At 36.7% G+C, this 60,948-nt stretch overlaps 3 protein-coding genes and 1 pseudogene across 3 annotated transcripts; all 4 read left to right on the top strand.

The window, feature by feature from the left end:
* Positions 6,981-7,081, top strand: KRTAP13-6P (keratin associated protein 13-6, pseudogene; annotated as a pseudogene).
* Positions 15,250-15,457, top strand: KRTAP23-1 (keratin associated protein 23-1). The gene has a single exon (NM_181624.1). The coding sequence runs from the start codon at positions 15,250-15,252 to the stop codon at positions 15,445-15,447; it is 198 nt and encodes a 65-aa protein (NP_853655.1). The 3' UTR covers positions 15,448-15,457.
* Positions 15,458-26,161: 10,704 nt separating this feature from the next.
* Positions 26,162-26,843, top strand: KRTAP27-1 (keratin associated protein 27-1). Its single transcript, NM_001077711.1, has one exon. The coding sequence runs from the start codon at positions 26,188-26,190 to the stop codon at positions 26,809-26,811; it is 624 nt and encodes a 207-aa protein (NP_001071179.1). The 5' UTR covers positions 26,162-26,187; the 3' UTR covers positions 26,812-26,843.
* Positions 26,844-43,540: 16,697 nt separating this feature from the next.
* On the top strand, positions 43,541-44,732 carry KRTAP26-1 (keratin associated protein 26-1). The gene has a single exon (NM_203405.2). The coding sequence runs from the start codon at positions 43,821-43,823 to the stop codon at positions 44,451-44,453; it is 633 nt and encodes a 210-aa protein (NP_981950.1). The 5' UTR covers positions 43,541-43,820; the 3' UTR covers positions 44,454-44,732.
* The last annotated feature ends 16,216 nt before the right edge of the window (positions 44,733-60,948 follow it).

The following is a 60,948-nucleotide window of genomic DNA, read 5'->3' as shown; positions in this document are numbered from 1 at the left end:
TCCTAGGTTTGATTTTGTAGTATGGTTAAATAAGTTGGCAATATTGCAGGAGGCTGTGTGAAGGGACTCTAGGTACTATTTGTACAACTTCATGTGAGCCTATGATTTTTTTTTTAAGTTTAACAAAAGTTAGTCACGTGTGGAGAACATAAGTAGATTATTCATTAGTAAGATGTGTTATAAGGTTTTTAGTTGGCATTTCTGGAAGATTAGTATAAGAATACTAAAGTCTGTTAACTAAAGTGAGAAGATGCAGTTATTGATGTATGGAAACTCTTCTGTTCTAAAGTTCTATTTTATTTTATTTTTATAGATTTAAGGGTAAACATGCAGTTTTGTTACATGAATATATTACGTAGTGTGAACTCCAGGCTTTTAGTATATCCATCACTCAGATAGTTTATATTGTAGGTAATTTTTCATCCCTCACCCCTCTCCCAATCTCCCAACTTTTGGAGTCTCCAAAGTCAATTATTCCACTCTGTATATCCAGGTATACACATTGTTTAGCTCGCAATAATAAGTGAGAGCATGTGGTATTTGACTCTGTTTCTTAGTCATTTCACTTAGGATAATGGCTTCCATTTCCATCTATTTTGCTGCAAAAGACACAATTTTATTCTTTTTTATGGCTGAGTAGTATCACATTGCATTTATATATCACTTTTTAAAATTCAGTCATTCATTGATGGACACTTTGGCTGATTCCATGACTTTGCAATGGTGAATAGTGTTATGATAACCATACCAGTGCAGGGGATTTTAATATATATAACAATTTCTTTTTCTTTGTGTAGACACCCAATAATGGGATTGCTAGATCAAATGGTGTTCTATTCTCAGCTCTTTGAGGAATCTTCATACTGTTTTCCATAAAGTTTGTACTAATTTACATTCCTACCAACAGTGTTCCCTTTTCTCTGCATCCTTGCCAACATCTGTTGTTTTTTGACTTTTTAATAACCATTCTTATTACTGTAAGATGGTATCTTAATGTGGTTCTAATTTGCATTTCTCTAATGATTAATGATGTTGAGAATTTTTCCACGTTTGTTGGCTGCTTGTATGTCTTCTTTGGAAAAATGTCTGTTCATGTCCTTTGCCCACTTTTTGATAGTGGTTTTTTTTTTTTTCTTGTTGAGTTGTTTGAGCTTCTTGTAGATTCTAGATATTAGTCTTTTTGTGGACACATAGTTTTCAAATATTTTCTCCCATTCTGTAAGTTGTCTGTTTACTCTGTTGACAGTTTCTTTAGGAGTGCAGAAGCTTTTCAGTTTAATTAAGTCCCATTGGTCTATTTTTGTTTTTGTTGCATTTGCTTTTGCGGTCTTAGTCATAAATTCTTTGCCTAGGTCAATGTCTAGAAGAGATTTCCTACATTTTCTTCTGGGGTTTTTATAGTTTCAGATATTACATTTAAGTTTTTAATCCATTTTGAGTTAATTTTTGTATACAGTGAAAGATATGGATTCAATTTCATTCTTCTGCATATGACAATCCAGTTTCCCTAGCACCATTTATTGAACAGGGTGTCCTTTCCCTTGTGTATATTTTTGTTGACTTTGTCAAAGATCAGTTGATTTTAGGTATTTGGCTTTATTTCTGTGTTCTCTATTCTGATCCATTGATCTATTTGTCTAGTTTTATACAGTACTATGCTGTTGTGTTTATTATAGCCTTGTAGTATAATTTAAAATCAAGAAATGTGATGACCCAGCTTTGTTCTTTTTACTTAGGATTGCTTTGGATATTGGGGCTCTTTTTTGATTCCACATGAAGTTTAGGTTTCATAATTCTATTAAAATGATGTTGTTATTTGATAGGAATTGCACTGAATCTGTAGGTTGCTTTGGGCAGTAAGGTCATTTTAATGATACTGATTTTGCCAATCCATGAGTATAGGATGCTCTTCCATTTGTTTGTATCATCTATGATTTCTTTCATTAGTGTTTTATAGTTCTCCTTGTAGAGCTCTTTTACCTTCTTGGTTCAATGTATTCCTAGTTATTTTTGTAGCTATTGTAAATGGAATTGAGTTGATGATTCGTTTCTCAGCTTGATTGTTATTGAAGAAGATGTAGTTACTGATATAGGAAGTTCTTAATCTAGTAAGGGTAGCTATAGAAGTAGTGAGCAAAGTCAAAGAATTAGAAATTGCCCTAAGTTTTTTCTTTTCTTTAATGTTTGCCACCTATTTTAGTAGGTATCCCTTTAATCTCCAGTTAGTTTCCTGAACTATACCAGTAATACCATTCCATTCCAATCTCAAATGACTAAAGCCCTTCTCCTCAAATGTTAATTGCTTGAGACACTGGTTTTAAGAAATATTAATAGATTGGATACAAAGTTTATATTTATATGATTAATTTGGGCTAACCACATTAATCAGATTTGTTTTTATCCTTTTTAAAAGTTTGTTAATATGCTCAAGTGTTTTATGACTTTCCAAAAGAATGAGAGGGAGAATTCTAGTTTTCTTCTTCTGGACAGTGGAGTTGAAAGAAACACAACACTGTTTTTCCCAAGTTTCTTTGGGCTAGATAATATTGTAATTTTCAGTCAAACAAATTTTAGTTAAAATCTATACTCAAAGTAATGAGTGATTGCCCTCATTTCAGGGCATTTCTGCAAAGAGACAATATCTAAATTTGCTTCTGGTATATATTATCTTTTTGGTACTTTACTGGCAAAATAACCCTAGTCATGTAATTGAAGGGAAAGCTGTTAACACACTCATAATCATAAAAAGAGGTGAATAGTGGCTGATTTTGTGTTTTTTAACAGCTTACTCTTTCTGCTGGGCAAATGACCACAAAGGTTAATGTCTTGACTATAAAATTGATTCCAGAGACTTCACTGTCTGTGTTCTACAGATATTGTAAGGTGAAGAGGTGCCATTGGCTGTTCATATTCTCCAGCTTATAAACCAAATTTGAAAAATGCTTTAGCTTTGACAATCTTAGGGTAATTTACCATGGTCTATTATTACACTAGAGAGAACAGGAAAAACAGTCAACCACATTTAGTACATCCTTGGGAGCTGCAAACTTCATTCTGGGGAAAATGATGCAGAAATGTTATCTTAATCAATTGTGAACACATGGAGAGTAACGTTTTGTACAGAAGCCTACATTTACTGAAGCCATGAGATGGAATTCTACTCAGCAAGGTTTTATTTTAAAATTCTAGACAAGAAAATAATACAGTTATGGATCCTAAAATGATCTGCCGTTTGTTTTTCTACTCCCTACCTTCTGTCATTTGCATTAGTACTCTGTCTGGGATAGTCTATTCTTTCCCTCCACTTTCGTCCTTCTTCTGAGGAGTTTTAAGTGCTAAGGAGCTTAATAATAAAATCACCTCACCTGTGTCATACATTTTATCCTCAGCATTTGTTAGCCTTATATCATGGCTTAACAAACACAGAAAGTAGGGATGAATAATGAAATATCTGCAGACAGACAGAACTAGTCTCACTTTTTGGATTTATAACTTTTTGTTAAAATAATTTTTTAACAAATTACTTAATATATCTCTATATCTTTATCTGAGAAGTGAAAATATTAATATATCTCTATATCTTTATCTGAGAAGTGATAAATATATCTTTATCTGAGAAGTGAAATAATCTGAGAAGTGAAAATATTTATGAAAATAAATCATAAGTCTATTATAAGAAATATATGATAATTATATAGAGTATGAGCTTTTAGATTTTGAATTTCTTGAAGGTACTGTGCCTCAGACATCTTTGTCCTTTGAGCACATCTTTGTTTTCTGAGCACATTCCCCTCAATATATGATTCTCATACGTTTGTCAGTGTTCACATATTAGTCTCCTTTTAGCAAGCAGGAAAAGCATAGAAAGGACTTTGATCGGCATTACTGAGATTCCCATAGGGCATTGCTATTTCGAGTATAAGCAAATAAATTGTTGTTTTTTCAACTATGGCTAAAAATAAATTTTGTGTAATAAAGTTTACTTGTAACTAAATAAACATATTTGCTTTTCTAAATTTTAACTGATTGTTATGTTCAGTCTGAGTAAAACAGGTAGAAAAATAAACAAATGCATAAACCTTTTTTAAAGTAATCTTTTACCTGTTGAAATACTATTCTGGGCAAACCCCTATTAATTACTGCAGTATATAATGAGAGCTACTAAAAAGTTAGAAAAAAACCAACATTAAAACAGAATGCCACTAGGCACCCATTAGACTACCAGCATAACTAACACATTCTATTCTTGATGGCAACAGATAATCATGACTACATCACCATTGTTTTTTTTTTAATTTTTATATTTTTAGATGGTACACATGCAAATTTCTTACATGCATATTTTGCATAGTGGTGAAGTCTGAGCTTTTAGTGTATCCATTACCCAAATAGTGAACATCTACTATGGTTCTGTTGGGGATGACAAACAAGACGTAGCTTAACGATGGTCTTGAAACTCAAAATGAATGGACACCATAAGTTATCATCTTTGCTGGCTGAACTTTAAAGCCTTTCCAATATGGATAGAAAATGAAGGTGCATTGCCCTCAAGTTGCTGAAATCATGTAGAATTGATACTGTCCAAAGGAGTCCTGCCTGTTAATAGGCATATGATTCCTGAGTGGCTACGTGTCTTTGGTAAGTCAGAACTTGATTACTAACAGTAACAATCTTCCTAAAATGAAAGAAGATCTAGGATAGTTCTAGTGGAAGGTAAATAGTTTGTAAGGATCAACCTGCTTAAAAAGACAGAGGAGTCAGGGCTGCTAGGTCTAGTAACCAACTGATATCCCAAGTTTTGCCTGGTCTCCCATGCTGTCCTCCAGATAATAGGAGTGCTTAATCATCAGAATGTCATGCTCAGGGTCCCCACTTTGGTTTCTACACTTCCAGGATCTTCTCAGTTTTTGTGCTTTAGAAACATTCCTTAGAAGATTTAAGCATTTAGTTAATAATGTATTTTTTTACCTGCACATTACTCTGCCTGCTGTGAGATTGAACCCATTTAAATTGTCAAAGCATGTAAATCCTGAAGAAGCACCATATATATTTATATATCTGAATTCCCAACTCTAACACCAGCTATTTGCCCTGTAAACATTATAGAACCTCTCAAAAAATTAGTTTCCTTAAATGTTAAAGAGAGATCATGAATGATAGAAATTTGATCATGGGGTTACGATGAGAGGCAAATGATAGGATATGTGAAGCAGCCGGAAGAATTCCTTGAGTATAGAAATCACTCCATAAATGTTAACTATTATTAGACTATAAATGTATGCAACTTGTGGCCAAAAACTAAATGCACATGGGTGCTTCGAGTAAGCCATACACGTCATATTCTTTTATGCACACTAAAATGAAATATTTATCCTAAACATATTTCTAAACATTTTTTGCTGAAAATGTTTTAAACGTTTAGAAATTATAAATATTTAGCACATTTTATACCTTTAAAATATGTTTAGTATTTAACAACATGTATTAGTTGTTTGGCACATTTTAAATGTTTAGAAGCTCCTAAACATTTACGCGGTACACATGTCAATTTCAAAACATTTAACATATCCACTAGAGTGCACAATACTGTAATTCATTCCCTCCCAAACATCATACATATGTAAAAAAAAGTGTGTTTTACTTTATTTCCTTTATATTTTTATCCTGGGTGTAACCTAAGTCACCATTCCCTTAATGTTTTTTTGTATCCATTTTTTAAAATTTATTTTATTCTATGATGTTTCTGGTTAGACCCATTTCTTTGCCATTAATTTCTTGTCCTCACCAATGTCTGCTCTTCTCCAGGCCACCACATTGCTTTATCTAGGCTCATCTGTAGATGTAATTTCCCCTCTCTCATAATAAGGAAATGTGACTATCTACAACATTACTTTGGAACTTTTTATTTGTTCAGCAATTTTCAAGGTGCTTGAAGAAAATAATTTCGTATCTGTTTTACTGCTTATAAACGCAGTCCCTAAGGGGCCATTAAAAGTTTCCACACTATAAATTTGAGAGATTACTTTTTTTTTTTGAGACAGAGTCTCGCTCTGTCGCCTAAGCTGGAGTGCAGGGGCGCCATCTCGGCTCACTACAACTTCTGCCTCCAGGGTTCAAGCAATTCTCCTGCCTCAGCCTCCAGAGTAGCTGCGATTACAGGCACCCACCACCACACCCGGCTAATTTTTTGTATTTTAGTAGAGACGGGGTTTCACCGTGTTGCCCAGGCTGGTCACAAACTCATGAGCTCAGGCAATCCGCCCGCATCGGCCTCCCAAAGTGTCGGGATTACAGGCATGATCCATCGTGCCCAACGGAGATTACTTTTTAAAAGTATTTGGCCTGAAATTTCCATCTTCTTAACTGATGTAATTTAAGTCCCCTTATATAAGGCATTCTATACCCATCCAGCTGGTAAAGAGAGTCAAGTAGAATTTTTTTTTAATAAAAGTTTTTCAACTTTTTTAGAGTATCATGATCATTTCTACCTCTTATATTAGTTGTTAGTAAACATAAACATGCGCTTGGTAATATGGCAAACCATATCAGGAATGACCGAGAAAAGAATCACAACAAAATATAAAACTTTAAGCAGGGAGGAAAAAAAATAGCTATATCTCAGCATCCTCTAAGTGATCCTCTCAGTCAAAAATTAATCTGCCAATGATTGACCAATTGCTTTGACCATGCAACAATCATCTGAAGTCCAAGACTGACAGTAAACTGGCTTTTGGTTATAAAACACAGGTATGCATATTTATGATGGTGTTAATCTATTCAGCTGAAATTGGACAACACACTAAGGAGATATTCTTAGTCAAATTGTAAGGCAGAAGAATAGTAAAGCTGGGCATCTAAAACATCATAACCACAGGGTCAGAGCACATAAGTTTCTAGGCAATAAGGTGACATTTACACACCCTTTGACACTAATAAAAAGTGAATCAGATACAGCAGTCACACATTAAGCTGCTACACTGGAAACTTCTTTTCCTGCTCACTTGGGGAACTCTTGGTCTACTCGGTCTAATCCTGTGTCTCTTCTTACCCCAGCTACTTGGTCCACCCCACTGACCTCTGCTTTTCTAGTTTCCACCAAGACGGGTCTCTCTGTAAGACTCTCAGATGAGCTACTATAAGCCCTCCGGCAGACATACATCATGCTTTCTACCACAGGGTGCTTTCTAGGCTATGAATTCAATGGATTCCAATCTTTAAGTTATAGACCCAGTAGTACCCAAAGCTTGAATTACGGTCCCAGCTTCTTGCCACCCAAACTACTTCTCTACTAAGAAAAGCCTGTCAACTTGCTATAGACCAATGTACAGGCATGGCTTCTACAAATTGGCTTAATGCCTCTTCATACACTGCCAGGAAATGCTGCTTTCCCTCATATTCATCTCCACAAACGCCGTTTTACGAACTGGTTGACCATAAACTAGTTCGTTTCTCTTAGAGAGACAGGTTCTGTCACCATTATATGATAAAAAAAAAAAATTGAGAAACTACACTAAAAATTTATGTCTGAAAATTGAAATTATATGTAATAGAAATTAGGGGGTATTTCATGTGCTCGTTAGTTTACAATGTGACAGAAATGCTATTATTTAATAAAGTAATCTTTTAAGGAATTCAAGTATAAACAGTTTTTCCTTGAGCTTTTTTAAGTTGTTGGCTTACTGAAGTTGCATGATTTTTACTATGACGAATTACTATTTGGATAGCTTGGCTGTTGATTTTGTCAGAAGCAGTGTGTAAAGTCAGAGCAAGGACAGCCAACTTTCTACAAGCAGGGAAAAAATCGTATAGCCTACAATAATTTTTAATCCAAGAATTACTATTTTTCTACATAAAACACTAACAAGATTCAAAATAATTCAGGATATGTAAATGCAAAGGATCTAAGACTCTATTTAGCTTTGACTAGTAGCTTCAGGGTCTGAAAGAACAGCAAAAGTGATTGAATTTAATGGACTACGACACACTTTCTCTAAAGTCACTTATCTTCTATTAACATACTTCCACTCATTTTCCAGAGAAAGATTAAGACATGCTTCCTTCAGGGATAGGGCTATCTCTCACTCACCTCCCTATTCTCACCTCTCACCACAATGCCTACACTTCACTGCATGCTTGCTGAATTGACTTGAAATGAATCTCTCTAGCTTTCAAATTTCACTTTGCTATATTAAAAAAATTGGACAGGATGGTTCAGTTTAACAAGTCTTTATTTAGTATTCAGACTATAGATGGTCTATTATAGCTAAGTTAGGGTGCAAAGGAATAGAAGCAAGTCTGGGCCAGGTGGTACTGATTAAGAGGGCAGTTGAGACTCCTCTGAGTTTACTGTTGTAAAGCATTCAAGAGGAGTTTAGAGGTCTAGGAACAGGATAAGATAGGAGATATTCAGCAATGATAAAACCAGTAATTATCTAGTTTATCATTAAGTATTTATTGAACAACAACTTTGACTACTCTTGAGCTGAGAATTTAATGTCAAATAAGAAAGAACACAGATAGTATTTGCCTCCAACTCAACTTTAGATATTACAATTCAGAGATGTGTCATTCAAAGAGTGGATCATAGATCAGGGTACAGGGTAAAGCAGGTATATTTGACATATGATTTCCTTAAGCTGAAATTGTTAATCATGCAAGACTTCTTAAGGAAGGTAGCCATGCATTCATTTGCATATTGATATACACACTTAACTTATGGCCAATTGGTGAACTGTCATGGACTGGTTTGTCTAGTAGCACTGCTCTAGTCTAGAAGACAGTCTAAGAAATAAACAATTTTTTTAAATATTAGAATTAAGTACAGAGATAAATTACAAATCACAACAGGAGAACCTACTTTATCTTGAGATATAATGTATTGAGGTGAGAAAAGGCTTAATTATTTTCATCCAGATGAAGAAAAAACATTCAAGGCAGAGAGAAGAGTGTGTCCTTGGATTAGGAAAAAGCTTGAGATACTTTAGTGTGGAACAAAGACCAGTGTGTTTGTGAGAAAGACAAAGAACACTGTATGAAGATGAAGTCAGAGACATGAGCAGGGACTCAATTACACAGCTTTACAGATCATATAGAGGATTTGTTTCATCCTCAATGTACGGTAAGTCAACCAGGAAGTTGTAATCAGGAAAGTGAAATGACCAGATTTTTGTTTTCAGATCAGGCAGAAAAATGGCAAAGAAAAGAAAGGAGAAAGGAAAGGAAAGGAAAGGAAAAAGGAAAGGAAAAAGAATAGGAACAGTAAAGGAAAAAGGAAAGGGGAAAGAAGGAAGGAAGGAAAAGAAAGAAAGGAAGGAAGGAAGAAAGAAAGAAGAAAGGAAGAATGAAGGAGAGAGAGAAAGGAAAGAAAAGAAAGAAAAAGGAAGAAAGAAAGAAAAAGAAAGAAAGAAAAGAAAGAAAGAAAAGAAAGAATGAAAGAAAAAATCAGGCAGGAGTGTAGAAGAAAGACTGGAGGAGACAATTTTTTTTTTAAAAAGAGAGGCAGAGAATCTTGGACATTATTTTTGGTTGTTCCACCAAGAAAGGAGACTACCTTGGACTAGGACAATGCCTTTCCTCCAGGGCTAATTTTGCTCTCTCCCCTAGGCAATTTTCAGAGACATTCTTAATTGTAATTTTAAGGGGGAGTTGTGCTACTGGCATCTAGTGGGTAGACGCCAAGAATACTGCCAACTATCTTACAATGCACAGGATATCTCCCCACAACAAAAAACTATCCAGCCCTAAATGCCCCTGGTACCAAGGGTGAGAAATCCTGAACTACACAGAAAGCAGTAATAGGACTGGATAAATGTAAGACAGATTTGGGAAAGAAAATGGCCAATCCTCAGGGTAGATTGCGTATGTTAGGAGGATTCCAAATTGTCTCAGTTAAACAACTAGATAGGTGGAAATGCAGTTTACTAATAGGAAACAAAAAATGTTTCTGCCTCACAAGAGAAGAGCAAAAGTTCAATGTCATACACATAGAAGTTCAACACCCTTATGAAACCTTTAAGTGGAATGGCAAGAAGTACTTGGGTATTTAGGTCTAGAATTAAAAAAGAAAAAACTATACAGACTGGAAAGATAATTTGAATATTTCAGTGTCACAGAATATGGATGGTATTTGAAGCCATGGAAGGGAGATGTCTCCTCTATAGAGAGAATATGTCCAGGGATCAGCGCCAAGTCTTAAGGAATATTATGAAAGAAATCCAACTAATAGTAACAAAGAATTAGGTGAAAGTTAGATAGAAGACTAGAACTGTAATCTCATGGAAGTATATAGATGAACAAGATTTAAGGTTAAGGACATAGTCGCCTGTGTTGAATATGGTTAAATGTTCACATGGGATAATCCTAAAAATGTACATCACGTATGGCAGCATTGAGGCTACTGCTGACCATGTCAGAGCAATTCCAGAAGAGTTTTAAACCAGACAGAAACAAGATGGTAATTGTATTAGTCCATTTTCATACTGCTGTAAAGAACTGTCCAAGACTGGGTAATTTATAAAGGAAAGAGATTTAATTGACTCATACTTCAGCATGGCTGAGGAGACCTCAGGAAACTTACGATCATGGTGGAAGGCGAAGGGGAAGCAAGGCACCTTATTCACAAAGCGGCAGGAAGGAGAAGTGCTGAGTGAAAGGGGAAGAGCCCCTTATAAAACCATCAAATCTTGTGCTAACTCACTCACTATCAGGAGAACAGCATGGGGGAAACTGCCCCCACGATTCAATTACCTCCACCTGGTAATTCCCTTGACACACGGGGATTTTGGGGATTATTGCAATTACAATTCAAAATGAGAATTGGCCAGGGACACAAAGCCTAATCATATCAGTTATTGAAAAGAGAATAAAAAGTGAGGTAGCTGACAAGCTGATTCCATACCTCTTTAGATAATTCTGATATAAAATAAGAAGAGCTATATAATCATAGAGAAAATGGCACTATTTAAAATTTTTGGATTGAAGAAGATTGAGCATGGTTATAAGGCTGAGAATAAAAGAACCATTACAATGAAAGAGAATGAAGCAATTAGAAAGAGAAAGAAAAATAATTTAGGAAGGCCCCAAAGGCAATTTTGCTTGGGATATGGATTGAGGACAGATATTGAGGATCACTTCAAGCACTGAAATTTGTAAGAGATTTTGATTTTTAAAATGAACATATTGATACAGTCAAAGTAAGGGAAATTCAACATTTCAAAGGAGACATATTCAATAATATGTACAAATATGAGATGCATGCTAGAGGGCCATGTTTATGGAAATACAAAGTGAAGAGAATATACAATTTCTCTTAAGGTTCATGCATTTGCATCATGTAAAGTGCAAAAGTAATTACAGTTTCTGCAATTACTTTTAATGTCAAAAATCACAATTACCTTTGCACCAGCCTACTGGAAGAAAGAATTGGACTCAGAGCCAGGGACATGCATTCCAATCCCAAGCTTGCAGCTTTTTGACTGCATGACATCATTTCCTCAGATGACAAATTATTATTCTATGATTATAGCTCCTTCAATGCTATAAAGCATTAGTGTGAAATCCACGAAAGCACTTTCAGATCCAAACAGCTTTATAAAAAGGTGACATGAGTGATGCAAAGTATTTCGGCAAAATTTCCTAATTCAGTAAATATATAACCATAATATTTGATCTTTCTCAAAATTTATGGAGATACATAGATAGATAGATAGATATACACACATCCATAGTGAATATATATTTAAATGTGTTTAAATTCTTAGAGGGATGTCTTCTAATTTACTTAATAAAGAAGTGGCTCTTTATATTTAAAACTATTGTATAAAGCCGGGCACAAGGGCTCATGCCTGTAATCCTAGAACTATGGGAGGCTAAGGTGGGGAGCCCAGGCATTTGAGCTCAAGCATGGGCAACATAGAGAGACCACATCTCTACTAAAAATTAAAAAAACAAAAAGCCAGGCCTGGTGGTGCCTTCCTGTAGTACCAGTTACTTGGGAAGCTGAGGTGGGAGGATCTCTTGAGCTGGTGAACTCCAGGCTGCAGTTAGCCAAGATCACACCACTGCACTTCAGCCTGGGCCATGGGAGTGAGACCCTGTTTAAAAAATAAATAAATAAATAAATAAATAAATAAATAAATAAAACTATTGCATTGCCTTAAGTTACATATATGAAGAATTTTACTTTCTGAAAAAATTATAGTGGTATCTATTTTTAGAAGAGTATTCCAAGTTCCAAAAGTAACTTACGTACATTTTTAATTTTAAAAAATTGTAGTTATTTTTTATCTTTTAAAAAATTACATTGAGTTTGAGAAATTATAAAATAGCTGAGATTAATAGTGGCTATAATAGACTGCTGGACATCCCCTAAATAACATTGATATGGCTACAGGAATAGAGGAAAACTAATTAAAAGACTTTGATACCACAGTGATTCAGGAAAGCTGCTATATAGCTGGTTGTGATGGAGAATTTGAGCTAAGAGAAATGCCTGGGTAGTGTGTACGGTCTTTGCATCTGTAGTATAATGGAAAGAAGCCATAATTAAAATACTACTGCCATGTAAAGTTGTACCCAGACTTCTGGCTAACCTAACTGAGCACCTTTACCAATTATGGTTTATTTGATCCTGTTGCCTTGTGTAATGAGAAGAGAACAAGTGCACATTCACATACAAGGACTATAAAGATTGTTCAGAATATTCCCCTACGCACTAAAACCATAATTTCCATCCTCCGTTCATCTTCTAAGAGGTGCTCTATCTTAACAGGCCTTGGTTTACTGGTTATGATTAACTTGGGGATATATTCATTATAAAAGATAGATTTAATATTCATTTCACTTTTAATTAGAGGTAACTTTAAAAGCAGAAACATTATTTTCACATGCATACATTTATCTTGAGTGAAAGTAAAATAAAAGTTAATTATTTGATATAAATAATCTATGAGCACCCATGATGTGCCAGGAATTAGGTCAAAGAAGACTAAGCATCATCACTCACCCCACAAAACTTCTGTGCATTGCGTTCTTCGTTCTTCTCACATATGTAATTTCCCTGCAAGCTGAAATATTATTCATCCTGCATGAGCCATTTCAAAGTACATCCCTTGCAAATCCTCCACAGTGTGTGTGTGTGTGAACTAGATTACAAAATACTGAGATCTTTGTTCCTGAAGAGCTAAGTCTAGTTGAGATGAACACCTATCTGATAGGAGGAGTTTGATTTTGGCATTGAGGGATGAGAAGTGTCAACCTAAAAAGAAACTCACATATGCTCTTCAGAACAAATGAGTTTTAATTGGAAAGAGCAGCGAAGTGCAATCTAGGAATGTGCATGCTATGGTGGATGATGGATCATAGGCACATCCAAGGGGTTAGGGCACAGGAGAAGTTTTTAAATACAAAGAGAGGTCCAGGTAAGCTGCTTTGAGACAAGTTCACGGGTCAAAAGCTCATTGTAGGAGTTGACATTTGTTTATTGGTAAAGACAGCTGTTGCTAGGTAACTGTCCTGGAACCTATTTATCTGGAATAGTGCAATTTGAAGAAGGTCTTGTGATAACCCTTGTTACAGGCATGTGTGCACGAGGATTTTTTTTGTGGCCTCTCTTGACCCCATTTTGTTAGAGTTTGACATAAATGACTCCATTTTGGTACATCTTTCACAAAGGGATTTGGTGCAATGTGAGCAATGCATTTGGTAGAAATTTGTTAGCAAAACAATGGACAAAATATTCCATTGTTGCCAGATAAGCAAATATTACAGGAGATTACAAAAAACAATCATCTATGAAACAGTTTGAAAAGATCAAATTACATAAATAGCTTTTTGCTTTCCAATTTCTAAAAGATGCTTGAAGGCAGAAGTTGGATATGATAACAAGTGGGGAAAAAGACATTTCTAATTCCAAGATTTTTCTTTATACCACTGATGTTTTATAGTGGTAAAGATAATTTTAACCACTTAATATAATGGTAAATTTTATGCTGCTTTGTCTTCCTAGAAGGATGAACAAGAGAAGCTCAGCAAGGAGTGAAATGAATCACTCTGGAAGGTGTCGTATTTCTCACTCCCAACTGAGTTGGCAAAAGGTCGGCACCCTATTAAAATTCAAGCTTCTGCAAATGTATTTTATTGGTAGTCAACTCACTAAAGGCATATCAGTTTTTCGCAACTAGTCCCAGTGAAAGTCTGTGTTTGCCAAAGAATTTTCTGCCTCACACTGAAAAAGAATCTAATAACTCCATGGTGGATAAAACATGAGTTGCTTAACTAGGATAAACTGAGTGAGAGGGCAAATAGAAGATAATTTGTAACAAAGCATCTCCATAGTAACTCTGAATACTAAAAAAATAACCAAAATCAATTAAGAAGCTGTCCCCTCAGTTGGCTATATTTGGGGAATTCATAAAAGGGGTAAGAATACTCAAGTAGATATATCAGATGAAATGCAAATATTAACACCTTGGAATTTTTTTTTCACCTGCATACTCAATTGTCCATGTGATTCTGGGAGCAGAAATTACAAGCTTCACAAATTGTCTATATAGCTCTGTGGTTTGTGCTAGCCTTAAAGACAGACACACCTGGGATGACATGGGGTCCATGATTTGTTTGATTTATTACCTGAATGTTACATAACTTTTCCAAACCTCCATGGCCTTACTTCTAAATTGTTTATGACAACTTGTATCTCATAAGATATTTGCAAAGATTAAATCATACCACACTTTTAAATGTTGCGCATGTAGTTAATGCTTAATAAAACATATGTAAATAATGGGGGGTGGGTGGCTGCTGATTACTGTTGGGAGTACATTGCTGGTAAGAATTTGTAGGCTGAAGCTCAGAATACCCACAGTCAAGCTCAGTAAAAGGGGTGGGGAGGCACTGTATGTATCATCACCAATGTTTCTGAAAGCAAACCAAACCTTATTTCTGCAGAGAGAGAGAGAGAGAGAGAGAGAGAGAAAGAGACAGAGAGAGAGAGAGAGAGAAGCCAATGGGCTTCTATAAACTGGAATGATTACACTGCTGTTAAAGACAAATGAATGTGTTGAGTTATAATTATAACCTAGGTTACTTAGTCATTTGATGAAAACACATTCACAAGAATGGGGGGGTTCCCGGATACTGCATCACGCCCAGCAGTGTGAGGGTGTAAACATCACTGGATCATTGGGCACAGGCAGGGACATCAGGGCATCTTCTCAATGCAGCTCAGCTGAACTCACATCTCCTGTCAACATGTCCTACAACTGCTGCTGTGGAAACTTCTCCTCCCATTCCTGTGAGGGCTACCTGTGCTACTCAGGCTACTCCCGTGGTGGCTCCTCGTACCCCAGCAACCTGGTCTACAGCACTGAACCTTTGATCTCCCAGCACCTGCCAGCTGGGTTCCTCTCTCTGCAAGGGCTTTCAGGAGACTTGCTGGGAAACCCCTAGCTGCCAGATGTCCTGTGTGGAGTCCAGCCCCTGCCAGACCTCCTGCTACCGCCCCAGAAGCTCCGTGCTCTGCAGTCCCTGCCAGTCGACTTACTCTGAGTCTCTAGGCTTTGGATCCAGCAGCTGCCGCTCCCTGGGCTATGGATCTAGGAGCTGCTACTCAGTGGGCCGTGGGTCCAGTGGCGTCAGATCCCTGGGTTATGGAGGCTGTGGCTTCCCTTCCCTGGGCTATGGATCTGGATTCTGCCACCCAACATATGTTCTCTTTAGGACATTCCAGTCTTCCTGTTACAGACCAACTTGTGGATCTGGCTTCTACCGATCAACTTGCTAAGGGCTCCAAACCTCCACATTACAATTATTTCTCTCAAAGTCCATCTCAGCTATCATCTGGCTAGAACCTATATTCTACTATCCAGAAAAGATAATTGTTTTAAACTTATTAATATTAAAATAACATTTCTCATAGAATACTCATCTCTTTTTCTTCTGTTTTCTTGTATTTTCCCTTCCTTCTCTAGTTAAAAATGGAGCAAGAGTTGATTTCTTTTTCTTCAAATAAACTCATTTAATCTGATATCAGATCACAAATCTTGTGTTAATTTTCTTTATAAGATGTCTGTCGGGAATTTGAAACCCCCACTTTTTGTCTAAAAATAAAATATTCACTTTGAGGGAAAGGAGTAGGTTCCTTGATAGGCAGAGTTTTCTAACAACAGAGATCTAGTTCCTGGGAATTTCTGCCAAGTAGACTCAGAGATAGGACAGGAGATTATCTCTGTTTTTCTATTCATGGCCATTTAGGCCTAATCAGGACACTTCACTTTGGTTAAGCTACTCATGGGTCTAGTCTAGGAAGAAAATATCCAGAGACAGCAGTGATGTTTTAGCAAGTACTAGCCTGGCTGTTTTTATGAGAACATTATCAAAATCCTTCCTGTAATCTTCCTTCCCAGACATATATAAGCCACAATGAAATTCTGAGGTCAGGATTTTAACTGAGTTCAGTAGCAAGTGTAATGAAACAAATAGTTTAGGTATACATGAAATTAAAGATGTATGCATTCCACTATAATAAGAAGAATATAATATCTAAGAGTTTTTTTTTTTTTAATTTGATGGTTCACTCCCTCCTCCTTTCATTAGGTCACTATAAAGCCATCCGGTGTTATAATAGAAGTCACCTGAAAACTGTCTGAAACCTGGCAGTATCATGCATAGGTGACACGGACTGAGAGATAAGACTTTACCTCTTGATATCCTGGGCTTGTATCTGGATGCAAAACTAGACAGTCCATTATATTCTTACATTAAGTGGAACACAGTCATATACATTTTCAAATATCTAAATGGAGGTGGGTAGCTCATCGTTCACTGCTCTCACAGCTGTTTTCCTTCTCGCTCTTCTTTCTATGGAAATTGGATTTTGTTTGTGCATCCCTCCTCGTCCACACATAGTCCTGCAAATGAACGTGATTATGCCTTAGGCTTAAGGATTGAATTTGGCTACTCTAGAGCGCCCCAATGCCTACTGAAAGTGATTGGCTCAGGAATGAGCATGTGATCTGAGGTAAGCCAATGAGAAACAAGGAGCCATGTGGAACAATGCTTCTGGTAAAGTTCCTTCTCTGGGGTTTCTTTCTTTTTTTTTTTTTTTTTCTGAGATGGAGTCTTGCTCTGTCACCCAGACTAGAGTGCAGTGGCGCAATCTCGGCTCACTGCAAGCCCCGCCTTCTGGGTTCACGCCATTCTCCTGCCTCAGCCTCACGAGTAGCTGGGACTACAGGCGCCTGCCACCATGCCTGGCTCATTTTTTGTATTTTTAGTAGAGACGGGGTTTCACCGTGTTAGCCAGGATGGTCTCGATCTCCTGACCTCGCAATCTGCCCACCTCGGCCTCCCAAAGTGTCTCTGGGATTTCTTAAAACGATTCTCTCTACCTCTGGACTTTGTTATATGTGGAATGCTGCATCCGTTTTGCATATGGCCTGAATTTTTTTTTTTTTTCTTGAGACAGGGTCTCCCTCTGTTGCCCAGGCTGGAGTGCAGTGGCACAATCTCAGCTCACTATAACCTCTTCCTCCTGGTTCCAAGTGATTCTCTCCTGCCTCCAACGATTCTCTCCTGCCTCAGCCTCCTGAGTAGCTGGGATTACAGGTGCATGCCACCACGCCCAGCTAGTTTTTGTATTTTTTGTAGAGATGGGGTTTTGCCATGTTGGCCAGGCTGTTGACGAACTCCTGACCTCAAGTGTTCTGCCTGCCTCAGCCTCCCAAAGTGCTGGGATTACAGGTGTGAGCCACCATACCCGATCTAACCTGAAAATTAAACCATCAAATGAAAGAGGCCAGAACCAAGAGAAATGCAGGAGGACAGAACCTGGACCATCTCACTTCTGGACACTGGTTTATGTAAGCCAATAAAATTTCTTATCGCTTAAGCCATTTTGAATTACAATTTCTGTTACTCGTAGATAACATGTTTTTAAATGAGACACTCATTTAAAACCTTCAACAATCCTCCTTCCCAATGAAGACCCCTTAATATAATTGCAAAGCCCATTTGCAGCCCATTTCTGCCTTCCCTCCAGCCCCTTTCAAAGCTCTTGGGTGACTAGGTGCATAGTCAACGAGCACTAATATTTTGAAAGGAATCTTTCTTTAGTAGTAGGTCTCAACCATGGGCTTCAAATATTCAGTAAACCATGCTGTAAACAGATGTGCTGTCATCCAGGCTTTGTTGTTCCTTTTACAGAGCACAAGTGGAATAGATTTACAATAATACTTAAGGGCCTTGTGATTTTCAGAATGGTAAATGAGCATTGGCTTCAACTTGTCACCAGCTGCATTAGCCCATAAAAAAGAGTCAGCCTGTCCTTTGAAACTTTGGAGCCAGGCATTGACTTCTCTCTAACTATGAAAGTCCTAGATGATGTTATCTTCCAACAGAATGCTCTTTTATCTACATTGAAATTCTGCTGTTTTGTGTAGCCACCTTCTTCAATGATCTTGGCTAGATCTTCTGGATAACTTGCAGCAGTTTCTCCATCAGCACTTACTGCTTTACCTTGCACTTTTATGTTATAGAGATGGCTTCCTTCCTTAAACCTCATGAATCAGCCTCTGCTAGCTTCTGACTTTTCTTCTAAAGCTTCCTTACCTCTCTCAGTATTCATACAATTGAAGAGAGTTAGCGCCTCCCCCTGGATTAGGTTTTGGCTTAAGGGAATGTTGTGGCTGGTTTGATCTTCTATCCAGGCTGCTAAAACTTTCTCCATATCAGCAAGGAGCTTGTTTTGCTTTCTTATCATTTGTGTGTTCATATAGAGTATCATTTTTTTCGTTAGTATAGGTTAGCACTTTTAATTTCCTTTAAGGACTTTTCCTTTGCATTCACAAGTTAGCTATTTGGTGCAAGAGGCCTAGCTTTCAGTCTATCTCAGCTTTCAACATTGGCTTCCTCACTAAGCTTAATCATTTTTAGCTTTTGATTTAAAATAAGGGTATGTGACTCTTCCTCTCACTTGAACACACAGAGGCCATTTTAGGGTTATTGATTGGACTAATTGCAATATTGTTGTGTCTCAGGGAAGAGGGAAGCCTGAAGAAAGGGAGAGAGACAGGGGTGTACCATTCGATGGAACGGTTGTAACACACACAACATTTGATTTATTAAGTTTGTTGTCTTATTGATATGGGAGGGGGCAGGGAAGTTCTGGGTAGAGAAAGGTGGGTCCCTGGCTATGGCTCCACCCCCTGGGCCTGTGCCCACGGACCTAGGTGAGGACAGCCATTTCTTATTTTGTGCCGAAATGTTGCATTACCCAAGACCACTTGTCCTGCCACGCCCCCATCCTGTACCTATGAAAAACCCGAGACCCTAGTGGGCATGCACACAAGCAGCTGGACGTCAAGAGGAACAGACTGGCAGAAGACACAAGTGGCTGGACGTCAAGAGGAATGCACTTGTGTAAGAGCACACTGACAGACACTGGCAGACCTGCAGACCGTCAACCAGCGGAATGATGCGAAGTTTGGCCGGGGCAGTTAGAGGAGAGCCCAGCCACTGAACGGGCCCAACTCCAGGGTAAAACCACCTTCCCACTCCATCTCCCTTCTGGCTCCCCCATATGCTGAGAGCTACTTCCACCCAATAAAACTTGCACTCAACTCATTCTCCAAGCCCATGTGTGCCCTGATTCTTCTGGTATACCAAGGCAAGAAACTCTGGGATACAGAAAGCCCCCTGTCTTTGTGATAAGGCAGAGGGTGTAATTGAGCTAACACAAGCTGCCTATGGACGGCTAAACTGAAAGAACACCCTGTAACTCATGCCCACTGGGGCTACAGGTGTAAACATTCAACCCTAGACACTGCTGTAGGGTGGGAGACCCACAGCCTGCCCATCTGCCTGTTCCCCCAGAGGTCTGAGCAGGGGCTCACCAAAGAAGCGAGCCACAACCCCATTGCATGCCTTGCAAGGGAGAATAAAAGAACTTTTCCCATTTCATTATGTGGATGTGGTTCGTGGTGCCCCGAAACAATTAACAATAATAACATTAAACATCACTGATCACAGATCACCATAACAGATAAAATAATAATGAAAAAATCTGAAATACCGCAAGAGTTATCAAAATGTGGCAGAGACATGAAATGAGCACACACTATTGGAAAAATGATGCCGATAGCCTTGCTTGACTCAGTGTTGCCACAAATCTTTAATTTGTAAAACATGCAATATCTGCACAGTGCAACAAAGAAAAGCACAATAAAATGTGGTATGCCTGTACTCAATAAAAGATAAATAAATATTAAATAAATAAGTGGAATTGAGCCAGGTGACAGTCCCAGGATATGTCAATGACACATCAAACTCGCATTCATTTTTGCTAGTGGAACTCTTTTTAGATAAGCTAGTTGTCACAATCCTCTGATCATCATCATCACAATTGATTTAGCACAATCTCAATATCTCAATGACACACTGTCACAACTCCAGCGCCTACAGAAGTGAGACAAATCAAAAACCAATTCACATTTCTGGATCACCCAGAAATAGAAAAATAACTTCACTCAAAGATAACCTCAGAGGAAGGCAAGAACAACTACATCTGGGAAAAGAAGCAAAAAACAAGTGTATAATTACTACAGTAAACTATAATGCTTTCATATCCAAGATATAATGGAACAAAGAGTCGGAAAATGTGGACTATAATGCTCAGATGGTCAAAACACCATGGTTCATTCTTTTCTCCAATTACTTATTATTAAGAGCCGCATAGACACTGTGTAATCCTCCAACTTTTATGTTTTACTTCTTTTGTTTTTTGTTTGGCTATTTGAATTAATGTGTCGTATAATTGAATTGTAAATGACCAAGAACTAGCCAAAGAAGCAAAATTATTTAGAGATAGTCTCAGAGAACAAATGATGTCACATGTGATTTATTTTATCATATAATAAAATATCTATTTCTCATTAGAAACAGAGAAAGCTGGCAAAATACTATTTCTGTGTTCCACATAAGAATTTTGAAGTATTCTACAACTTAAATTTTTTTTTCTATATGCATTACAGTGTCTGAGAAGGGTTATATGGTACTTGACTTATTTCATAGAATGTTATGTTTAACAAAAGTTATTCATTTCCCTCAAAAAAGCCTCTTTTGGGATAGACTAACGTGTACTTGACTGCAGAGATATACTTTTATTTATTCTCAAGAGTTGCTGTCAAATACTATAAGATTAATACTATAAGAAGAATTAATATAAGATTAATACTATAAGATTAAATACCATAAGATTACTAATTTTACAGTTGTGGATATTGACTAGCATCTGTGGGAACTAATAATGTACTGACTTCAGTCTTTGGTCTGTCCTGTTAAAATTTTATATGTAATCTTAATAAAGATCAGATGGTCTTAAATGTAAGTGAAGATTTCATTCAATAGACAGATTTGACGAGATGTCATGTAATGTTAATTCTACGTTATTAAGATTCTGACCGAAAATTATAGGATGTGACAGGACCTTAGAGAGCTTCTCATCTAAACTCATTATCTTGAAAGATATCCAGAGAGGTAGAGTGACTTGTCCAAATTTATGCAGTGAGTTGATGGATCCAAGGCTGAAAGCCACATCTCTTCATGCTTTTTCTAGTATTCCTCCATTGTTATGCAATGGTTCTGTATGAAACTTCTTGAATGGAGATGAGGAATGGATTAAAATTAACTTACGGCATTTGGTGAATGGAGAAGAGGAATGGATTAAAATTAACTTATGTCATTTGGTATAAGTTTGGTTGATGAGATAAAACTAAGACAAGGATGAGGTAAATAAATTGTGGGACCACTGGGATGAAGAGAGTGACTAGGCCCAAGCATGGTGGCTCATGCCTGTAATCCCAGCAATTTGAGAGGGCGAGGCAGGAGGATCACTTGAGGCCAGGGGTTCAAAACCAGCCTGGGCAGCACAGTGAAACCCCTGTCTCTACAAAATAATTTAAAATAGTCAAGTGTTGTGGTGTGAGCCTGTAGTCCTAGCTATTCAGAAAACCAAGGTAGGAGGATTGCTTGAATCCAGGAGTTTGAGGTTGCAAATTGTGATCACGCCACTGCACTCCAACCTGGGCTACAGAGTAAGACCCTGCCTCTAAAAAAAAAAAAAAATGGTTATTTTATTTCATTTCACTTCAATGTTTCTAAACAAGTGATTAAGAAGTTTAGTATAGCCATATGATCAAATATAAAAGACATATAAATTATTCAATGTTACAACTACCAAATGCTGAGCTCTTGAGAGATGGAGACAAGTTCCATCATTAATGGGAATAAGTATAATCCAACCTTTAAAGGAATGGAATGTGAAAATTAACACATAATTATAAATCAACAACATAATCATAAACATAAAAAAACTGTGCTTGTTTTTGCTTATAATTTTATATCAATCCTAGATTGATGTTATAATGAGAAGCGTCTTAGTCTGCATGAAGATTCCTAACCTGATCAGTAATAATTGTTATTATTTATCATTCAATATGTGGCAGGCAATCTGGTACCATATACAATATCTCATTTATTTTAATGAAACAGCCATGACATAGAAAACTTATGGAACCTGTTCAAAGTTACAGTTTGAGATTGTAAATATTGGCTTAGAATCCTGGCATTCTCACTCTAGAATTCTTATATTTAATTGCATCCTCATACCAAATGTTGATATTCCACCCTCTGGTGGTTAGGAGGTGCCACTGCAGCTGCAGTCATTCCAGGAGAATGATTTCAAGTCCAGGAGAGACCAGGGAATTGTTCACCCCTTTAGTAGCAAGAGTATCCAGTTACTGTATGCAATTAGGTAACCAGTTCTATCTATTTCTCAAGAATACCAGCAGATAAACTACATAGTCATAATTTTTCAAATGCTTACAAAGCTAATACTTAGTTTTTAGTAGGCTGCATGTAAACAATTCCAAGGTGACCAGTTGTCCTAGCCTACGTCATTCCATAGTAATAAACCAGGTAACTTCCTCTATAAATCCAGCAACAACCAAAATCTGTGTTTACTCACTGAATCAAAATTATATACTGAAACACTTATTAATTTGGCTCTCACTTAAATAAAATGTGCAAATGCCTCATTCCAAAGAGAAAATAACTCATGGAGTGACCTTATTCACAAATGACAGACTTAACATCACCATATGAAATTTGAAGGGACTGCCCAAGTACTCAGTAATTGGCTGCACATTGTGAAATTAATAAGAAGGCTGCTGGCTGGAGACAGTTCTGTAAATTCCAGCCTATATGATGTCCTGCCTATACCTATACAATTTGGCAAGAGGACTCTGTGTTGGTATTGAGAACTGGCTCCCATTTTCATGGTAAAAACATACCTACATGGCCAGGCACAGTGGCTCACGCCTGTAATCCCAGCACTTTTGGAGTCCATGGCGGGGGGGATCACCTGAGGTCAGGAGTTCGAGATGAGCCTGGCCAACATGGTGAAATCCCGTCTCTACTAAAAATACAAAAATTAGCCAGGTGTGGTGGTACACACCTGTAATCCTAGCTACTTGGGAGGCTGAGGCAGGAGAATGGCTTGAACCTAGGAGACAGAGGTTGCAGTGAGCCAAGATCACACCACTGTACTCCAGCCTGAGTGACAAAGCAAGACTCCGTCTAAAAAAAAAAAGAAAAAAAAAACCTACAAATAAACATGATTTTGAAATAATTGAATAAGTTTGTGCCATGGTAATAAGTAGCTTTCTTAATGATTTTGTTCTTATTAAACAAAGGGGTAGCTGAAAGATAGGCATAGTTTTTAAATTTGTTTTTCTTTGAGCTCAATACTCTTGCCAATTCTTAGAAATCTTGGAAATGTCAAAATTTCAAAACTATATTTCTTCAGATGTTTAGTTATAATTAAATTTTTACTTAGCACCTTCTATGTATGAATTTTTGAAGATACATTTATGGGAATCTGATGATATGGCAATGAGACACCATGCTCAGTGTTGGGGTTATGGAAGTGAGGAAGATACACATGCTTCTCCTCTTCATGGAATTCACAATTAGTGGCAAAAGCACAAAAGAGAAATAAATAAAATCATCATAAGTTAAGATGAGTTTTAAAAATGAAAAAATATGAGACCCTGATAATGGAATTTTCTCATATAGGATGATAGAGAGACATTCTAAGAAGTAACTCTTAAGCTAAGACACAAAAGATGAGAACTATGGATAGAATGGGAGAAGGCAGTGGAGGGGTGAAACAGACAGGCAGCTGCGTATGCAAAGTTTGGAGGCAAGGAGAGGTTTAGTGTGCCAAGGAGCTGCATGAGGCCTGTGAGGATGAATCATGTTGGGCAGAGTGACATGACAAGAGTTAGATTTAGAAAAATAGGGCCGGGCATGGTTGCTCACGCCTCTAATCCCAGCACTTTGGGAGGCCAAGACAGGAAGATCACCTGAAGTCAGGAGTTCGAGACCAGCCTGGCCAACATGATGAAACCCCCATCTCTATTAAAAATACAAAAATTAGCTGGACGTGGTGGTGGGCGCATGTAATCCCAGCTAATCAGGAGGCTGAGGCAGGAGAATTGCTTGAACTCGGGAGGCGGAGGTTGCAGTGACCTGAGACCATGCCATTGCACTCCAGCCTGGGCGACAAGAGTGAAATTCTGTCAAAAAAAAAAAAAAAAAAAAAAAGAAAAGAAAAAGAAAAAGAAAGAAAGAAAGAAAGAAAGGCCATGGCCAGGTCTTATAAGATGTTGTAGGGAAGTCTAAAGGAAAAAGATCTTATTGTAAGGACAATGAGAAGCCATTTGGTATCTTTAAGCAAGAAAGTCACAAGCTATAATGAAGCCTCTGTGCAATAACGAAGCCTCCGTGCAATAATAAATACATATATGCGTAAGAATTAAATGGGTGGCTGTAGGGTTCATGTGGAGGGCACACTGAGATCTTTAAACATACAAGTGTGGTTATTCAAAATTATAAATGACTTGCGTGTGTTACAAAGGTATTGTATACAAGATGAGTGTGCAGCCTATAAAGCTGAAAGTATTCAGATGTGCCCTTTTAAATTTATAATATCCTCAGTCTTTCAAGGAAGTGTTTGCATAAGAATTACTGAGAATTGCTGAATGTTCTTGGGCTTCTTCAGACCTTAGAAAGGGAGTCTAGTTAGTGCACTAAGACTATACTTCTATTTTATTGTCATTAGCTGAGCCAAATATATTATAGAATATGTTATAGAAATTGTGCTGGTTGGCTCTGTGCCATGAGTATGAAACTATGCTAAGAACGGTGTCCTAATGCGATAAACATAGGAACTGATCATCTGTCTGCAGTCAATAAAAAAAGCACAGAATAAAGATGAAAAATATCTGAAGAAGGTTCATTATAAAGGAAAATAATCAACCTTTGAGAAGCACAAACACAAGTAAACACACCACTTTGTCAAGTATAGAAAAAAGGAATTAAATCCATTAGTAATTCAGAAAAGGAAGAAATAACTCCTAAATGGGAAGATTGGGGAAGACTTCAGGAAAAGGACGCATTTAAACTTGGCTTTCAAGGAGATTAGGGAAACGAAATGTTAGGCAAAAGACAAGTATTTATTGGGCAATGGCCACACTCAGTACTTTGCATGAACACTGAGAAGGAATGTGATCACAAAGTCCTCTCACATTCTGGTCCACTGGAGAGAACAATATCTGAGTGGAATGAGATTGGGCTCAACCTGGATCCAATTCTAACTTTAAATGTCTTGAACATCAAATTACCACATTCTGCTACATTGGCAGCTCTCAAAACCAGTGCTAAATGTTAATCAGTATTCAGTTGGCCACTGCCTCATGCATTTCTCATTGTCCACTTACCAATGTGCAGAGTCATGGTGGCAAAAAAAAAAAAAAATGTTAGCTTGGTTGGACAGGTTTAGACTCTTATTTGACCAACCCCACCTTGAATGAGTCATCTTTGGAGCTAACATAAAAGCCATTTTGAAGATTCAAAATGGACTTACATCTTTGTTAATAAGACATCATCTGCATATATAACCAAAGTGGTAATGAGATGTTATCCTTCAAATTAGTTTAAGCAATGAGTTGCAAAGAAGTCTTGAGAAGCCAACACCCAGGTTTCTGAGTATATAATCGCCGCACCAAAGAATTTAATTTTCAAACTCAGCATGTTGAGTCCTTATGACCATCTTTAAGGATTTTTAGCAATATGCCTCATAGCCACTGCCATTCACTCAGGAGCTTCCACAATGCCCCACCACTCTCTGCCATCACACATGGCACTAATCCTATAACCTTTGAAGACAGATTGTGTTTGCCCAGCAGCTTCCATAGCAGAACCTGTTTCCTGGACAACTTTCAAGAAACCTGCAATGAAACCACCAGCTGCCAAATGACCAATTGTGAACAGGACTTATTCACAGACGATAGCTGTGTGCAAAGTAACTGCTTCCCCGGAGTTGTCCAAACTACTTACTCCAATTCCAGGCCCTGCGAAAGGACAGCGTGCCAATCAGAAAGTTCTTCAGCAGGGCTGGCTTGTGTTTCTCAGCCTTGCCAATCAGAAAGCACTCAGCAGATGGGTTTTGTAGCCCAGAGCTGCCAACCTGCAAGCCTCAAGGGAAACAGTTGCCCACCCAAGACTTCTAAGTCTAAAAATTTCGAAACTCTGGAACGTGCATCTAGCCAATGTCAGTGTCAGTCTCAGAACCCTGAATCCAGTTCCTGTAGACCTCTGGTCAATGTTGCACCTGAGCCACAACTCCTGGAATCTTCTCCAGGAGTTGAACCAACTTGCTGTGTTACTGGTGGTTCTCAATTGCCTAGTAAGTGAAGATCTGTAGGGGAGATGGCTTATATTCTCATTTGGATGAATTTATTTTTGAGATACTTAGATATTTTGTATTTCTTTAAATAAAAAATGTTGTGTGTGTTTGTTAGTAAATGAACATGTCTTATTTTACTACTGTCTCCAAAGACAAGATTTTTTTTCTTGTTTTTCTTTTGGGTATGTCTAGTGGTAATCTGGGGTTGGAAAGCATGCTAGCTATTTTAGAGCAGTAGGATACGATTTGTTATTAAGCAATAAGAGCTGTAGCCAGGAAATAACATGAATACTTAAAGGAAACATCACACTTTAACTGCAAGTTGTTTTCTTTGGAAATACTTAGCATTGGATCTGGTTTATTAAGTAATGTGCTACTAGTCTCAGAAATTCATAAAATATTGGAACCAAACCTAAAAGCCTACCTAGTCCTGTGAATTACGATAGGTTCAACTCTATCAGAGGTTGCCCAAGTAGTTAATAACATCAGAACCACAACTAAAATCCAGGCCTACTCACTGGCCATCTGTTATTTTAGCCATTGAATCACAACATTCTCAAATTAACTAGAAGATTAAGTCTATTGTTCGAATAGAGCAAGGTAATTTTGAATTTCACCTCCATGGGCTTTATAACCACGTAGCAACCAGAAGCCTTTAAATAGAATGAATTGAAGTTTAGAATCTTCACTTCATTTCGTTCCCGTTGTTTTTTTGGTTGTTTGTTTTTTTCCTGTTTTCATTATTTCTTAAGTATTTTTTGAGTTTGGAAAATATTCTTTGTATTAAATAAATTTGCTTTCTTTGGAAGCAAAATTTGGACTTGTCACACTATTATTTTTATTCAATCCTTTTGCAGGTGTTATGTTACAGGCTTTTTGTTTCTTCGTTTGTTACCTAATGAAAATAGTATAAATATTTAGAAGAAAAGAGAACATATCCTCTTGTTATAATTTTTATAGTGTGAACCAGAAAAGAATAACTCATGGTGGTAGTCAACAGAAGATGGAAAATATACTCATATGAACATCATAAGACCATAGAGTCAGATGTTTGAAATTGATTAATTTTATTTAGGTAGCTTAGCTATTCTGAAACTTTTGGTGTGTTCTTAAATTGATCTTTCAATTTTTTTTTTTTTTTTTGAGATGGAGTCTCGCTATGTCACCCAGGCTGGAGTGCAGTGGCGCAATCTCGGCTCACTGCAAGCTCTGCTTCCTGGGTTCACGCCATTCTCCTGCCTCAGACTCCCGAGTAGCTGGGACTACAGGTGCCTGCCACCATGCCCGGCTAATTTTTTGTATTTGTAGTAGAAACGGGTTTCACCACATTAGCCAGGATGGTCTCAATCTCCTGACCTCGTGATCCGCCTGCCTCGGCCTCCCAAAGTGCTGGGATTACAGGCGTGAGCCACCATGCCTGGCCTTGGATCTCACATTTTTTCAGGGCAAAATAAGGTAGTGGTTGAGAGCATGAACTCTGAATATGGATTTCCTTGAGCTGGAATCTTAGCTTTGCTTAGTGATGGCTGTTTAAGTTCCAACTGTGTGACTGTGTGCAAGTTATTTAACCACCTCAGTTTCTTCAACTTCAAAAGTGAAGGATAATAATAGGGCTACTGTGAGCCTTAATAAGTTAATAAATTGAAAGTGTAAGGCTTAAAAAATTACCATGTATATAGCATATTTAGCAACTCAGCTAGCTCAGAGACTTGGTATGGGGGAGGTAGTGGGGATTTGTAAATAAACCCAGAAATCCATGAGAGATTAGGAAAGCTAGTCATCCAACAAAAGAGAGATTAGCTGTTTTGTATTTTGGAAGATGCAGGCAGCATCATCTACTAAGGGAGAAAATTAAGAAACTTAAACGCTGTCTAGTTGAAGTAAATTGGCAAGTATCTCTGAATCTATGGCAAACCTAATGCTACTGATAATTTACCAGTTAGTTCTGAGGGTGGGTGCCATGGTAATTCTATGTATCAACATGATTGAGCCAAGGGCTGCCCAGATTAAGCATTATTTCTGAGTGTGTCTGTGAGAGTGTTCAAGGGAGATAAGCATTTAAATCAGTGTGCTCAGTAGATGGCCCTCTCCAATGTGGATGGGAATCGTTCAGTCCATTGAGGGCCTAAATAAAACAAATGGTCGGGGAAGGAGAAATGTGCCCGTTTATGTTTCCTGCAAGCCTACTTGAGCAGAGACATTGGGTTTCTCCTGCCCTTGGACTGGATTTATACCATTGGCTCCCCTGGTTCTCAGATCTTCACATTTGGACTGGAATTATATCACTGGTTTCCTTGAGTTTCCAGGTTGCAGGTGACACATCATGAGATTTCTTAGCCTCCATAATTGTGTGAGCCAATCCTTCGTGATAAATCACTCACTCTCTCTCTCTCTTCATACACACACACACACACACACACACACACACACACACACATGCATATATATACACACACATATATACAGTGAGATAAATATATATTATATATAGTCTGTCTATCTATCTATCTATCTATCTATCTATCTATCTATCTATCATCTATCATCTATCATCTATCTATCTATTTTATTGGTTCTGTTTCTCTATGTAGCCCTGAATAATACAGTGGGATAGACACAGGCCATCTCAAAGAGGAAGACTTAAGCCTAAAATCTGTAAACCACCACATACACAGGTGCTCTGTAGAGGGATAGGATTGACGGAAGTCTGAGAGAGGCCAAACACTATTCAATACCATCAATAGTACTCAGAGCCTTTGGCAGCCTCAATAGCAGAACATCCCTGAAGCAAACAACATTGACATAAAGCTTCTGTCCACAGCACTGATGGCAGTAACACAGCATTGGCAACAGTAAAGACAGAATTTATCTCGTGGCAGCTTCTCAGCATTCTAGTCACAGCCAATCATGTGAACATAGATCAAGTTCATTCACAATAAGGATTTTTACTATTGCAATGCCAACTGGGTTGCCCAGAAAAAGCTCAATTCATTTGGACCACTGTTTCTAAAGACAAGAGGGAAAACCTACCCATTCCATGTGCCTTCCAAGTATATATTATTTTACTGGGTGTAGCTTGCTGAGAAAACAGGACTTTGGCGAAAACGGGCTATGTGTGGTATGTGTTGTGGAGCAGGGGAATGCCAGGAAAGAGGGACGTGATGTTAAGTTTCACTTTCCCATCTACTCTGTTCATCATTCTAGACATTAGCTTTCCAGGCTGAGCTTGACCACTGCTAGAAAGAGAAGCTAGCTGAAGAAGGAGCCAGTATTTAATCTAACTCAACATGGAGCATATTAGAGCTCCTCATAGAAAGAAATTATGTGGACTCAGGTACAAAAAGACTTTTGATATTGGAATATGGAATGCCATAATTATATAAACCTTGGTAGAAAATTTAGTGTAAGGAAAAGGACATGAATCTTATAGTATGACTAGATCTTACTCAATTCCAAATTCTGTGTATTAAAAGCTATGTGCTCTGGGATGAATTAACATTCTTTTTTTCTTTTTCTTTTTTTTTTTTTTTTTTGTCAGTGTCTCACTTTGCTGCCCAGGCTGGAGGGCAGTAGTGCAATGTTAGCTCCCTGCAAACTCTGTCTCCCGGGTTCAAGCGATTCTCATGCCTCAGCCTCCCAAGTAGCTGGAATTACAGGTGCATGCCACAACACCTGGCTAATATTTGTACTTCTTGTAGAGATGGGGTTTCATCATGCTGGGCAGGCTGGTCTCAAACTCCTGACATCAAGTGATCCACCTGCCTCAGCCTTCAAAAATGCTGGGATTACAGGCGTGAGCCACTGCACCTGGCCCAAATTAACATTTCTGAGACTTGGTTCCATTATTGTAAAATGGAGATAATAATATTAAAGTCATTGGATGATTATGACAACTAAATGGCATGATTCCAATTAAATGCTTAGTGGACTGTTTGGCACATAATAAGAGCACAATATATGCTAGGTATCATTTGATACTTCGTCTGATATTTTTCTCTTGGGCCTCAATTTCAGTTTGTTTTTATGATTGTCTATAATGCATTTGAATCCAGGGCAGAGACCAAGAAAATTATTTCATTCCATGTGAAAAGAATGTAAGCAGTATGGGACATAACCAGGATATTCTATGCAGGACTCATTTTTAAGCAATGTCAAAACATACCGGTGGGTATATGCATGCTACAGAGCATTCTTCATAGACCAAGGGACTTCTTCCTGCCTAAAAAGAATGGTAGGATTTGTACATTGGTATCCTGAACACCTCAAGACATTGGTAGTTTAACCACATGTTTTTCTCTTAGAAGTAAAGCATAATGACTATCAAGAATGTCTTCTTGCCTGTACAGTGCTGGGTCAAGAGCCATAAAATAGCTCTTATTAATTGGGTGCTTATTATTTACCTAACACTTTGTACATATTTTATCATTTTAAACTCAAATAACCCAGTGGTATAAGTAACATTAGTAAATCCCCCTTTTTCCAGTGAGGACAAAGGCACAAATTTGTCCTGTGGAGGACAAGACTTTGCTTTGTGTTAGAAGAGAATTACTCATATCTTTCTTTAAGCCACGATATCCTTCCCTAGTTCTACTCTGTCTTTCTACTTTCAAGAGTCTTACTTACTCCCTACTCTGTAATTTAAGTAACTTTTCCAGTACAGGAAGTAAATGGTGGAACGAGGGTTTTAACCCATGAATCTTTAAAGTTTGAGTATAACACTGTAATACTTTAATTGTGCTTTACTTATATTATACTTCTAGTCATTAGAGTAGCTTCAAATGTGGAAGAAATATCTGTGCAATGTGGAGGACCGATACAAATAATTTGACTAAAAATGATTGGTCTGGTTATATTGTATTGCTGTGAGACTGCAGAAGAAACACCCAGAGAACTGAGTATTGTTGACTGGATGGCTCATTTGTAACTCAAAAATAAATGCAATAAAGGAAATGAACATATTTTCATTAGAGTTTGTAAAATATTATGCAATTGAAATATCTTAGAAAAAAACAAATACTAACTTCAAGTCATGTGTCATCAATAGAATCTAGATGCTAGGAAAAGGATTTAGATGGCATGGAGTCAGATTCACCTACAATACAACAATTATCGTCTTAATGGTAGTACTTTCATTTTCCATATCCTTTAGTCCTTATTCTTTTTAAATTAAATACTATTTCTCTTGAAAATTTTGAGCTCATTGTAGACACTAATAGGATTGGACAGGACTTTGCTCCATGTTAGATGAGAATCACTCATATCTCTATTGAAGCCACAATATCCTTCCCTAGTTGTGCTTTCTGTTTTATTTCCAGGAGTCTTACTTACTTCCTCATTTGAAATTCTTTTACCTAGAGAGTTGTTCTAAAATCTTCCACTTGGACTCAAATAATAGTTGATTGAAAAATATTTAAGAAGGAAACAGCTAATATAATTAATAAATCATATTCTGGTTATATCAGAGATACGGCCTTGATGAAGTATAAAATGCATCATAGGTAGATAGGTACAAATACACTAAACATCTAAAGCTCAATTTTAAAATAAAATACAAATCTTTTTGTAGTTGCATAAGAATAAGTTATTTGCCTGACTTTTTGTATAACTTCCTCTAGCTTTACGGAAACAAAGTCACTGATGGCATTCAAAGAGAGTTGTCCCTTGGATCTCAGAGGCAAAACTAATGTAGTTGTATCCAAACTTAAGAACATAGAAATGTTGAGGGTAAATTTCAGAAAATAGTTAAGCCAATTTCTATTCTTCCATTACTCAATGGTACTGGGTCGTTGGCCCTGAAGGAGTTTAGTAACTACTAATTGACAAAGATAATGAGAAAAGAAGGCTAAAAATCAAAGAGAAAGCTAAGAATAGCATCACCCTTATTATTGCAGTGCCTTGTCACTATTACTTTATGGACAGTTGCATGCTCCTTATTTAAATTGACTGTGCAGAGTGAAACACCTGGATTAAAAAGCCCTCTTTCACAATAAACTGTGTCAAAATTTAGAGTAGAGTTATTAGCCATTGTTCTTATCTCCCACTTGGCATGAGCGAATTCACTTTCACACTCTATATGTTAGGAAACCAATCTAATAATGCATGTTGAGATTCTTAGGAACAAAGTACCTTCCTCTAGACCTCATATTTTATTAAATTAAACTGCAGGAGCAAGTACAATAAATAAATTTTAAATTTTAGCTGTTGATATTCACAAGGTTTGTAGTGATTACAGGTGTACTTACCAGATTAAAGTTAGAATATACATTACCACTGAAAGAAACACATCTTTCTTAGAAAACAGAAACAGGCTTCATGTGTTTCTTCCATTTTTCAAGTCTATATTTATTCAGCAGCTTGCTTAAAGTGGGCCTGCTCCCACATTCCCATCTCCCTGAGGCTACAGCTGATGGTGGCTTGGTCCTCAGGAGTCTGGTTTAATTTCCAGCAGTGAATGATGGTGGAGATCAAACCATTGATCTTGAGAAGGTCCTGGAGGGGCTTCTAATGCAAGGTCAGTGCTCCATGGCCCTAAGGCTACAAATGAAATGTTAGGCAATTAAAAAAAACAATATTCTACACTTTGAGCCTTTGAGTTTTCCTTAGAGGACAAATATCAGCCCAAGCTGTGTTTTGCTCTGAAAGATGCCTAATCAGAGTTAAATGTTTCCCAAGCTTCCATCAGATATCTGAGTGAAATGCTGTGGCCTTTGTATTTATGGCAAAGACCAGTGACCATTTTTGCATGGTTTCTTCTGAAGCTGCCTCATTTCTATCACAGTTATGTTTTCATAGAATCACAATCATGTCTAAATGTGTAAGAGATCTTTAGTGAACCTTACTTATTCTGCAGTTGAGCAAATACATCTGCTGAGGTTAAATGAGTTATTCAATTTCACGTGGCTCATTACCAGCCGATCAGGGCTAGAACTCAAGCCTTGTGATGCTCAACCTAGTGTCCTACTGATTGTACATTGAAGTATCTCTCATGAGAAGTTTATTAAGAATATTTAAACATATGAAGCACAATAATTTTAGTGAGCCCTTTATGTACCTTAAAGGCCACACTTAACACATATACAAGTCTTTATTAGGTCATAAATGTAACCTATTTTAAATTAATATTCCAGGTGTAATAAATATTCATCTAGCCACAGAATTTTAAATATATTTTAATAAAACTTGAAATATTGTTTTTCTAGATGCATGGTTTGTTAAAAAGTAAACAAGACCACAGTTCTCTTGCTTTAGAGATTCACTGAGTACTTTTTTCATAGTAATAAGTAGCCATTTTCCTGACATCTGAATAATTGAGCTATGTTCATAACCACATTTGAAATAGTGAGTCAGAATAAAACCTACACTGAATGCTAGTAGTCATTACTAAAAAATTCTAGAAGCCACAGCAAAGAAGGAGAAATAGCATTAAGTAAGTGCGAGTACTTTACCTATAATCTAAACTAAGGTCATCTTGTCTTTCAATAATTGCTCAGGTGAAAACCACAGCTGTCATTCCCTCAGGGGTTATTGCCATGGGGCTGTCATCCCCTCTAATAGCCCCTTTTTTCATGTGACCCTCAGAGATGTCCTCTGCTAAGCCAGGAACAGCTATGGCAGAATCCAGCTCCTGAACTACTGCCAAGAAACCTGAGGGGATCCCCAGCTGCCAACAGCATGCCGCGGACCCAGATCTTGTGAAACCACTCCCTGTACTCCTCTGCTTGTGATGTGTCCAGAACCTGCCATACAATCTTTTTCGTCCTAAGTCTTTACTTCCTTCCACCAAGCAATCTGTGATCAATGTTTTGGACTACATGGACAGCAGTGGCTGTCCCAGGATTCACTGGTCTTAGAGCTATTAACCCCTGGGCTGGCTCTTGCATCTCATTCATGATTGGGATTTAGCAGCTGCTGCCCCGTCGTGCAGCACCTTCACTTGTTAACAAATGATGAGCTATATAATAAACAGCTTTTGCCCCTGACTTGCATACTGTGTATGTATACATATTGTATACTTATGCTTATTGTATACAAATGCATCATATTGTATACATATTGCCATATCTATACATATTGTATACATATTGTATACCTATATATATTATATACAATATGGAAGTCAGGGGCAAAAGCTGTTGCTTATATAGCTCACGGGGGTATTTTGAGTACTCCCTCATAATTGTCAATTCCCAAGTAAACTATCCAAACATTTCTATCTAGCATAGTTGGGGAAAATGGGCAGTCTCATGGAGGGCTATGTTATATGGCTGGATTGCTGTAAAAAATATGTGACAGACCTATTTATTGCTCTCCTATTCCATGAGCAGACTGTTTATTAACTAAACTGTGGTTCACATGTGTCCCTTTTCTTTGTCAGCTTTTTCTTTTAATGCCTTATAAGCCTTTAAGATGTATTTTCAATATGGTATCAAGTTGCTTTCTTTATCTTCTAATAGCTTCGATTAATCTCTACTAGTTATTACTGCATAAATTGCCCATAATTATTTCAATATTATTATGACTATATTATACTTTGACTAAAATGTCTGTGTCTTATTAAAAGATTGTCAAAGCAATAGAGTTGGTGATTATGATGACGTTGCAGTGCCACAATTTCAACTAGAAAACCGAAACCTGTGGAAGGGGCATTGAGAACTGTGAAAAGTCAGAAATTTTATCCTATTTGTATGCTAACAAGTTAACCCGTCATAGTTTCGGGAATGCAGGCAGAAGACATAAGAAGCCTAGGTTAGAGACAAAGGCCTTTATCATTTATGGCAATAGCCGAAGCCAGAGTGTTAGCATTGACACCAGATCCCTGAGCTCCAATTCCCATAGGGCCAGCTGACACCTGCATATGCAGCAGGTTGTTTCACAGGAGAGGAATGTTGAGTTTAGGAACCCTGGATCATAGACATCATGAAGAGTAAGCATGTTTGACATTTGACCCTGAGAGAAACACTGTATCTATTTTCCAAGACTGTTTCTCTAAAAACATGCTTGAAAAGTTAATTTAGAACAAAGGGAGCCAGTGACTGCACTGAAGACATGCAGAAATGCAAGAGACCCATGGGGATTATTTTCCCTGAAACAATACCCAACTCTTATCTCTACACTGCACTGCTCCTGGTGAATTTTCCCATGAGAATGACATTCCACTGACCACTCCGATTAGTCTGACCAATAGAGGCTGCAACCAAATCTATTTAATATATCTCATATATCATTCAGGTTAGAATACTATTAACAAGACTCCAAGTGGCATTCAGTGAATGGAGGCGTCTACCTATGCTAAGTGCTCCAATAACAAAATCATCAGTCACAGTGACTTGTAACTCACAGAGACCCCAAAAGTACTAGCACTTCTATGAATACAGATCTTCACAATCAGTGGAATCCCTTTTGTAATTTATGGAACGGGGTAACATAGTCATATAACACAACAGCAAAAGTATAGTTTGCCCTCTGTATCTGTGGGTTCACCATCTGTGGATTCAACTAATCACAGACTGAAAACATTAAGGGAAACAAAGATGATTGCATATGTGTTGAACATATACAGACATTTTTCCTTATAATTCGTCCCTAGAAAACACATAATAACTATTTACATAGCACTTGCATTGTATCAGCTATTATTAGTAATCTAGAAATGATTTAAAGTAGATGACAGCATGTGTGTGAATTAAATGCAAATACTATATCATTTTATAACAAGTACTTGAGTATCCATAAATTTTGGTATCTGCAGGGATTCTGGAACCAGTCCCCCAAAGATGCCAAGGGTCAATTGTACATTAAACTGACACAAAGGGCTCCACCTAGAAAGTCACATTATTTTTCCTTTCCATCTGTAATCTCTTCCAAAGCCTCATTAGCTGTATTCAAGTATTTCCCTTTCACCTCCACTGGACTGAGTAAAATGGTAACTTGGACACCTGTATCCAAGAGAGCGACAAAAGTTTGAGTTCCTCTTTTTCTTGAAGTTCCTCAATGTATCTGAATGAGTGTATACAGCTTCAGTCTCTCTTGGGGAAAGATATAGACATTGTTCCTACCCTGAATTGTCTTTCTCCTTAAAGTGACTTATGTCAGGATAGAGAAGGAGGAACAGATTAGCAGGTGTGGAGAGACAGATAGCAGCTTAGCACCAGAAAACAAGATGCTTTTACTTATAGTTTTTGGCAGCAAGACATCTGCTAGGGGCTCAAACAAACAAACATGTAATTTTTTAGTCCACCGAATGTTCTATATTAAGCAGTAATATAATCATTATTGACACAGTTTAATTAAGCCATGGAGTAACTGGACCAGCAGTTGCAGCCATGTTGTTTTCCTGCTGCAGACACAAAGTTTGTACCTTTTGGCTACATGAGACTTGAGAGACATGTTTGTTAATCATGAGTATGTACTCCCCCATTATGAAGAAAAATGACTTGTCACAAACTAGGGAAGTTTCAAGAGACTATCAGGAAATTTCTCAGCAAAACCCTTTCAGGCCAGTAGAGTGGAATGATGTATTCAAAGTGCTGAAACAGACAAACAAACACTTGCCAACTAAGAATAATATCCCCAGTGAAGCTGGCTCTCAGAAATGAAAAAGAAATAAAGACTTTCTGAGATATACAAAAGCCTAAGAATTTCCTCAACACTAGATCTGCCTTATAAGGTATGCTAAAGGGAGGTCTTCAACTTGAAATGAAAAGGCACTAATAAGAAACATGAAAACTTGAGAAAGTATAAAACTCACTGTTAAAGGTAAGTATCTACTCAAATTCAGAATACTTTAATATTGTAATAGTGGTATATAAATCACTTTTAACTTTAGTGTAAAAGTTAAAAGACAAAAGTATTAAAAACAACTATAACTACTGTGATAGTTAATTACAGGTGTCAATTTGGCTGGTTAAGGATTTACCAAAATAGTGGGCAAAGCATATTTCTAGATGTGTCTGTGAAGGTGTTTCTAAAAGAGATTAGCATTTGAATTAGTAGACTAAATAAGGAAGATCTGCCCTTATCAATCTGTCAGACCTCATCCAATCCAATGGAGCCCAGGAGGGAAGAAAATGGTGCAGGAAAGGTAAATTTCCTCTCTCTTCTGGAGCTGGGAGAGCCATCTTCTCCTGCTCTTCAATACTGGAGCTCTTGGTTTTTGGGCCTTTGGACTCCAGGATTTACACCAACACTCCCTTCCCCAACCCTCCATGGTTCTCAGGCCCTTGGACTCATATTAAATTACACCAGTGACTTTTCTGGTTCTCCATCTTGCAGATGGCATGGATGGAGCTTTTCGGCTTTCATAATCATGTGAGTCAATTTTCATAATAAATATCCTCATATATTTATATATATTCTATTAGTTTTGATCCTCTGAAGAACCCTAATACAGCTAAAATAATTTGTTAATAGATACATAATATAAAAAGATGTAATTATGACATCAATAACAAAATATGTGTGTGTGGGGAAGAAGTGTAGAACTTCTGTATGTGATCAAAGTGAAATTATTGTCAGCTTAAAATAAACAGTTAGAAGATGTTTTATGTAAGCCTTATGGTGATCACCAAGAATAAGCTGTTGTAAACACATTAAAATTAAAAGAATCAAAGCATACCACTAAGAAAAAATCGTCAAATCAAAAAGAACAAGGAATCACAAAACAGACAGAAAACAATTAAAATGGCAGTAGTAAGTTCTTGGCAGCAGTAAAGTAATCAAGAATTACTTTAAATGTAAATGGATTTAAATATCCACTTAAAAAATACAGGGTGGCTGAATATATTTTTTTAAAAGATCCAACTAAAATGCTGTCTACAAGAGACTCAATTGAGAGTTTAGAACTCACATAGGCTGAAAGTGAAAGTTATTCCATGAAAATGGTAACCAAATGAGAGCAGTGGTGGCTAGATCTTCTACTGTGCAAAATAGTCTTTACACCAAAAACTATCATAAGGACAAAGAAGGTCATTATATCATGAAAAAGGAGTCCATTCATAAAGAGGATATAACAATCACAAATACATATGCACCCAACATTGGAATACCTAAATATAAAAACAAATATTAACAGAACTGAGGGGAGAAATTGACAGTAGTATGATAATCACAGGAGACTTTGATACCCCGGTTTCAACAGTGGATACATCACCCAGACAGAAGATCAAAAAGGAAACAGCAGACTTACCTAACAGATTTATACAAAACATTTCATCCAACAGGAGAAGAATACACATTCTTTTCTAGCACACACTAAATATTATCCAGGATAGATTATGGGTTAGCCCCCAAAAAAGTCTTAGGGAAATTAAAATCATATTAAACATCCAACCATAATGATATTAAACCACCAAACTAGAAATCAGTAACAAGAGGAAAATTGAAAAATTCACAAATATGTGAAAATTAAACAACACACTACTGAACAACCAATAAATCAAAGAAAAAATCAAAAGAGAAATTAAAAAATATTGAGACAATGAAAATGGAAGCACAACATTCCAAAACTTTGGAATGCATCGAAAACCATTTTAAGATGTTTACAGCAAAAAATACCTACCTGAAAAAAGAAAGATTTCAAACAACTTAACTTCTCAAGAAGTTAGAGAAAGAATAACAAACTAAGCCCAAAGTCAGCAGAAGAAAAAAAAATAGAGCAGAAAAAAGTCAAATAGAAAATTTTTTATAAAATTAGGAAGATTTGTAGAAGTAAGGCTTGTTGTTTTTTAAACATTTCCAAATTTATTTTACAAAACCAGCATTACCCTGATACTAGTGTTGGTCAAGGATAATAAAAGATAAAACAGAAATGAAAACATAAACTGGAAGCCAATATGCCTGATTAAGATAGATGCAAAAGTCCTCAACAAAATACTAGTAAGCAGGATTCAATGGCACATTCAAAGGATGATACAACATGATTAAGTGAATTTTATTCCTGGGAGGCTAGGATGATTCAACACATGCATATCAATGAATGTGATACACCAAATTAGCAGAAAGAAGGATAAAAGTTATCATCCCTATGGATGTAGAAAAAGCATTTGACAGAATTCAACAAACTTTCACGATAAAGACTTTAACAAATTAGGCACAGAAGGAATATACTTCAACATAACAAAGTCCATATATGACAGACTCACAGGTGAAACACACAATGGTGAAAACCTAAAAGCTTTTCTCCCTAGATCAGGAACAAGACAAGGATGCCCACTCTTTCTACTTCTATTCAATATAGTACTAGAAGTCCTAGCCAGAGCAATTAGTCAGAAAAAAAAAAAAAAAGAAAATCACCCAAATCATAACGAAGTAAAATTGTCTCTGTTTGCATGTGACACGATTCTATACATTAGAAACCCTAAAGACTCCACCAAAAAACTATTAGAACTAGTAAATATTAACAGGCAACCCAAAAAAGTAGGAGAGAATCTTTACTGGGAAGTAGAGAAGGGCCAGACAAGTGTCAGAACAATTCTCTGTTGACAAAGAGAAATCATCCACTTTTTTGAGAAAGAGAATCATATGATGAAATTAATTTCATGAGTATTATTTCAAATGCATTATTTAGGCAAAATAGAAGACCATAGGGACAGAAGTCAAAGGTGGCAGTAGGAAATTCACTGAAGGAGAACAAAAAAGCCCAACTTAAATCATTGCCATGATAACAGAAAGAAAAAAATGGAAAGAAATATATAATTTTAGAAGATAAAGGGAGAAAAGCATAACAGGTTTTCCCACTTTCCAATCTATGCTGCAAATTAACCTCAGCACTCTCTTCTTGAAACACATTACTGGATCACCACACCTTTAGAACAATATCTTAACTACTTCCCCCAGTAATTTCAACATGTGAATATGAGTTTGCTTCTTAGAATCCTTCACTGGGAAGCTCTATGTTGTCATTTTCTCTACCTTGACATCTTCTTCCATAGCCTAAAGTGTTTTCCTCTTCTCCAAAGCCCCTTCCATCTTTCAAAATTAATATCAAATGTTAAATTTTTGGTAAGGTGAATGAACTATGTTTGCTCTTCTCTGTACATTACTTACGGAACTTAGTAAACACTGACATGGGTTATGTACCTGTCTTATCACGCTTACCAGATAGTGTACATCTGAGAGCAGAAACCAATTTTATGTTGGTTCCATTGCCAGCATCTATCATAATGTTTTGCACATACTACATGCTCAATAATATTTGCTGAATGGATGAGTTAAAAGTACCTTGTTTATTGGCACAACTTTATTGTTGAAATGTTCTGGGGATTTTTTGTCTCCAAGACAGAGAAACTCAGAATTCTCCTTCTACAGTAGGAGAGACAAAGATCCATGGTTTATTAAAAAAAAAAAAAAAAAAAAAAAAAAAGCAACGCCATGGGTAAATCTGGGAAATCACACAGGATGCCCAGTTCCTCCGATTATCCCTGGGCTCTTAACTCAGAAGAGAAGTCTGAAACATGTAGTTTATAGGATCCTGCTAATGAGGTACCTGGTATTATGCCCAAATAAGCAATTCTCTATTAGTGACACAGCCACTATGAAATAATTTTAGTTCAACCTATATTACATGAAGGACAACTTATATTCAGGGTACTTCACTTTCTGAAGATCTGTTGATATTTTTGCAATTTTACCCCCCCACCGCCCCCCCCCCCCCACACACACACGAGAAACTCATGGTGGTGCTCTAAAGAAATTAAACCCAAGGTCGTACTCTCCAGAATGGGTTAAGAACGCCAAAGCAAGAAAATAGATTACTCTTGTATAACGTTTTACAGTTTATTTTAACTTTTAATGACATCTCAATATATTCCTGAAATGTCACTGAAAAGTAGATACTATTAATATTTCCATAAAATTATACTGATAGTGACTGGGGAGCAGAGCAATTATGCAAATTACCCAATTCACACGGTTATTGGTTATTAAATGATAGTATCAATGCATCTCTATGTAATGCCATATTGGATAGAGAAAAACTGTTTGGGGAGTCAAGGAGCCTTTTTTCAGATGTTTTTCGTAATACCTATTACTGCAACTTTCTAAAGCTCAAGTTTTCTCGTATGAGTACTTGAAATAGTAAGATCTACTGTATAGAATTGTGAGGACAAAGTGAATGGCACATGTGGGCACCCACAGCACAAGGTTCTTCAGAGTAGGCATTCCATGAATGCCAGTTTCCTCTTATTCCACACCCCTTCTCTTCATGGAAAACCATCCATGTATACATAGAACATGTAGTATATACATCTATCCACACATACACACAAGCGTATTGATGTACTAATGATACAGATGTTGGGCTCTTGTTTATATTAGAGAAGAGCAGACATAAAAAGGATCAACATACAATTTCATAAGCATTCAGCTAAATATGACTGTACCTATTACTAACGCCATTCAGCTGATGCAACCAGGATTTTACAAGAAGACTCTAGCAGCTGTATACACAGAGTATTAGGTGATGTCCGAAGTATACAAAGTATCCGGTTATACAAACAGTATTAGGTGATGAGGGCCTGGGGTTGGGGGTTGGAGTGAGTGGGGCTTTCTCAAATACATCAGGTACAAATCGTCTGACCTAAAATACTGAGATAAATTCAACATGTTAGTACAGGACCTCCGGGATTATACCATTTTATTTTTATATTTCTCCCCCAGTAGTAAAATAGTCTAGTGTTGTCTCATTGAGAAACCAACTTTCTGTTTCAGAGATTTCACTCCTCCAGGACAGAGGGAGACTGGATAAGCACAAGTATGTCCCTCAAACACCAAAATAGAAGAAAGTGTTATGATTTAAATTGACTAGCCAAAAGGAATTGGAACTTAGAGCCAGCAGATAATTTAAAATCCCATTAAAATAGCTACTGGAGCCACTGGGTATGTCAGTATGAGAAAAATATAGAGGGATAGTTGAAACTAACTAAAATCATACATTTTTTAAAACAATTTTACCAGAAATACATATTCTCAAATGACCTTTAAAGTACTAAAACTTAGGAAAACAATAATTTATCCTGATGCTTTTCCCTATGTAAAGCAGTTTAGAAGCTCCTTTTTGGAAATTGACATCAAGGCCAATGTAGAAAGCAAAATAAATTCATGTCATAATCAGTGTATTTTTTAACCAAGAACAATATTTTTTCAGTTGGAATATGAGAAACCATGCAATACATAACCTTGAAATAATCATGAAAAATGTCAAGATGCCTGACTTTCTTTAAGAGGTCTACTTCTCTGCTTTTGTTCACAGTAGGATACATAATTTTAACTTGGCCCAACTTCATTATCTATATTCAAGAATATCTTAAACATAAGCCAAGGTTTCAGCTTCACTCAGCTTATTTATTTATTGAAATGACTAAAATGAGCACATATTTTTGAATAAAGATATTTTGGTAGAAAGTCAAGTCTGAATAGAATTCTGAAATAAAGCAAATCACAACTTAGAAAAATAAATTCTAACCAAGCAAAACATATTGAAATTGTCCATATTTCTGTCATATAGTTTGCAAGGATTTTCATTTTCTCTTATACTTGTTCCAAGTTACTCACTTCTGGCAATTTCCAAGAAGAATAGAATTTTTCTTCAAAAAGATGTAAGTTCTCACTGTTTCAAAGAAGTTGCTACAACTTTCAAAGACAATTCTAAGAGAGGAATCTTAAGAATGTTTGTGCAATGGTGGTTATAATTGGAATAAGCACATAGGCTTTAAAATGTGTCTGTTTTGTTTGGATAATTTAAGAAGGATAGATCCTATTAAAACTCAGTCGCATTGGTTTATAGATAGACGTAATCAATGGATGGCATTGCAAGGAGCATCCAGTTTTATGGAGGGTGGAAGCCTCACTTCCTTGGCTATAATAAAGAGTTCTGATGCATCTTCATACAACAAGAGGAAGAGTCTGCACGCAGAAGCACCACCTTCTAGGGATAAATAAAGGGTCAAGCTAAGGAAGGGCAGAACAAACTTCAGACACTCACTTCTTTGCCTCAACTTCAGCCTGCTCTCACAACCTCACTATGTCTTGCCCCAACTACTGCTCGGGAAACTCCAACTCAGGATCTCTCAGAACCTCCCGCCATATTCCTCTCACCTCCATCGACCTCTGCCCTACCAGCGTGAGCTGTGGAGATGTCCTCTACTTACCCACTAGCTCTCAAGACCATACCTGGGTCACAGACAACTGCCAAGAGACCTGCGGTGAACCAACCAGCTGCCAGCCGGTCCACTGTGAGACCGGCAATCTTGAAACCTCTTGCGGTTCTTCCACTGCTTACTACGTGCCCAGGCCTTGCCAAGGAAGCAGTTTTCTTCCTGCTTCTTTCTTCTCCAGTTCCTGCCTTCCAGTATCCTGTAGACCACAGAGGTATGTGTCCAGCGGCTGTCGTCCACTGAGGCCGCTGCTCAATAGTTACCAGCCCATAGGAGACTGTGTGCCCAATGCCTATCGCCCCCAATTCTGCTTGTCCAAGAGTTGCCAGCCCCAAAACCTCCTCACTTCTGGATGCCAACCCTCGAGTTGCTTGGCCTATCGTCCTCAAAGTCTTCACGTTGTGTCCAGCAGCCTCAGACCTCTGGGGCCTCTGTTCAGTGGTTGCCAACCTCTGACCCATGTGTTCAGCACGTGTCGTCCATCTTGCTCTGGACTGTGAAACCAGCAGCTTCTTTGTTCCAGTGAATAATCACTCTGAGCATCCACAACAAAAATTCAAACTCCATGGACTTTTGCTTCTTTGCTAGTAGCAACTGATGTTTCTTAGTTTTACTGTGCCTGATCTAATGCAAGCTGCTTCTCTCGCATGTTTTATCTTGTTTTCATCTTTCCTTGACATCAAAAAAATTAGTTTACAATGCTATTCAATGTTGCTCTGGTCTGGGAAGAATGTATTTGTTTTGCACTATAATAAATGCGATTAAGTCCAAATTAAGAATCTGGTTCAGCGCTTTGTGTTTCATGACTTAATTTCAACACAGAAATAACCAACGTCAATTGCTTGCAAGATGACTGAGCTGGACAAGTGATACTCAACCATATATTCTTACCTGACAGTAGAGGGATTGTTTGATGGTTTATTCCTTAAGCTGCTTTTTAGACTTCTGACCCTATGTACTTGAGAGACCCAAAAAGTCCTTGGGAAAGCTGTTTTGAAAAGGAAAAATTAGGAGTGATGTCTCTTATCTCTCTACCCCATGAACACACTTCCACCAGAATGTTCTTTCTAATTGCAAACCTAACCAAGTTTCTGCTTACGCCTTTGATGGCTTCCTATAATCTATTCCCATAAGATAAATATTCAAACCTCTTAGCATGACACCTAGTTCCCTCACTGTCTTTCTCCCCCATACCTCTCTGGCTTCATGCTCTTTTGCTCAATATTGCAAATAATAAAACTAAGCTCCTGCGATCCTGACTTACACATGGGTCCCCAAACATATGCTTTTTACAGTCATCCATCCTTTTGCATAGGTCATCATCGAGAGCGGTATGTTCTTCAGCTCTGTTTTGAAAACTCATACTTGCTTTTACAAAAACACAGTCTTGAGTTCATTAATTAATCTTTTGATTTATTCAGAAACAAAGGTACTGCTTGCATACTATATGCCAGGCACAAAAGATACTGAGGTGAACAAAACAGTCCTGAACTATCACAGAATTTGCCAGAAGTTATAAGCTATGGGACATGTAACAATTAAAGATACATTTTTTCTCTCACTCAACCTAAAATGTGTGGGGGCATATATTTCATTAATTAAAAGGAAATAAAGTTTTAAAAGCCTGAATATTTACCTTTTTGAGGAACTGGAATAGCTAGAAAAGCTAGAAACTGTATCACTGTGCAAGAAAGTGATTGGCAGGCAGCTCGCAGTAACTCCCAGCTGTTCCCTTTAGACAGGGCACACACTTCTGGTTCTCAGTTCAATCTTGCCCTAGAGACTTCCTGACAATGAAGCAGAATGCCAGTTCCACTTACTATCATGATCATGCCACTGTTGTTAATTTCATTCTGGTTCATTATTTGCCTTATTTGCTTGCTCTCCTGGATATTTTGATTTTGTGACATCTGTATCCCCTATTTTTTGAAGCCTTTCCCCGGCCCTCTCTGTGCCTCTTACCCTAATCACACATTGGCTCAGCCTGAATTTTATCTCAGCCATATGTCTACTGTTAATCTTGTTGAACTGTTATTTTTAACATCATTTTAAATGAGATTTTAGTTAACATATAACATACATAACTAATTTTTGCATGTTCTTGAACTGTAAAATGAAATTATAAAGTATTTACCCATTGGTGTCTGTCTTCTTGTACTAAATATTATGTGTGATTTTTCCATATTGTTATATGTACCAGTAGTCTTTTAATTTTTTGTGTACATAATATTCAAGGTTAAAACACCAAAATATATTTATACATTCTTTTGTTGATGAGCCTTTGGGTTGTTTCTAGTTTGGATCTATTAGAATTAGTGTACAGAATATTCTTGTATTCTTCGGCTATATTTTAATACACATCTGTATCTATTTCTATTCTGCAATATGTGTAAGGGTGGAATTAAGTTATGTAGGATGTGCTTGTTCAGCTCTATTTTACACCATTACAAAGTTATCCTTGCAGTTATGCTAATATTGACTTCTACTATCAGAGTATGAGAATTCCAGTTGTTCTACACCCTCACCAACACTTGAAGTTGTCAGCCTATTTACATTTAGCACTTCTAGTGAGAATGTAATTCTAAAAAATGTTTGTTTTGTTTTTAATTTTCTTGATGGTCCATTGAATTGAGCACTTTTTAAATAAAATGTTTCTTGTTTCTTGGCCATTTAAATTTTTTGCTTGAAGTAACATCCATGTCATTTGTCCCTATTTTTAGTAGGTTTGTCTGTCTTCAGGATTGGATAGTTCTTCACATGGTCTAGATATTAACTCTTTGTTGAGTATACATATTTAGCTTAACTTCTTCCATATCATTCCTTGTCTTTTTATGCCCTTAATGGTGTATTTAGATTAACAGAAATGAATCTAATTTATTGATCTTCTGTTTATAGTTAGTAATTTTCTCATCCTTTTAAATAAAACTTTGTTTACCCCAAATTAATAAAAATATTAACTTTAGAAACTTTCTTATTTGATTTTCCACATTTAAATATGCCATCAATGAAAAGCTGTTTGTGTGTTTATGTGTGTGTGTCTGTGTGCCTGTGTGTGATGTGAGTTAGGGGTCAAAATTCTGTTGAATCAGCACCATCACCTAAAACTCTCTCCTTTTTCTACTACTCTGCAGTTCCGTGCCCCTTTTTTCGTAAATACATTATCTTTAAATGGATGGGTCTATTTCTTGACTCTGTTCTGTTCTGTTGACTAATTGTCTAGCGTTACCTCACTAACATGTTTTATTTTTCATTATTTGCATTTATAAACTCTCCTCTACACTTTGAGCCCTTCAAATGCTGCTTTTGTGGCAGTACCATGACTAGGCTCTCTGTAAATGTTTATTGATTTGAATGACAGTAGATTGCATTTTGATTGGATGGTGATGAGAAATTCACATTTTTTCCTTTGGAGTTTTGTTTTACGCTATCTTTCCTGAGTCTGGGGGAAACAAATGTTTGCTTCTCATTTCCCCACAGCTTACAAGTCCAAGCGCTAGGAATTAAGGAAAGTTCTGTATCAATTATCCCGTGACTAGACAGGACCTGCTAATAGCTATACCTTAGTCCACCTTTGATACTTGTCTATTGCCATCTATGTCTGATTTAGTATTTTATTAATTTAATTTCTTTAATATCCAGCGCAGTAGCTCTAATTGTTCATAATTTAGCCACAGTCATAGAGATTGTAAATTACTTGTCTGAGATTTATTTTTAAGTTTTCTCAAAGTCTGTGTTTCTCCACAGTAAACTACATTACAAGTGTAATATGAAGATTTATTTATTTAAGCAAATTACAGGGCAATGTACTATCTGATAAGTTTTGACTTCTAGTTGTATAGGTTTTATTCCCATGAGTAAGGTAAGTGGAGGGTAGGTCTTTAGGCTCCTCTTTTCACAAAATTTAAATATTTCTTTATTAATATTCAGGTACCATTGTGTTCCTTGTGATTAACCTTCTGGATGTAGTCATTTTCAAACTGGATTTTATAAAAGCTGACGTCATTTTGTCAAACCATAAGGACAAATAATACATTGCCCTTTTCAACTGAACTTTAATCAAGAAAGCGTAAGTCTCCATCAAAAGCAATTGTGAAGCATCACTACTTTTCCTTAATTTCAACATGAGACTCCACATACCAAATACATAAGAAAGACACACAGAATCATCTTCTTCTTTATCTTGATTGAAATGGGTTGAGGTAAAAGTAAACATATACCTTAATAATTATTAGAGTCTTTAAATCAGTCATACATAAGAAAAATGAAAACAGAGTTAGTCTAACAGATTATTCAGATATTTTGAGGGTAGAATTTGGATTCTGAGTCTTCTTTCTAAACTTAACTCTGAATAGTCACTTGCCAGTATAAACATTAATTTCATTCTCCACTGAAACTATATTTTTGCTTAGAGAATTTTTCCAGAAATTAATGAAAGTGATGCCATTGGGGATGATGACTCAAGGAATGTATGGATTTCTGGTTTCAATTCCAACCCGTAAGGAGCTTAAGAGTCACCAATATTGTCTTACAACAAGAAAACAATGGGCAACTTGAAAATCAATGACTTTTCCTGAACCCATCAAAGAGCTAAGTCTGGAGGGCCAAATTCCACTCCAAAATCTGGGGAGGCAGGTGAGTCTAGAGTCACATCTGGAGTATGCTTTCCTAGAGCAAAAGCTGCTGAAGCCATCATCTGGTAGGAACACTTAAATCATAAATTTGAGGAATTTCTGGAGGCTGAGTGTGTACCAGCATGTGTATCCAACCCTCCTAGCTGCTACAGTCTTAAGGATGCCTCATACCTCATATACTCCATGGTTTTTGCCTCTAGGGATCCCACAGGTTTCTCATGGAAGAAATCCAAGGATGATGCCAAAATGGCTCTGTCAAGAGAAAGAGAGGAATAATCCTAGAAAAGCATGCTCAGAACCTCCTCCATCATAAATCCTTACTCTTCAGGAAGAAAAGACTTTACCAGGACCTTATTCAACTCAAGGAAAGGGTATTTTCCCATTCCACACGATGCCTGCACTACCTTTTCTGGCTCACCTAAGTAGGGAGGACAAAGAAATACCAGTGAAGCTCACAGCTCAGGGACACAGGTCCAATAAAAGACTGAGGTTTAATTATAAGATTATGAAATGCTTCGCCTCTCCTCCATCTTTCGCCCCACACCGGCAAGGCTCCAGTTTAATAACAGTGGATTATAGTTGAAAGGGCTCCATGAAACAGATCGTCTCTAAGGAGGAGTACTTAGGTCAGCTGAAAGCCAAGAGGGTAGACAAAAATTAAGGATAATAGAGAAATCTGAAGCCTCTGACACCTACAACTACAGCAGGTATTAAACACAGCCCAACTTCTAGCCAGAATCATTTCAAATCTAACATTAAATGCCAATTTGCCTCAGTTCCTACTACTGAATATAGCACAAGTGACTTTCAACAAAAAAGTTAAGAGACACACCAAAAGGCAATGAAAGCACAGCCTCCAAAGTAAAAGCAAGCATCCACATCAGACTCAAATATGACACAGACATTGGAATCATCAGACACAACTTAAAATAACTCTGATTAATACATTTAGAGTTCTAATGGGAAAAGTAGATATAATAACATATAAAGACAGATGGACAATGGAAGCAGGGAGATAGAAATTTAAAGAATGAATTAAACTAGAAATAAAAATTACTGCAACATAAACGAATAATTATTTTAATGGTCTCATTAGTAGACTAGTCATGGTGAAGCGCAGAATCAGTGAACTTGAAGCTAAGCCAATAGAAACGCCCCAAACTGAAATGCAAAGATTAAAAAAACAGAAAAACAACAACAACAAACACAAAAACACAGAAGAGGACATCCAAAACTATGGAACAATTCAAAACATATAATATACTCTTAACTTGAATGTCAAAAGGAGAAGAAATAAGGTTTTGAGGCAGTAATGATGGAGAACTTTCAAATTTTAATGATAAACACCAAACCACATACTCAGGAAGCTCAGAGAACACCAAGCAGCATTTTAGAATAAAACAAAAAGATTATTATACCTAGGCATATCATATTCATACTTCAGATAAACAAAAATGATGTGAAATCTTTAGAAAAGAAAAAGCCAGGGGAAAAATACCTTATCTATAGAGAAACTGGGACAAGAATTACAATAGACTCCTTGTCAGAAGCCATGCATGCAAGAAAAGCATGGAGTGAAATATTTAAAACATATGCAGTGACATGATTACTTACTCATTGTTCCACTTATCATTTAAATCATTAAACCAGTCATTTTCTTTGCTTTTTTTTTTTTTTTTTGGATTATGTTCCCTGAAACGGTTGGGAGAATCTACTTAAACATTTCAGATTGATAATTCAGTCAGTGATTCATCGTATCATTTGATAAACGCATTTTTATCCTTCGAAGTAATTTCAGCATACATAAGCGCTCAGTCAATAATAAGGAATTTCTATCGTATGCCAAGCCCTCTTCTATGTTCTGGAAATACAATAATAAACAACTCAATCTGGGGGAATGACAAAAAATAAATCATAAATATTGATAAAGAAATATGATAATATTAGAGTATATAAAACAGTATAAAGGGGATACAAATTATATTATAAAAAGAGGGGAGCTGGTTAATTTTAACAAGGTTGGGATATTTTGGCTTTAACAAAAATTTCATTTGAATCATATCTAGAAATATTAAAAGGAGAGTGCCCTGCAGTCAACGGTTTTAGACATGGAGAACAAGATCAAAGGCAGGAACTTGGGGAGAATGCAGAATAAAAGGAACCCAGTGCAGCTAGATGGTATTGAGTGAAGAAAGAGCAGTATCAGAGAGTTTGCCAATATGTTCAATACATTAGACCCTTTGCCACCAACAGGGTCACCTCAAATAGTTATGTCTGAAAGGTATTTAGCAATCATTGGTTGTTTTCCAAAAGTAGAGTAAGTTCAACAAGATAGACTTCTAATTAAAGATGAGTATTTAATTTTTGCTTACTAAGAATTATAGCATCTTGCTGAGACAGTAAGATCCAAGTGGTCCATGTTACATAACAAGACTTATTCTTTCATAAGATTATTTTTTTAAAGCTTGCAATTATAATTTTTAGGAGTTGTTAATTAGTTATTCATCTAATGTCTCACTGGAGTCACTTTAGTTTCTGACCTAAGATTTTGGCTGGTAGTCCTAGTCCATTTTCTATTGCTGTAACAGAATACTACACACTGGGCAAATTATAGACAATAGAAATTTTTATCAGTTCTTAGCTATGGAGTCTGGAAATTCCAGATAGAGGGTTTGCATCTGATAAGGATCCCCTTGCTGTGTGAAAACATGGTGGAAGATATCACATGATGAGAGAGAACAAAGGAGCCTGTGAGACAGAGAAAGGGTATCCTGGGGAACTCATTCCCAGGAGTCTAAACCACTCATGAAATAACAGGATTTATGAAGACTCTGCCACTTAATCACCACTTAGAGGTTCCACTTGCCAAGATCATCACAATGGCAGTTAAATTTCAACATGAGTTATGGAGAAGACATCCAAATCATAGTACTGGTTATGGATTTTTGTTGTTGCTATCTGTGATGTACCAGCAGCTATGCAGGGATAAGCAACAATATTTTTCTCTAGATGTGTTAATATATTCTGTTACTCCCATTCATGCATTTATTTCATCAATGGAATAAAAACAAAAACAGCATATTTTGAACTTTTCAATAAATCCTTCTAAGTTATTACGTGGTAGAAGAATATACAGTGTGTGTAATTCTTAAACCAATAGAAGGGAGAAGTATAGTCCACTTCAAATCATAGAGATGACATATGGAAGTGCCCTTCCTAATCAAGTAAGAAAGCCTAGTGACTTTTTCCTTGCAATATAAATATGCAAAATCTTTCCAATTTGACACTGATGTTTATTAACTTCCAACACAAAGTTCCTCAGCCAATACCTTGTAAACATTTTACTCACCTTTTAAACCTTAACAAATTACCAAAACAGATATTAAGATATCAGAGTAAACCTGATTGCAAGCTTTAAAGGAAATACATAACATAAAACTTTCTTAGTTCTATAACTTTTCTGACATATATCACAATGACAGTAGTTAAATGTTTGTGACCTTATTCAAGTTCCAAGCACTTTTCTTCTCTCAAATTTTTTGGACATTTCTGTTCCTTTTTACTGGTCTTATTACTTTTTTTTCATAGGAAATTACTCTTTATATTTTAATGTATTCCCTTGATCAAATAAGCATGTCATTAATGATATTAATTCTTGCTGACATATTTACAATGGACTTTTTTTGTACTTGGAATGCAGATGTTCAAAGTTTGGTTTGTGCATTAAAACAAAAGCAGGTTGTTCTCATACTAATCTAGTTTGTGCTGAGAGATATCTGGCAATGAAACTAGAGATCTACTTTTAAAATACAATATGTGGCTATTTATACTCTGAGGTGTGTAACAATTATCTTGATAGATAGCATTAATTAGGAAAAATCCCACAGATTACTGAAAGTTTTCATGTCCTATGCATACTCCAGTAATTTTATACTATGGAAAGCAATAACTTTTTCAAGTAGGTGAATGCCCTTTACGTGACATCTAGGCCTCCGGGACAACATGAGCGGGCAATTTACTGCACACGAGGCACCTATATCATGTGCCATATACAAAAAGTGCTACTAGTGAGAGGCTATAGGATAAACTAAAAGGAAATCTTCAAAGTTCATATCCCAACAAGGGTGAACTGAGGAACAGCCATTCTGTATAGACAGTATAGTATTGACCATGTCATTCAGATACAGGTTCTTTACTTGAATCCAAAGGAAGGGGACTGCAGATTGGACATTTGATATACGGATCTTTCAACTAAATGCCAGAACTTTTCAGTATTAGAAAATGAATACAAAGCTACTTTCTGTAGTAATCTAATCTAATCAAATAATTGAGTGTGGCCCCTCAAAAATGTATTTAATCCTCTTCAGTAAATTCTTTAAAGCCCATGTTAAGTTTATCTAAATATGAAGTTAATAATAAACACCATATTATTACTTAATGCCTCATTGCAGAACAGTCAATAAAGTGTCAAGTTTTTAAAATTATTCCTGTGAACTAATACAATATTGAATAAATTATGGTTGGCCTTCTTAATTATATCTATATTGACCAGTTCTATTACAACATGTAGATACAATTATTTAGCAAAACATAACATATCCCTTTTATAACAGAAACATTCACATTAAAATGATTCTATGAAATAGGCCCACATGAAGATATCGAGCAATCAAGTTCAATTATGGAAGCTCGTACTTTCTTATGCACAAGTACCTGTCATCATTTTTGATGCACCTGCTTAACTTTAATCAGCTGACTATGGACATTGACTTGTACTTTTCTAACTGACAGTTGTGCTGGATCACAGGTGTTTTAGCTTTGTATTTCCTCTGCTATTATCTTATTTTTTCATCCAAAGAAAAAGACAAAAGACATTACTATTCTCTGAAGAAACAATCAAATTTTTTTAGTATTTGTATGTCTTAGCAATTAATTATTTAAAAATTAAAGGAAGGATATAGGGTTTGCAATATAGGTCACACTCCAGTTAGTGAAATCAATTGCAGGCTATGTTTTCTTCTAAACTCAAATCAGAGCATTATTGCAAATGTCAAAATCATTTTATTTCCATGACCTAAAAAAATGTAGTGTACTTAATAAGAAATTTTTTATAGAACCTTCCAAGGAGTAATTTAGCCTTACCTAGGCAGTCAAGGCCAATGACTTCAGAGGCAAATTCAGAGGATACACACAAAAAAACACAATATTTTGCTGCCTTTTCACTTTTTCTGTTCCTTTTAATTCCATATACAAGTGCTATCTACCTCTGGCTCCCAATATAGACAATTATCAGATGTAACAATACAGTGGAAAAAAAAAGACCACACAAGGAAATGTTATGCGGCCCGCACGTAACACGCTGTCTGTTCCTGTTTGCTCTAGGGACAGTTGTATGGATGAGCCTTCATTCTCCATTAAAACAGAAGAGCACTTTCCATTTTCTTTATGAAATTCTTATTGGTCGATAAATATCTGGTATTGTTAAGTCAGCATGAGCTGAATCTCTGGAGGTGATGATGGCCTATAAGAAATATCTGTAACACAAATTTATGAATTGATTACAGAACTTTCTCAACCACAGGGTAAAGAGACTGCTGTATTTTAAAGCATACTTGTTGCCTTGTTTCCCATGAAGAGACCTATACTTCATTACTCTATTTATTATTAGGGTGAAACTGTGAGGAGAACAAAATGCTTTCTATTTCCTTCCCAGTAGTGTGAAGAGATGGCAAAAATGAAGAAGAAAAAGCAAGACAGGGAGAGAGAAATCTTGAAAGAAAAAAAATTTCCTCGGGGTTAGTCTCATACTATGTTTGCTGAAACACAGCTGAATACCATTATTTAAAATTACATCTTCAAACACATCATTCGGCATAATTTAATCAACAAATACTTTTGAGTTGCTGTTATATACTAAGCATTATTCTAAGTGCTGACCACAGTTCATTTTTAGCTGTGGACTGTGAATGGTCCACAGTTTACTGGACAGTAAAATGGACACTCATTTTACTGAATCTTCTACATCTATAAACAAGCAATTTAGAAATATTACTATGTTAATGCTTTGGCACATGGAAGCCACACACTACTAAACCTTTAATCCAATGTGTCACTCTATAATCTAATCTATCTATCAAATGTCAAAGCAATTTGATATAAGTCTGTCAGGGGAGTTCTGCAAAATAAAATATTTGGTGAAAGTTGCATAAGAGCTTTCCCCAAGAAGGTTCGATGGAAAATTGTTTCTATCTTAGATCTTTTGGAATGCAATGAGTTTGTTTTAATTTTATATAGACATACTAATCAGAGACTTTGATAATTGTCAAATGTCTGTGGAATTTTCTCATCCAGTGGATTTCTAACCAGGCTTTGTAAATGTATCCTCAAAGTAAATCAAGTTATTGGGTCCAATTCCAACTCTCTAAATATGAGCCTCTAAGTGACAGGCCAGGAATCGGCTTTTTTTTTTTCTAAAAATTCACCGTATTTTTCAAAGCAAAGGTTAATTTGACAATACAGAATCCATCAAAACTACTCTTTCTGAAAATGTTCATTTTCTTCTGTTTTTTTAAGAAAAATATCTCTTTTTAAAATGAAAGATACATTTACTGAGTGATATTAAAACTGACAATAAAGATCCACAACTAGGAAGCTAAATAATCAATACAAATATACCAAAATAGAAAGCCTCACCAGTCATCTAATGAATACTTATTAGCTCAATAACTAAACACTATTTTTCACATCAAACAGTCAAAATAAATATGCTAACAATACTTAGTGGTGTTGAGGAGGTGGGGAACCAGATACTCATCACTGTAGTCCAAGTGTGGATTTGGACACATGTATCAAAAATCTTTTAAATATATTGTTATTTGAATAGGTTAGATTTTGTTTAATGAAATAATAAACTAAATCAGAATAAACCAGATGTAAGAGCACCCTCCAAACAAATCTTAGTAAATTTTCTAGTTCTCACAAGGGTCTATAAAAACATTTGCAAAATCTCTCAGGACTTTGGAATCCAATTCACCTCAGGTAGGGTTCCAATTAATTTGAATTTTACATGCTAGTTTTTGTTTGTTTGTTTTTGTTTTTGAGATAAAGATTCGCTCTTGTCGCCCAGGCTGGAATGCAATGGTGCAATTTCTGCTCACTGAAACATCTGCCTTCCAGGTTCAAACAATTCTCCTGCCTCGGCCTCTCGAGTAGCTGGAATTACAGGCACCCGCCACCATGCCCAGCTAATTTTTGTGTTTTTGGTAGGGATGGGGTTTCATTATGTTGGCCAGGCTGGTCTCAAACTCCTGACCTCAGGTGATCTGCCCACCTTGGCCTCCCAAAGTGCTGGGATTACAGGTGTGAGCCACCACACCCGGCCTAGTATGTTATTTAAATGGGTGAATTTATATGGAGATACAATCTGGATAGAATCTTAGAATAAATGATAATATTTTATTTTGAAGAGTTTAGTTTATAAAAAGCCCACCACATTGTATACATTTTTTCTCTTTTTGCTGACAAAAAGAACTGTGAAACCTTCAAGAATGAGAAGTCATCTTTGTTTTGCAAGCCACTAACCTATTCTTTGGCATGTTGTATCCACCACCTGTGGAAAAGAGCACTTATGTTCCCCTCTTTCTTGCACCATATTCTAAAGAAGGAATTCCATCTCAGCTAGTTATGATTCTGAACATTTCCTGGACAAAATGAAAAGAATGAAGGTTAATAGCTGCGACATTTAAAATTATGAGTAAAATTATACAAGAAAGCTGGAGGGCATTTTCATGGACATCCGAACAAACTATTAAGGGAATGACATCAGGTAAGAGAATCTCAGGAAGACAGAAGTGAGTGAGTATACGGAACTGCCAGAAAGCAGTGAGGATATATAAGAAATTTGCTTAGAAGGTGATGAGCACATTTGAAAAAGCTTCTATACATCTTCTGAAACTCACTTTGTTAACTCATGTGTTTCAGCTACTGCTGCTTTGGAAATGAGAGCTCCTGCTCTTTGAGGAGTTATTGCTACATTCTTTTTTCCTGATTTGTTTTTCTCTGCTCTAGAAGAGTGAGCTAAAGAGGTGCCCTCTGCTTACTTAGTAGTTTCCAACCTGGGTCCTGGACAACTGCCAGGAGAACAGTAACAAACCCACCAGCTGCCAGCCAGCCAAATGTGCGTTCAGCAACTGTCAAATCTATTGCGGCCCTTCTACTGATTGTCCTGTGTCCAGACTCTGCCAAGAAACTCACTTTGTTCCTGCCACTTCCTGTGTCTGTAGTTCAGGGCATCCACCAACACACACCACATACCAAGATTCCTGATTAACAGCTTCCATCCACTGACCCACTTCTCTTGTATCTACTAGATCTTGAACTATATGTCTGATAGTGGCTTCCCTTTGACCTATGTCTTCTGTTGTCGCCAGCCATTGACTAGATGCATAGCAGATGCCAACCGCTAACCTTATTGTCAGCTAACTTCAGATCTCTGAGCTATGCTTCTGGTGATTTCTAAAGCTTGTGCTCTCTCTGGAGGACCTGGCATTTACCTTCCAGTAAGTTTGGCTAAGCAGAATCAATATTAGGATTGAGATTTCTTGCTAAATATAGCTTGCCATATATCACTTCTTAAAAAACTCTTCCAAATAAAACTCTTTCTTTTTGTACCAGTTGTTTCAAGATTCTCCTGGCCAGCACAGTCCCTCAGGTTTTGTTTGTGTGTCTTCCACCAGGTGAGAGAAGACTTGCTTTAACACCTAATAAATGTGCTTCCTCAGGTACTAAAAATGTGACTTTTGTTAATATTTATTTATTAATTCTAGTGGAATTATGATGCTTTTAATTAATGAGAGAGCTCTAGCTGCTTGATAAAGAATTATAAATGTAACTTGAGTGATTTGCTGACTTCTTCATTGATTCACTCAGCAAGTGTTCATCAACTTTCAAAAGTGTGCCAGATAGTGCGTTGTAATATTTACTCTGGATTCTTCTGGATGTTTCTCTTCCTAAATCTTTTTCTTTTTTCTTTTTTTCTTTTTTGAGACAGGGTCTCAGTCTGTTACCCAGGCTGGAGTAAAAGTGCAGTGGCACAATCATAATTCACTATAACCTCAAACTCCTGCACTCAAGAGATCTTCCTGCCTCAAACTCCTGGGCTCAAGAGATCCTCCTGCCTCCTAATATTGAGGCAGCCGTTGACTAGTAGCTAAAATCGCAGGTATGCACCACCATGTGCTGCTAATTTTTAATAATTTTTAAGAGACATGATCTCACTATGTTGCCTGGGCTGATCTCAGACTCCTGGCTTCAAGTGATCCTCCAACCTCTACCTCCCAAAGCACTGGAATAATAGGCATGAGCCACTGTGCCAGGCCTAAGGCTTTCTTATCATTTATAAATTACTCTGACTAAACCCACTCAAATCCTTATTTTGAGACTTTCATGGGACTAAGTCTAGAAGGGAATAAACCTCATTCAACAGTGGTTCACAGAGTCCCAGTTAAGACTGTACTTAGGGTTTATGCTACCTTTTTATGGCTCTCAAAGATGGAAAGTAATTAAAATTGTGTAATCTTGCTGATGAATTTTCAAGTGACCACTGTGATTAAAAGCATAAAACTACTAAGCAAACATGGTGGGATATAGGTGTGGAAGAGCCGTTAGTGATTCTCGAATTAAATGTATGTGCAAATTCCTCATAATTAATTAATATCTGTTGAAATTCCATCAACTCTTCTGCAACTAGAAAAATTGTGCTCATTATTTACAAGATGGTGTCCTAAAATTAATGTATTGTACCAGTTACTAAAAAATGTATGAATTCTAGGAGGTAAAATACAAATGCAATGTATAGAGAAGTATACAATGTGTGCAGGGGGTTAAATTTTCCTCAGTGCTTTATTTACTCTTACTGGTAAATTAGTCACGTGATTTAGTATATAGTGATGTCACAATAGGCCTATTTAGATTTTCTGGTAAAGTATTAGTTTTCTATAACCTGTTACAATTAGAAAATTGTGTGCTTTTTAAGTAAATAGCCTCCAAAACTCATAAAGACTTTGAAAACACCTACCAAAGGCCTATTTACAGCTGTTGTTCATTCATCAGAAATAGAGCTACTGAACTGTCACAAATGTTAAATTCTTCTTCCCTTGAATACTGCCTGGTGATATGTCAGGACCGTAATAACAAAGTTTCTCACCATGAAGCCCATTGTCTTTACTTCATTTCCTGAGAAATAAAGTAGAAGAAAAAAAGGTACAATCAATTGCCCAGTTCTTATTACCAGAGGGAGAGTAAAGTTATACATGAGGAAGTCACTTAGGAAAGTATATTATCATCATTGTTTTATAGGCTACAATAGTGCTATATAGCATTCAAAAAACAGCATAGTAATATGCTTTTTGCTCTATGACTATAGTCAAAGGAAAAGATATTTTCCTTTTTAACAATGGCATGGTTTTTCTTAAGGGGGATACAAAGAAATGCTAGGTAAGGGCTGAGAGCGGTGGCTCACACCTGTAATCCCAGCACTTTGGGAGGCCGAGGCGGGCGGATCACGAAGTCAGGAGATCGAGACCATCCTGGCTAACATGGTGAAACCCCGTCTCTACTAAAAATACAAAAAAATTAGCCGGGCGTAGTGGTGGGCGCCTGTAGTCCCAGCTACTTGGGAGGCTGAGGCAGGAGAATGGCGTGAACCCGGGAGGCAGAGGTTGCAGTGAGCTGAGATCGCGCCACCGCACTCCAGCCTGGACGACAGAGCCAGACTTCATCTCAAAAAAAAAAAAAAAAAAATGCTAGGTAAGCTATCACAAGAGCTGACTTATAATCTCAGCTGTGCTTGTTAATAATTCTGTGACGTGGATAAATTGAGTAAAATTTTAAATTTATCTTCTCATCAGTAAAACAAACCTGCCTTCCTGACTCAGACACTTGTCACAAAAATTAAATGAGGTGAAATATGAGAAAGTGCATTATAAATAGTACCTGAATGGTACCAAAATGTGAATTATAATTAAATGTTAGCTTATTTGACAAAAGTTAAGCCTCAGTAGCTTTGGAATAAGCTGATGAAGATGTAAAATAAACAAATCTCTTTGATTTTTCATTAGTAAAGAATTTAACCTATTGTTTGCATTATAAATAAATTCTTTATTTTAAGCTGTTTTATATTTGCAGAAAAGTCATGAAGATAATACCTAGTTCCATATATCCTGCACCTGGTTTCTCCTATTAATGACAGCATGCATTGGTATTCATATTTGTCACAATTAATGAACCAATGTTGATTTATTATTATGAACTAACGTCCATACTTCATTCACACTTCTTTAGTTTTTAACTAATGTCTTTTTTATGTTCTAGGATCCCACTTGAGATAGTACATTACGTTTAATTGTCATGTCTCTTTAGGCTATTTTTGTCTGTGATAGTTCCTCAGATATTCCTTGTGTTTGATGCCCTTGACATTTTTAAAGAGTGTCAGTCAGGAATTTTACAGATTGTTCCCAATGTAGATTTGGCCGATATCTTTCTCAGGATTAGAATAGAATTCTAGGTTTGCAGGAGAAAGACCAGCGAGGTAAAATTCCACATCAAGAGCATATGCCATCAACATGACTAATCACTATTGGTGTTAACCTCGATCACTTTGCTGCAGTAGTGTTCATCAAGATTCCGCTGTGAAGTTACTCATTTTCCCCCCCTTTTCATACTGTATTTTTTGGAAGAAATCCACTGTGTGCAGTTCATATTAAGTGGGAATCATTCTTTACCTCCTTAAGGAGTATCTGTGTATATTACTTGGAGTCCTTCTGCATTCGAATATTCGCTTATTCTCTTCTACTTTCTGTTTATACAATTATTTATTTATATCAGTATAAATGCATAAATACAATACATTAGGTTATAATCTAATATTACCTGTGGTTTTTTTGCTCAAATTTTTCCAGCTTTGACCATTAAGAGCTACATTAGTTGGCTCTTGTGTCTTTTTAACAAACCTCATACTTTTGTTTCATTTTGTTGTTGAACACTCCTTTTTTCTAGAAGAAGATCTCTAGTTTCATCCTGTATATTTCTTGTGAGGAATATATATATGTGTATATATTCCGTGTGAGGAGATAATGTTTTAGACATCACAAACCCTTGCAGATTCATTGAGCCTTTGGCCTTAGGAAGGTGTTGCTTAAAGACTCATCAAAATATTCTTCATAGTAAACTTATATTTCATAATGCTTTATCCACTTTGGTAATTATTATGATATCATGTTTGACATATCATTGAATAAAAATATTTATGAAAAAGAAGAGAAAAAGCTACATCCAAGACATAGCTGACCATGCAATATATATGAAG

The sequence above is a fragment of the Homo sapiens genome, chromosome 21 (assembly GCF_000001405.40).
Source record: "Homo sapiens chromosome 21, GRCh38.p14 Primary Assembly".
In the NCBI taxonomy this organism is placed as follows: Eukaryota; Metazoa; Chordata; class Mammalia; order Primates; family Hominidae; genus Homo; species Homo sapiens.
The sequence above is the reverse complement of the archived record's forward strand: the minus strand, read 5'-3'. Positions and strand labels throughout refer to the sequence as shown.

Bases quoted from the DNA above. Each gene is read 5' to 3' on its own strand.
- KRTAP23-1 (NM_181624.1), top strand. From the start codon at position 15,250: ATGTCCTACAACTGCTGCTGTGGAAACTTCTCCTCCCATTCCTGTGAG.
- KRTAP27-1 (NM_001077711.1), top strand. From the start codon at position 26,188: ATGCCTCATAGCCACTGCCATTCACTCAGGAGCTTCCACAATGCCCCA.
- KRTAP26-1 (NM_203405.2), top strand. From the start codon at position 43,821: ATGTCTTGCCCCAACTACTGCTCGGGAAACTCCAACTCAGGATCTCTC.